The 72,089-nt window shown below is 43.9% G+C and overlaps 2 protein-coding genes across 2 annotated transcripts; one reads left to right on the forward strand and one right to left on the reverse strand.

The window, feature by feature from the left end:
• Positions 1-23,392: 23,392 nt before the first annotated feature.
• On the reverse strand, positions 23,393-57,832 carry LOC126994742 (protein SpAN-like). The gene is made up of 17 exons (XM_050854029.1): positions 57,753-57,832; positions 48,571-48,606; positions 42,730-42,765; positions 38,616-38,672; positions 38,306-38,492; positions 37,685-37,872; positions 36,940-37,143; positions 35,931-36,057; positions 33,282-33,407; positions 32,887-32,970; positions 32,250-32,415; positions 31,578-31,718; positions 30,012-31,348; positions 28,959-29,065; positions 25,962-26,097; positions 25,043-25,120; positions 23,393-24,251 (listed from the first exon to the last, which is right to left on the reverse strand). The coding sequence occupies exons 1-12, from the start codon at positions 57,813-57,815 to the stop codon at positions 31,616-31,618; spliced, it is 1,377 nt and encodes a 458-aa protein (XP_050709986.1). The 5' UTR covers positions 57,816-57,832; the 3' UTR covers positions 23,393-24,251; positions 25,043-25,120; positions 25,962-26,097; positions 28,959-29,065; positions 30,012-31,348; positions 31,578-31,615.
• Positions 57,833-63,837: 6,005 nt separating this feature from the next.
• Positions 63,838-68,052, forward strand: LOC126994738 (uncharacterized). The gene is made up of 5 exons (XM_050854027.1): positions 63,838-64,081; positions 64,654-64,899; positions 65,773-65,936; positions 66,329-66,385; positions 67,159-68,052. Exons 3-5 carry the CDS (start codon positions 65,807-65,809, stop codon positions 67,662-67,664), a joined length of 693 nt encoding a protein of 230 aa, XP_050709984.1. The 5' UTR covers positions 63,838-64,081; positions 64,654-64,899; positions 65,773-65,806; the 3' UTR covers positions 67,665-68,052.
• The last annotated feature ends 4,037 nt before the right edge of the window (positions 68,053-72,089 follow it).

Consider the following 72,089-nt stretch of genomic DNA (forward strand, 5'->3'; position numbering starts at 1 on the left):
CCGTGCATCGCAACAAACCCGTAACCGTGATCCCGCAAGTACCACCACCTCTATTACCAAGCCTCTAGATAACTTAAAAATCCTTAGTTTCAATGCGCGTAGCCTAAGAAACAAATTTGATGAACTGAGATGTCTTGCTTTAACAGAAAATTTTGACATAATTGCTATAACCGAAACATTTATCGACACCACAAATATTGATTTAAGTTCCGAATACAACATAGATGGCTACAGACTCTTCAACAAAGATCGTGTAAACCGTAGAGGCGGTGGCGTCGCCCTTTATGTCAAAAGCTATTTGCAACCCACTGACAAAACACCGGGAAACAGTAACGTTGAGCATTTGTGCGTGCGAGTAAACATTGCAAAAGTCAATTTAAATATATCTGTCACCTACAGACCTCCCGGGCAATCACTCGATGACGACCTTGAAATGTACAGCGTCTTAAGGCAGGCACTTAATAACAACGACTCACTGATATTAGGAGACCTTAACCTCCCCCATATCGACTGGGCGACACTGTCAGGTACAGAAGGCGAGTCACATAGAATGATCGAATTTCTAGAAGAAAATTATCTAAGCCAAATGGTTTCTGAGCCAACTCGACAAAATAATATACTCGACCTTGTTATAACGACCCAAGATAACCTAGTCAGTAGTGTCACGGTAGGAGAACACCTCGGTTCTTGCGATCATAAATTAGTGCGCGTCGACATTAAAGCTCAATCATCAGTGACTGAAAATAAAGTAAAGGTGCCCAATTTCAAAAGAGCTAACTTCGTAGAAATCCGACAAAAACTAACAGAAATACAACTATCAGATGACGGCAACGTAGAGGAAGCCTGGCTAAGCCTTAAAAATCACTTACTCACTCAGCAGAACACATTCGTCCCCATGTGCGAGAAGCGAATTAACACTAATAAAAGCCCACCGTGGTTTAATAGCGAAATTAAACAATCAGTCAATGAGAGAAAATTGTTTTACAGGTTAAAGGAAGAACAAAGCACGCCCGAAAACATTAGACTTTTTAATGATGCCAGGCGACGAGTAAAAAGACTAGTAGGTCAGGGAAAGCGTAGATATGAAGAAAATATTGCAGCCAACTGTAAAAATAATCCGAAATCTTTCTTCAGTTACATAAACAACAGAAAGGCGATCAAAAGTGGTATTGGACCTTTAACAAACAGCGACGGTGCACTAGTGACTGACAGCCAACACATTGCAAACCTCTTAAACAATTACTTTTCCTCGGTGTTTAATACTAACAGTCTTCCTCTCGCTACCACCAACACCAGTACTATTGTAAATCTCGAGCATGCATTGCCTAATTTTGAAATAACAACCGATGAAGTCCTTAAAGCTCTCCATTCACTTAAAACAAATAAAAGTCCCGGACCTGACAAAGTATATCCAACTCTGCTGAAAGAAACAAAGAACGAAATACTCTCCTCCCTCACAACCGTATTCAATATGTCCTTGCGACAAGGCATCGTCCCTTCAGATTGGAAAAAGGCTAACGTGACACCGAATTTCAAGAAAGGAGACAAAAAAGTAATAGGTAATTACAGGCCCATTAGTCTAACTTCGGTTGTAGGTAAGCTACTTGAGGGCATAATTAGAGACAAAATTGTGAGTTACCTTGATAGCCACTCATTGATTGGGGACTCACAACATGGCTTCCGAAACAAAAGATCCTGCCTATCAAACCTATTAACCTTTTATAACGACCTCTTCACTGTTTATGACGTAACCAAATCACTGGACGTAGTCTATCTAGATTTCCAGAAAGCGTTTGATAAAGTCCCGCATCATAAATTACTTTACAAATTAAAGCAAATAGGTATTGACGGTCAAGTAAACCAATGGATCGCGAATTGGTTGAGCAACAGACAACAAAGAATAGTGATTGACGGATTTAACTCAGAGTGGGCGCCTGTCACTAGTGGCGTCCCTCAGGGCTCGGTCCTTGGCCCAGTGCTCTTCATCATTTACATCAACGACGTGGATGTTGGACTCAATAACCGCATTAGTAAATTTGCAGACGACACAAAGATTGGTAACTCGGTTCTCACTGACGAAGACAGGCAAAGCCTCCAAGAGGATTTGCACAAAATTTCAGCTTGGTCGGATAGATGGGAGATGCCCTTTAACGTAGACAAGTGCCAGGTCCTTCAAGTTGGAACGAGGAATAAGAAGTTCGAATACGAAATGCGCGGCGTTAAACTCAAAAGCGTTCAATGCGTCAAAGACTTGGGGGTCAAAATCGCGTCAAACCTCAAATTCTCACAGCAATGCATCGATGCAGCAAATAAAGCGAACAGAATGTTGGGCTTCATTAAAAGAAACTTTGTATTCAAGAATAAAGATGTAATACTCCCGCTCTACAACAGTTTAGTCAGACCCCACTTGGAATATGCGGTACAGTTTTGGTCCCCCCACCATGCAAAGGATATTGCTAAATTAGAAGGTGTTCAGCGTCGGGCAACGAAAATGATCCCTTCCTTGCGCAACAAATCCTACGAAGAAAGGCTTTCTACCCTTAACATGTTCTCTCTTGAGAAACGTCGCCTCCGAGGAAAACTGATCGAATGTTTTAAAATACTTAATGGTTTCACGAATGTAGACAGATCAACATTGTTTATGATCGATGACACTTTGCGCACGAGGAACAATGGCGTAAAACTCAGATGTAGACAAGTAAATTCAGACTGCACCAAATTTTTCTTCACCAACGTTGTAGTGCGAGAATGGAATAAGCTTCCACCATCAGTGGTCCAGTGTAACACGATTGACTCCTTCAAAAATAAGCTCGACCGTCACTTCCTTCAACTTAATATCAACTAGAGTAGAAATGCAACGTTTTAGAGTCTTCTGATTAATGTAATGTTATGCCGGACGTGTTACTTGGGTTCCGTGTCGCCGTCAGGAGACTCCGTGGGAGGGAGATATGTAAACACTTTGCACAGCTTCTGTAGTTTAATGTTCTTCCTTAGTAGTACACTTCACTCTGACTCTTCACTTACCACTAGCTTACTATCACTGGGACTGGCCCTCTCTCGCCCTCTTCTCCTATATATATCCAGAACAGTACAGTCTAGAATATTACAGTATATTTCAGATCATACAAGAACATGTAGCAAAAATATATGCGAGTTGGCAACACTTCCCGCCTGGCGCCTGGCCGCGCCCCGTGGGGCGCGGACGGCTCGCCTTTATCCCCGCCCCTTTGCTCGTTTCTCCGGGAGCCTTCTAGAGGCCTGTGGTCGCCGGGGGAAGCTTCCAGCACAACAGTAAAATCACTTAGGTTTAAGGACAGACCACCAAGTCTGGACCATGGGGTCTGTGTGGTCTGATTTTCTATGTAAATCTATGTAAATCTCTCTCTCTCTCTCTCTCTCTCTCTCTCTCTCTCTCTCTCATGCGTATATTCATTTTCATTTTTTTTCTCGATATTTTTATTGATTTTGTTTTTTCTCTTCTTTTAGTTTCCTCCTTTCCTCTCTTCCTTTTCTCCCCCTTTCCCTCCGTCTCTTCTCTCCTCTCCTCTTCCCTATTTCTTTCCTCCTTCTCCCTCCTTCATATTATTCCTTCCTTTCTCTTCCCTTAATATTTCTCCCTCCTCTCCCTTCCCTTTTTCCTTCATATTTCTACTTCCTCACTAATCTTTTCACTCACACACACACACACACACACACACACACACACACACACACACAGTCACCCTTTCAATCTCTGCGGCATTTTTTCTCTTCTCTGAATATGCCGATTTTAATTTTCTGCCCTGTTGACCTCTAGTATTGACCTGACCTGTTCACGATTGCGCCAAGAGTAATGAGAACTGGAAGGCGACGCGTTTTACTGGGGATCTGATTTTATTTATTTATTTATTTATTTATTTATTTATTTATTTATTTATTTATTTGGCTTCTTCAGTGACTCCAAAGGTTAGATTATGAGATGGATGGCCGACTCTTTTTAGCTTCCTCTTCTTCTTCTGTTTCTTCTCTTTCCTCTTCTTTTTCCTCTTTATATTTTTATCTTTATATCTTCTTTTTCATCTTCTAATCTTCTCCTTCTTCTTCTTCTTCTTCTTCTTCATCCTCTTCTGCTTCTTCTTCTTCCTCTCCTTTTTCCTTTTTATTTTATTTGCGTTTCTTCTTCTTCTTCTTCTTTTTCTTCTGCTTCCTCTTTGTTTTTCTTTTTCCTTTATTTTCATTTCTTCTTCTCTTCTTCTTTTTCTTCTTCTTCCTCTTCTTCTTCTCTTTCCTCTTATTTTTCCTCTTTTTTATTTTTATTTTCCTTTTTTTTTCGTCTTATTTTTTTCCCTTTTGTCATTTTCTTGTCTTTTTCTTTTTCGTTTTCCTCTTTTTTTCTCTTTCCTCTTTCTCTTTTCTTTTTCTTTCTTCTTCTCTTTCCTCTTTTTTCTTTTCCTTCTTTTTCTTCCTCTTTCTTTTCCTTTTCCTTCTTTTCTTTTTTTCCTTTTTTTTCTCTTCCTCTCTTTCTTTTCATTTTTCATCTTTCTTCCTTTTATTCCTCTAATGTACTCTTTCTTTTCTTTTCTTCTGTTTCTTCACCTTCTTCATCTTCATCATCTTCTCCTTCTTGTCGTAGTAAAAGGTGTCACGTGTACTCATGTTATCAGCAGCGGAAACAATATCCTGTCACCAGCAAGCCTTTGTTGTCTCCAGATTCTCTCACACACACACACACACACACACACACACACACACACACACACACACACGCACGCACGCACGCACGCACGCACGCACGCAGGCAGGCAGGCAGGCGCGCGCGCACGCACGCACGCACGCACACACACACACACACACACACACACACACACACACACACACACACACACCCTTCTCATGTGAACTATTTGCAAGAGCTGAAAAGGATATCACTCGGGTTTTCATGAGTTTTTTTTTCACTTTCAGGTTACAGAAGAAGGGTTCACCCATCACCAGGGTCTTGCAACTAGCCCTGAAAATGATCCAAACTCCTACGAAAGCGGTATCAAATATGTGTTCCCTGGGCGCCGCATCGCTTGAGTGTATGGCCTGCAGGGAAAGGTTACCCGACCCCTTCTTGGGAGTTCACGAAGAGACTGAAGCAGATTAACCGACTGAAGATTAAAGGGAATGGGACGTGAAATTAATCATAAGAGAACCGAAAGGGAGTTTATGAATGATACCTGCTGATGCAACCTGGACAAAGACAAACTGACCACTGAGGCACAAAAATATGAGCACACAAACGAGAGAAGAGAAAAAATCAACAAATAAAGAAACACGATCAACAAACTTACTGAACGAAAGTATTAGGGAATATGACGGGTCATTAATTATATGAAGACGAAAAAGGCTGGAGAGAGAGAGAGAGAGAGAGAGAGAGAGAGAGAGAGAGAGAGAGAAAGTAGCGGATGCAGCTTGTGATGGAGAATGTGAAAGAGGAAGGGAGATAGGGAGGACAGGAAAAGAAGGGAGGATAGAAATACGGAAACTGAAAATACTTAAAATAAAAGACATATATAGATAACTACCTTTTTTTCACTGGTGCGTATGCTCATCAATAATCAGTATGAGTGTTTGGATAAGAGGGTGAGGATGAGCTTGGATATCAGACGGGAGTGTAAAACCAGGTCAGAGAGAGAGAGAGAGAGAGAGAGAGAGAGAGAGAGAGAGAGAGAGAGAGAGAGAGAGAATAATAATAATAATAATAATAAACTTTATTTTCCACTAAAAAGTGGTTATTCTAGACATCTAAATATACATGGTAGGTTATACATATAAATATACATGGTGTATTATACATCTAAATATACATGATAGAATATACAGAAGGCAGTAAAGTAGATCATACATTCATGCAGAGGTCAACAGCTTCTTTTTAAGAATTGATTTTAATGTGGTCAGATTATGAGAGTCTTTTATTTCATTCGGTAGTTGGTTCCATAATTTAGGACCTAATACATGAAAGGCTCTTGTACCTGTGTCGGTGTTGGTTCTCGGGACGTAGAGATTGTTTTGTTGTCTTGTTGTTGAGTCAGTCATATAGTTAACAGTTGGGAGAGAGAGTATGTGGTCTGGGTAATCTTTTATTTTCTGCTTAAACACTTTTGTGATGAGGTTAAAGGTGATTAGGTCTTTGATTTTAAGCCATTGTAAATCTTTAAATAATGGAGTGACATGATCGTATTTCCTGGCTTTCCCATCTGCCACTTTTATCGCGAAGTTTTGTAGTTTTTGCACTTTGTTTATTAAAGTTGAGTTTGTTGTCCCCCATATTGTGATGCCGTATTTTATGATGCTTAATACCAAAGTCTGGATAACCATTAAGCGTGTTTCTTTGTTGAAGAGATCTTTGTGTCTGTTAATGAAATTTAAGGTTCCCATTGTTTTCCTAGTCATTTCATTTATGTGTCTGTCGAAGGTCATGTGTGAATCCAGATGAAAGCCAAGGTTCTTAACATGGAGGAGGGGCTGCATAACGCCATCAGCACATCTGATGGTGGTGTTGTTAGGTATGTGTGCCAGGAGTTGGCGTGTGCCTAGGAAGATACATTGTGTCTTACTGATGTTTAGCTGAAGGCCGTTCTGTAGAAAATAGGTTCTTATTTGTTTCAAAGTGATCTCAGTTTTATTAATTAAAGTATTTATTTCGTTGATATTACCGCTGTGGAGGAACTGTGTGTCGTCAGCGTATTGTACTAGAAGGCAGTTATTGATATAGGTAGATATGTCATTTACATGGATATTGAATAATGTTGGGCCTAGTATTGAGCCTTGGGGGACTCCAAAGGCTACTGATTTCTTGGATGAGACGATGTCTTTGATGCGGACTGACTGTGACCTGTCATCGAGGTAATTGTCAAACCAGTAGGTGTCAACATTAATTTGTTGAAGTTTTCGGAGTAAGATGGTGTGGCTGACACTGTCGAAGGCTTTAGAAAGGTCGCAGAGTGTTAAAAGTGATATTTGTTTGTTATCTATATTATCATAAATTTTATTGGTAATGACTTGCAGCGCTGTCTCTGTAGAGAGTTTTGGTCTAAAGCCGTGTTGGGTTGGAGAGAGAAGTTTGTTACGTTCCAGGAATGACATTAATTGATTGGCAACTACCTTTTCTAATATTTTTGAAAAAATTGGAAGTAGAGAGATGGGACGATAATTTCCTATTTCGTCTGGGTTACCGTTTTTATATAGTGGGGTGACAACAGCATTTTTCCAGGAGGCAGGAAAAATGCCTGTGACGATTGAGGTATTTATGATGGTTGTGAGGTAGAAGATGATAGCTATAAGTGAGTCTTTGATAAACCTTAGGGAAATGTTATCACAACCAAACGATTTAGTATTTTGAAGCTGTTTTACAGTTAAGATGATTGTGTTCTGGTCTACTGGCTGAGGTCTGAAAAGCGCGAGATTAGTGGGGGTAGAGGGCGCAACCGGGATGTTAGGAGCTTCGTTAAGGTGATTACGGTTTTCGACTTTTAATGATTCTTGAGTTGATTCGTATGTGGTTAGGCCGACGTTCGCAAAGAAGTTATTAAAATCTTCAGCTTTTTCACTTATGTTCTCAAGGGGCGGGTGGGTCGTGCTCTGTGTTTTACTAGGAATAATAGTTTTTAATGTGTTCCAGGTTGCAGCTGTGTTATTTTTGCAGGTATGTAGTTCTTGGTGGTAGTAATTTTTCTTTGAAGTTGTTAGTAGACGTTTGACGTTTTTCTTTATTTCTTGAGAGAGAGAGAGAGAGAGAGAGAGAGAGAGAGAGAGAGAGAGAGAGAGAGAGAGAGATTGATTAGCTTGACAAGCGTTAGTAAAGTCTCCGGAACTGACATCCAAATTTCACTATTCCATTATATACAATTAAAGGAAACATGGAAACATGGAAAAGCAGGCAACAGAAAGCCTATTGGCTCATTACGAGGTCGCCCGCTTGGGTGATTTAGTCTGCTCGACCGCCACTAGGGGGTTGGTGAGCAGATGAAAGCACCTCGATATTGAGGAACAGATGGAAGCCCCTCGTTATTCAGTTTACTCCCGACGCAGCGAAATGACGGTCGATTCTATATTTGAAGGAGTTGATGGTATTCGAATTTACTACTTCTGAGGGAAGATTGTTCCAGTGGCGGATGACTCGGTTTGAAAAGAAACTCCTTCCAATGTCTGTGTTACATCGACTCAACTGAATGGGTAAACCGTTATTTCTAGTTCTTGAGTTGGTTTGCAGTTCAAAGAATTTGGAGTAATCGACGTTATTGAACTTTTTTAGATACTTGAAGACTTGAATCATATCCCCTCGTAGGCGTCTTTTCTCCAATGTAAAGAGATTGAGTCGCTTGAGTCGTTCCTCGTACGGTTGAGCCCTGAAGGTTGGAATCATCTTTGTGGCGCGTCGCTGAATCCTTTCCAGTAGAGCAATGTCCTTTCTGTAATTGGGAGACCAAAACTGCACTGCATACTCGAGGTGCGGTCTTACCATGGAATTATACACGGATAGCATCACGTCTGGTGTTTTACACTCGAAGTTCCTCGCTATGAACCCGAGCATAATGTTGGCCTTGTTGTATGCTTTTTTACAGTGATTCGCGTGTTTCAGGTCACTGCTGATAGTGACTCCAAGATCCTTTTCCTCCTGCATCGCTTGCAGAGGTCTCCCATTCATGATGTATGTATGGTTACTATTTTGGGACCCAATGTGCATGACTTTGCATTTGTCAACATTAAAATACATTTGCCATTTTTCCGACCACTCGATAATGTGATTGAGGTCTTTCTGAATGATTTCGCAGTCGGTCTTTGTGAGGGCATCTCCACCCATCTTGGTGTCATCTGCAAATTTCGATATTGTGGATTTCAGTCCTGATTCTAGGTCATTGATATATATGATAAAGAGAATGGGTCCCAGCACTGACCCTTGAGGCACTCCACTAGTGACTGGAAGCCAATCGGAAGGCTGTCCGTTGAGTAGTACTCGTTGTTTTCTGTCGGTGAGCCAATCTCTTATCCACGCGATCAGATTGGCTCCGATGCCCGCCGAGTGCAGTTTCTTAAGGAGTCGCTCGTGCGGTACCTTGTCGAAGGCTTTCTGAAAGTCCAGGTATATAACATCACTGGGAATGTGGGCATCCCAGTTCTTATATATACCTTGGAAGAAGTCTAGTAAATTCGTTAGGCAGGAGCGCTTGTTTCTGAGGCCATGCTGGGTGTCGGAGATTATATTATTGTTTTCTAGAAACTTAACAAGTTTATCTCTAATAATCTTTTCGAGTATTTTTCCTGCCACTGATGTCAAACTTATGGGCCTGTAGTTTAATGCAACGCTTTTGTCTCCTTTTTTGAAAATCGGTGTTACGTTCGCCATCTTCCAGTCTTCCGGGACCTTGTTTAGTTGAACTGACCGGTTGAATGAATGAATGAATGAAAGGAGGAGGAGGAGGAGGAGTTGGAGGAGGGAGAGTCATAACTTCGTATCACATACACTCAGACTCAGACTTCCTTTCTCTCTCTCTCTCTCTCTCTCTCTCTCTCTCTCTCTCTCTCTCTCTCTGCTTTCTTTCTTCTCTTTGGTATTTTCTATTTTTTCCCTTCTTTTGTTAACCTTTTATTCTTCTTCTTTAATTTAATCTTTTTATTGTTGTTGTTCTTCGTCCCTTGTTCTTCTTTTTTTTCCCTTTGTATTTCCTTTATTCTTTCTTCCCTTTCGTGTCCATTCTTCCCTGATCATTTCCCTTCCTTTCGTGTCCATCCTTCTCTGATCATTTCCCTTCCTTTCGTGTCCATTCTTCCCTGATCATTTCCCTTCCTTTCGTGTCCATTCTTCCCTGATCATTTCCCTTCCTTTCGTGTCCATCCTTCCCTGATCATTTCCTTTCCTTTCGTGTCCATCCTTCTCTGATCATTTCCCTTCCTTTCGTGTCCATCCTTCTCTGATCATTTCCCTTCCTTTCGTGTCCATCCTTCTCTGATCATTTCCCTTCCTTTCGTGTCCATCCTTCTCTGATCATTTCCCTTCCTTTCGTGTCCATCCTTCTCTGATCATTTCCCTTCCTTTCGTGTCCATCCTTCTCTGATCATTTCCCTTCCTTTCGTGTCCATCCTTCTCTGATCATTTCCCTTCCTTCCGTCGGCTGCAAGGGAGACAAAGAGCCGCATTTTCAAGCGTCTCGGCGCCTTAGTTCGCCTGTTTGAAAAGCCTCTATTGGAAGGTGCTGAGACTTTCCAGCATGGACTGTTGAGTGATCCTCGCGATAGTTTTACTCAGCTTCTGCACCTTGAACAGAGAAAGTCACCCGTGAGCTCCCGGTTGATCTTCTCTGTGGCGCTGAGTAATAGTCGTACTTTGAGCCCGGAGTAAGTTATGTCGAGGCGTGAAGTAGTACACAACAAGTCACGCACGAAACATCCTGTCCCAGATCTGGAAACTGTAGGAAAATTATCTTAAAGGCGCCCAGTATATAATCACAGGCACAGCCATTTCTCCCCAGTGTCTCTTTCGTCCTGCCGGGAGTGGTTGCTGCTCGCTGAATTGCCTCTCCAAGGAAAGGGAGACCACGAGTCGCTGCGAAGATTCGAGAGAGAACGCCTCAGCAGTCTTTAGAAGCTCAGCACTCTTCCCCTGCACACACACACACACACACACACACACACACACACACACACGGTGAGCCACGATGAAGGCCAGGCTGCCCTTATTCTTCGTGTTTATTGAATCATCGTTGCTTGCGGCCGGAAATTCCTTCAGACCCTACTGGAACCCACGCTGCCCTGCCCAATTTACCATCTCGGGGGATGAGGAATGGAAGAACGTTACCACCAGGGAATATAACAAGGGCACCTGGAGCACCACCTTATACGTGCACCCTGATCCAGGGTTCAAAAGCATCAGGCTCGTGGCGGCGGGCGGTGGCTGGCTGAGCGACGCCTGGTTCACGCTGGATGCCACTTGCTTCCCTGGGGACGCACAGTGGTGGAGGTTGTGGGCAGGTGTGTGGAACTATGGCAGCATCAATGGCTACGGTCTTCGGTTTACAGTATGGGCTGGTGATTGTGCTCTTGGGTGCCGCAGAAAAGACTACTTGCCTAGTTACTGGGCTGTTACTGTTGAGGCTCACGGGCCCTCAAGGTGGAGATCACAGTACCCGAATTCACCATGCACTGCAAAAGGATACACAATAAAAAGCCTCTCATGGATAAACTGCACCTACATCCCCATCACCACCACCACCACCACCCCTACGACCACCACCACCACCACCACCACCCCTACGACCACCACCACCAACACCACCACCCCTACGACCACCACCACCAACACCACCACCCCTACGACCACCACCACCAAAACCACCATCACCATCATCGTTGTGTCGGCAATGATAGGTGTTGGTGTTCTTGTTGTTCTTGTGGTGGTGATGTGGCGTTTCCGGCAGCGAAGGATATCCAAAGAAGGTAAAAAAAATCTCTCTCTCTCTCTCTCTCTCTCTCTCTCTCTCTCTCTCGCACTTTGTGTGTGTGTGTGTGTGTGTGAGAGAGAGAGAGAGAGAGAGAGAGAGAGAGAGAGAGAATGGAGGAACAAGAGAGGAGGAGACAAAGGAAAAGGGTTTGATGGAGGGAAAAGGAGGAGGAGGGAAGGGCGGGAGAGGAGACGAGAAGAGAGAATAAAGAGGAGATGGAGAGAAAAGCAGGAGGAAGGGAGACGTGGGATGAAGGGAGAGAAGAGAACGAGCCATTAACACAGGGAGAGGAGAATGGAAGACAGGAGGGAAGGGAAGGAAGGAGAGATGCAGAGAAAGGGAAAGGGAAGGAGGAAAGGAGTGGAGAAGAAGAGAAGAAAATAAGAGAAATGAAGAGAGGATGAAGGAGAGGGAGAGAGACGAACGACTCGGACGGATGAAGAGAAAGGAGAAGGGGAGGAAGGTGGGAGGGAGATGAAGGGGAGAGGAGGAAACAGCGATCAAGGAGAGACAAGTGAGGGAGATGAAAACAAAAGTGACGGGACGAAGAGCGAGAAGACAGAGAGGAAAGGAAGAAGACAGGAAGACGGGGAGGAGGGAGGGAAGAACAATAGAAGGGAAGAAGGAAGGGAAAGGAGAACAGGGAAGAAAAGAGGAAAAATAGGCTGAAAATAGGAAGACAAGAAGACGGAGGAGGAAAACATGAACAGGAGGGAGTGGAAGAAGGAGGAGAGTGGGAGGGAGGGAGGGAGGGAAGGAGAGAGAGAGAGGCGAGAGGGGAAGGAAGGGACGAGAGGAGAAAGGGAGGAAGGGGGAAAAGGAGAAGGGAGAAAGGAAAATAGGTTCATTACGGAGTTTATGGTAAGGAGAAGTAAGGCGGGGAGGGAAGGAGGGAAAGAGGGAAGATAGGAAGGAGGGAGGGAGGGAAGGAGAGATAGGGAGGGAAGGAAGGAGAAAAGATAGGGAGGAGGGAAGGAAGGAGGGAAGGAGGGAGGGAGGGAAGGAGAGATAGGGAGGGAAGGAAGGAGAAAAGATAAGGAGGAGGGAAGGAAGGAGGGAAGGAGGGAGGGAGGGAAAGAGGGAAGATAGGGAGGAGGGAAGGAAAGAGGGAAGGAGGGAGGGAGGGAAGGAGAGATAGGGAGGGAAAGTAGAAAAGATAGGGAGGAGCGAAGAAAGGAGGGAAGGAGGGAGGGAGGGAAGGAGGAGAGATAGGGAGGGAAGGAAGGAGCAAAGATAGGGAGGAGGGAGGGAAGGAGGGAAGAAGGGAGGGAGGGAAGGAGGAGAGATAGGAACACAAAGGAACACAAAGGTACACAAAGAAAGAACAAACAACAGCAGACCTCCTGGTCCTTACGAGGTTGTTTGTGACAAGCTACACTAACTATCTAATCAAAGGTGGAAGATGAAGGACAGCAAAGGCGAAGGCTCCTCCCCACCCCCCCATCCCTCCAGCCAAAGCTGGCAGGAAAGGAAAAAGAACCATGCAGCATGGAAAAACTGCATGGAATTTATGTAGGAAAGAGGAAAGAACTACTATTACTGCTACCACTAACCGGGCGATAAAAGCGGACAAGGACACCAGTATTCGAAAGAACTTAACGTTATTACGACAATGAGTAATATCTAAGTTGCTGGTTGGATTCAAAACACTTGTCTAATCTATTCTTGAAGGCCGTAACTGTTGTACTATCAACGACATCACAAGGTAGAGAGTTCCAAACATTAACAACTCGATTGAAGAAGAAGTGTTTAGCTTCGTGCGACGAGAATCTTTTACCACTTATCTTCAAATTGTGATTTCTTCTTGTTCTATTTGATCGATCAATTGTAAAGTAATCTTCCGCATTAATATCACTGAATCCTTTGAACATTTTAAACACTTCTATTAGATCGCCTCGCATTCTTCGTTTTGATAGGCTGAATAAATTTACTTCTTTAAGCCTTTGTTCATATGACAAATTTCTCAACCTAGGAATCATCTTTGTTACTCTTCGTTGGACCCGTTCCAACTTTTCTATGTCTTTTCTGTAGTAGGGAGACCAAAACTGTACACAGTACTCTAGACGGGTCGAACCAACGAATTATACAGTTTTAATATTACTTTTTCCGATTTATTATTAAAGACTCGTCCGATGAAGCCAACCAATTTGTTTTCAGTTTTAACTACCTCTGAACAATGCTGACCGGGCTTTAAATCGCTTGATATAGTGATTCCAAGATCCTTTTCTTTACTTACTGCAGAAAGTTGTTGGCCATTCATTACGTACCGAACGCGATTGTTATTTTTTCCGATGTGCAACACTTTACATTTGTCAACGTTAAATTTCATTTGCCATTGATTGGCCCAACGTGCAAGTCGATCTATATTTGATTGTAAAGCTTCTTCGTCGAGTATCGCAGTTACTTTACTAGCAATTTTTGTGTCATCAGCAAATTTTGATACTTTGCAAGTGAGCCCATCATCGATATCATTAACATAAATTAAGAAGAGCATGGGGCCAAGCACTGATCCTTGAGGTACGCCGCTTTTTGACATGGAGGAGGGGGAGGGGGAGGGGGAGGAGGAGGAGGAGGAGGAGGAAGGAGGAGTAGGTGAAAGGGAGAGTAAGGTGGGGGAGGGAGGGACGGACGAGGAGAGGGAGGAGGAAGAGGGGAAGGGAAGGTGAAGGACAGGTGTGGGAGGGAGGGACGAGCGAAGAGGCGGAGGACAAGGAGGAGAAAGAGGAGAGGAGGAGGAGGAGGGTGGGCAGGGAGAGGGAGAGGGGGACGGAAGAGGAAGGGGGAGGGGGAGGGGGAGGAGGAGGAGGAGGAAGAGGAGGAAGAAGAGGAGAAGGAGGGGTGGGAAGCGGGGAGATCGGAGATGGTCGAGGAGGAGGAGGATGGGAGGGGCTGTTGTGTGGGTGAAGACAATACTAGAGGGGAGGAGGACGAGGAAGAAGAGGAAGAGGAAGGGGAGGAGGAGGAGGCGGGGCTTGTTGCTGCTGCACTAACCAGTAAGTGTACCTGGGCGGCGAGAGTCGTAACCCTGTTCTCTAACTCTATGATCCTCTGATCATCCTTCTGAGTCTTAACGCAGAACCTACAAACGTCCTTGGAAATAAAGTACTGCTTGGCCATGCGAAGGCCACACCCAGAACAACGCTTGAGGGACGTCATGGTGAAGATATGGGCGAGGCAAGACGGAAACAATTAGGCGCGTTAAGACGATAACAAAGTATGCAGCTGCGGTGAGGTCGTCAGGTCAAAAATGTGTATCTAGGAAAACAAACCAACAGCTGCTGTGAGGTCGCAGTCAGGTCAATTCCCCGGGGAAAAGGGTGTGTCTCGGGTAAAAAGGCGCGGTTATTTCTACCCACCAAGACAAAACATAGGCCAATATTAATATACTGAGAAATCACTTATGTAAAGAAGATAATAACTGTGTTCACTAGGTTTGCGCGGAAAGTGGATTATCTAGTGTTTTGTGTGGACTTAGAAATTAACGTAGCTTGGCGCGCCTGATTCACGTAGTCCTATTATCACAGCACAGTAAAGTATCCTAATAATAGAAGGAGAAGAAAACACAAAAGCAATATAAAAAACACAAAAGCAATATAAAACCGTGTAGCACTGGGTTGGCGTGAAAGAATGTTGAATTTAGTGTAGATGTGGGAAGCTTAATACACTTGTCCTAGGAGTAACTGTGGATCACTATCTAACTAAGTAAATACTAAATCAGAACACTTAGCGGTCTGTAGTAGAAGGCAGGGTAATCCTCCTGGTCTTATATATATATATATATATATATATATATATATATATATATATATATATATATATATATATATATATATATATATATATATATATATATATATATATATAGCCTATGCAAATTTTTCACGCCAACAGGAAAATCAATCTGGGCTTATCTTGAGGGGGTACAAGGGTTTAGACTCCCCTGATGGCATCATTGACAGCAGCAGGCCAGCACCCTCAGTCCATCTCCAGGGTATGATGTGAGAGCTTCTTACCCCCACGAGCACTCCCTGTGGGTAAATACACACTTCTCAGCCACAGGACACTGGGTGAGGCGAGGAGGAGGGTAAAGGTGGACCTGGGACTAGACGTTACCAGGCTACCAGTGAAACCCAAATCCGTGCCAATCGCAGCGGACGGGTTAAAAACTAACTCTCAGGGCAAAGTTGGAATATGAGAAACTGATTAAAAACATACAATTCATCTAAATATCCTTGTTCAGGGCTTTAGTGTTGGAGTTCATTCTCAACGAGTTATGGACCTGGAGTAGTGAGCACATCCCACATGATCTTGAACCCCTGAAGGGTGGGTGTTTTGACCACAAGGGTTCACTCAGAGGGGGGAAAATTGGGCCACAAATAGCTGTTCTTCAAGCACTCATAATCCTTGAAATAAACATCTTATGGATATACATGTAATACCATGATGTGCAGCATACAATGAACTCAATGGTGAAAGCAGCCTGATATGTGTGATGCCTGAGCGGGCCAAGCCAGACCTATTGCTGGGCTGAGCCTGGTGGACGGGACAATGTACTGGATGGGGGACTCACGCAAGCTAATTTATTATATAACACATGAAAGTTTACTTTTTAGGTGTGCATATGTTGTACATATCTTGTGCTCTGTCTGGCTGGCTATCTTGGTTAGACTCTCTCTCTCTCTCTCTCTCTCTCTCTCTCTCTCTCTCTCTCTCTCTCTCTCTCTCTCTCTCTCTCTCTCTCATATACAGGATTTTAAAAATCTATACATTTCAAGACAACCTATTTCTCTCATGAAAACATGTATGTGTAGAAAAACATAATTTTCAATGGGAGTGTAACATATGAAATTATTTTTTTTCTTCTAATGTTTAACAATATTCTGATAAAATAATAATGGCAGGTGTTGCTTGGTGCCACTGGGAGTCAGGAGTGCAAGCAAGCATTTTGTGTAATGTTTGTTTTCTGACTTGTGCTGCCCACCTGTGCCTGGGAGTTCCCTGCCTGGCTGGCTGTTTTTTTTTTACTGAACATGTAATCACCAGCACTAGTGTGAATATGTTTAACCCGGTAGCAGCGACGGGCCAAATTTGTGGCTTTACCGCGTACCAGCAACGGGCCAAATTTTTGCCATGACTTAACCCCCCAAAATAGATGAAGCATAAACTGATCACAAATGCGTTGACATATATTATGAAATGGTTTGCGCGAGTGATGATTTTTCTCATCAATTCGCTTAGAGGGGCCATTAAGATACATGATCCCCGCTGCTACCGGGTTAAGAATAGATATGACCAGTTTGAGGCTGAACAGAAACAGAGAAGAGGCACCAGGCCCTTATGACTCTCTTGCCTCTTATACTTTCACTGGGTAAGCATCTTCACTCAGGGTCGGACTGGCCTATGTGCCCGTGTGCCAATGTACTGAGGGGAGGCGGTGGCTGAGTCGTCAAAGTAACGGCCTCGTGTTCAGGAGGACGCGAGTTCAATCCCCGCCCGGTGCCACCAAGCTGGGATTTTTCAGCCGCCGCCGAGTGGCTTAAAACTACCCACATGCTGTCCAGAAGACCACCTATCAACCCGGACTCTAGATTCTAGGATCAAAGATGAGCTCCGGGAGGGCAGCATGAGCCAATGCAAGATGGCGCCACTATAAACACTCGCCTGCGCCAGAACGGGCTGGACCGACCATCAGGACCCACCGGAAAGAAGCCTTGGACCGACCATCAGGATCCACCTGGAAGAAGCCTACCGGCGCAATAGGCCGCAATGTATAAAAAAAAAAAATATATATATATATATATATATATATATATATATATATATATATATATATATATATATATATATATCTATCTTTGTGTGTGTGTGTGTGTATTTATGTATGTATATATATATATATATATATATATATATATATATATATATATATATATATATATATATATATATATATATATATATATATATATATATATAAGGGGAGGCTGTAGCTGAATGGAAAGCGTGACGGCGCCGCGTTCAGGACGACGGGAGTTCAATCCCTGCCCGGTGCCACCAAGCTGGGATTTTTCAGCCGCCGCCGAGTGACTTAAAACTACCTACATGCTGTCCAGAAGACCACCTATCAACCCGGACTCTAAATTCTAGGATTAAAGATGAGCTCCGGGAGGGCAGCATGAGCCAATGCAAGATGGCGCCACTATAAACACTCGCCTGCGCCAGAACGGGCTGGGCCGACCATCAGGACCTACCGGAAAGAAGCCTCGGACCGACCATCAGGATCCACCGGGAAGAAGCCTACCGGCGCAATAAGCTGCAATGTAAAAAAAAAAAAAAAAAAAATTTTTATCTGGTCCCACTTCTGCCGAAGCGCTCTGCAGGACCCACGTATTTTAATTAATTAAATTTTCAATATTGATCACAACTTATATGCTAAGTTAATTGTCAATGGCACATGGGCCCCCCCAAGGTACATGTGTAGTGCGGCAACTATGCCTGATGAACGAGCCTCCCATAACCCACTTAGCCAGGGGGGGTACCTCTTTGGCCGACTCGGTAAGGAGTGGCTCTCCTGTCATGTTGGTCGCGGGTTCAATCCCAGGCAGCCGGCGAATACCCACACCTTGTCTTCATTAATTTCTCGCGTTTTTCGATACACGCAGAGGACGTGTTGGGAAATAAGAGGAAATATAAAAAGAAAATCGACCGGGGCATGACACATGTGCCCCTGGACTTAACCCATGCCAATGTGTATTATTTGAATATTTTGATATTTTAGCTTACATGGGCCCGGGCCCCTCCAGCCACTAGATGGCACGGCCCCCTTCAGCACCCCAGTCCGACCTGTCTTCGCTAGGTAAGCACGTCAGCGTTGCCACGAACCCGCGCCATGAACCCTTGAAGCTCGATTGCAAGTTTACCGTTGATGAGGTTTCAGGCCCAGCGCTCCACAGGGCCACTAACATTATAACAGTAATATTAGCACCTAAAGTTGTCCTCAATCCTCATATTTGTTAAGTCGTAGGATTTAGTGGATAAGTGAGTTTTCAGCGCTTTCTTGTCTTACGTAACAGTGCCACACCTCGCCTAATCGCCCTTACCGGAGCACCCGGCAGCCCACACAACCCTGATGACAATGAGTGTGGTAACTGCCCCAACAATAGCCACTTTTAAAGCGCGTTATGACCAGCGTTCCCAGATTATCGTACTCAGAGCATCGTATTTTTCGGTTTCCCCACAACTATTGCAAAAGGAAGACACCAGTAATTAACCATTTCAACGAAAACTATAAATAACTCTAACTATTGAGGTGGAGGAGACTGTTTTGAGGTCGGAAATCGGTAAATATAAGCGGCTGAGCACGACAATCTGGCAACGCTGGTTATGACAGACACCTTGATTTGATTAACTAAGATACTGGCTAACTAGTCCTAAGAGGTGGGGGACATCATACGAAGTCCTCTTAATTCCCCACTATTTATTCCTAGCTAAGCATTCCTAGATAAGACAGACACGGGGGAAGGAAGGACGGAGGGAAGAATAAAGGGTATTATTGTAGGAGTACACCAGTCTAGAGATGGCTTTTCTTACCCTGACCATTAGAAAGAGCTCCGCATTCTGAGTAAATTCATCCCCATAAACACCCCTCGGAAATCATTTATAACGGAGGGAGGGAGGCCGTTAGGTTAGGTTAGTTTTAGGTTAGGTTAGTGTTAGGTTAGGTTAGTTTTAGGTTAGGTTAGTGTTAGGTTAGGTTAGTTTTATGTTATGTTATGTTATGTTATGTTATGTTATGTTATGTTATGTTATGTTATGTTATGTTATGTTAGGTTAGGTTAGGTTAGTTTTAGATTAGGTTAGGTTAGGTTAGGTTAGGTTAGTGTTAGGTTAGTGTTAGGTTAGGTTAGTTTTAGGTTAGGTTAGGTTAGGTTAGGTTAGGGTTATGTTTAGTTTAAATGCACCTGTGTGGACGAAACTAGTTTTTTCTGGTAGATTTCGGTCTGTTTTGAATGAATGTGCTCTAAATTTTTTATCGCAAATCATTAGTCTCTTGGTTGGAAGGGGGGGGGTAAAAAAAAAAACACGTGATTTGCGATAGAAATGACACGCATATTCATTCAAAACAGGCCGAAAACTACCGAAAAAAACTAGTTTCGTTCGGAAATGCGAGACTGGTGAAGTGCTACAAATTTACCGAATAAAGGAGGAACCAGTGAGCGCCATGACCTCACCTGTCACTCCGCCATCACCAGCTTGGCCATCTCCACCTTTCTCTTGAGCCGCTTCTCCACCTCGGGTTTCTTGGCCGTCATGAAGTAGAAGAAGAAGGCGTTGCGTCTCTTCTGCTTGCCCATCGCTGCCCGCCAGGAATACTCAGGAGGTGGAGGAGGAGGGAGAGCACGGCCGTACGTCTTAACTCCATGGTGGTGGACGGAGCACTGACTCGCAACGTCGCAAGTTCACAACCAGCGTTACCATATTGTCGTACTGGGTATAACTTTTTCTTCTGCTTGAGGCCCAAAACTGTCGAGCTTACACTGATAACGATATACATTCACAATTAGAGTTCAGATGGTTAATTATCGATGTTTATCTGCAATTGTTATGGGTCAGAAACAGGAAAATGCGATGTTCTGAGTACGACAATATGGCAACGTGCTCGCAACGTTGCCAAAGTGTCGTACTCAGCTGCTCATTTTTCCCAATTTCAGGCAAAAAAATGTCCCACCCATAAAACTAACGATACTTTGATTTCCCAACAAAAACTCCTAATGTGTTCAGCAGATGCAAACCTTTCCCTGAGTTGTGCTATAGCAGTGTCCGAAAATGGGAGAAAAATAGCTCTTCGATAGTACTCCTATGATTGATGATTGATTGATATAGTTTATTATTGCAAGTAAAACAACAAAGGAGAAGGGAGGACCATGCCATTTTTTGTTGGAGGGTTTGCCTTAATTATGTTTCTGATGACCACTGACTGTTCAAGGCTTCTGGCTTCCGTACCTTTCCTCAGCTTGGGCAAAAAGTTGGTTGAATTTATTTCCATCACGATAGGACTGAAATGCATCTATGCAGCTCTGTACACTTCCAAGAGCACCATCAGTTCTTGTTGTGACCCCTGCAGCTTTTCTGGCAAGGGTTTAGTGACACTTAGAACTGAGGTGAGCACTTCCAAACTCATGAGAAAACCTGGGTCACTTATTGCTTTAGATTAGGCTTGGCTGATGATTCTTCACCTAACGTGTTCTGCAGTAATTATTCTTAATCATTATTTCATTATTTACCTACCTGATTAACTGAATTATCCGGGGCATCAGCCGAGTCAGCGGTGACTTTCTTACATCCCATAAAGTACGTACGTGAAGCGTTTTGTGGCCAGGGAGGAAATATGTAAGGAATGGAAAGACACAAATCCCAAGCCTGCGTGAATTCCAGGAATGACACACGCTATAGAAAAAAGTATTACATAAACAGAAAATGAAGTCTATCAATCATAATTTTCAGAAATTTGAAATTTGTGGTCAGAAAATATTATACGGATAACATGAATAGGCTACGGCCACGTGAGCCTACGTCGTCAATGAATGTTTCTCAAAATAGATCACCTGCTCTTATTCAACTCAGCAGCTCCATTGTTCAAGTGCTGAGCATACAATAGTCACTCAGCCACTCTACACTGTCCACTGTCAAGCACAAAACGGTCATTAAAGGTGGTTATATAGCGGCAAAGGTCGACCTTACAGGTCCCATACGCGTCTCGCGTCGCCTGCCACTCTCCCCGTCATAATACAGAATCAATTACTACATACTCACCACTGTCACCAGACAAGTTCACTTGGTGCCTCTACAGTATAATTATATAGTCCTCCAATCACTTTGACAGCACCTTACACCTAGAATCAAGTAAATTTGAGAGGCAAGAAGAAGAGAAGGCACACCTACGACTTTCGTGCTCTCTCTCTCTCTCTCTCTCTCTCTGCCAGAGCCATCCCATCTCGTATTCCTGTCACCCGCCACTTGACAGCTTGACATCGCAGCACTCTACACACAATTTTATGAGCCCATCATTTAACGCCTTACTTTTTTTTTCACTCAGAGCAAACCTTATGTCCTACCATTAACTCAAAACAAAACCAAAGGGGAAATAGCTCGGTCACTCGGTGCCACTGAGCTCTCAACTCCACACACACACACACACACACACACACACACACACACACACACACACACACACACACACACACACACACACACACATTCGTAGTCGTAATACTAATATACATATTCCTATTATTTTCCCGTAACATTTATTTATTCATTATTATCCCCCCCCCCCCCGTCGGCGATCACGGACCTCCATCTCTCCCTATCATCAGCCATTCTCACAACTTCTGCCACACTGTGTCTTCCATCCATGTCTTGTGGCAGGCTGTCCATAAATTTAATTATTTGACGTCCTCTCGCTCCTCTGCCTTCCACTCTTCCAGGCAAGCAGTCACTTTCTAGTCCTCTCCTTCTTAGCACATGACCCAGAAACTTTAGTTGTCGGCTTCTTATACTTTTCGTTAATTGCCTATCTACTGCTGCTCTTCGCAGAACTTCCTGGTTTGTCACACTGTCCGTCCAGGGAATTCTCAACATTCTCCTTAAAAACACATTTCTGCCGCGTCTATCTTTTTCTTTGTATTTGCTATAATTGTCCATGTTAAGCAACCATATAGTAAAGATGACCACACAAAACATTTTAATAATCTCAATCGCATCTCCATATTCATACTCAAATTATTCAACAGTTTCCTCATATTTCTGAATGCCGTCTTTGCTATACATATTCTCCTGCCTATTTCCTTCTCACTTCCTCCGTCTTCACTAATCATGCTCCCAAGGTAATTAAATTTTTATACTTGCTCAATAAGCCTTTCACCAATCCGTATCGCCACTCGAAATTTGCTTTTTCTTTGTAACCACCATAACCTCTGTTTTACTGCCATTGATTTTTAGCCGTTTTCGCTCACAGCTCTCCTGTATCCTGTTCACCAGTGCTTGTAGTTTCTCCTCTGAGTCAGCCAAAAGTACAGTGTCGTCTACATACTTTATATTGTTAACATTTCTACCTCCAATTAAAATTCCATCCATATTTTCCAATTCTTCTGTCACTCGTTGATCGTATAGAGAAAAGAAGTCTGGGGACAGGACACACCCCTGTCTGACTCTTGTAATCTGTACCCAGTCTGTCTCCTCCTATCTCCTCGTCCCTATGCTGTCAAATTCCCATCTTTGTTTTTTCATCTCTTCCGCTGGTAATCTCTGGAACAGCCTTCCCTCGCCTGTATTTCCTCCTGCCTACAACTTTAGCTCTTTGAAGAGGAGGGTATCGAGACATCTCTCCTTTCGAAGTTGACCTCTCTCCTGACCTCTCGTTATTTTCCCTCTGAATCTCAAGTTGTTGTTGTCCTTATCTTTCTCCGTTCTTGTTTTTTGTTCTTCTTTATCCGTTGTTCTTCGTATCCTTCATTTACCTTTCTTGTTGTTCCTCATCTTCTCCACCATATAGATGGTTCTTGTTTTTTTGTTTTGTTTTTTTTGCTTTTGTTTCTACTTTTTTGTTCTTTGTCCTCCATTTCCTCTTTTTTTTCTTTTTCTTCTTGTTTATTTTTCTTTTTTTTTCATGTTCGTCTTCTGGTTGTAGCGTTATTGTTATTGTTGTTATTGTTGTTGTTGTTGTTGTTTTTGTTGTTGTTGTTGTTGTCATTTGAGCAGGTTCTAGAGGGCTTTTTTTTTCTTGAGCTTCCTCCCTTGCTATAAAAACAAACTTTGCAGACAATACGGAAAAAACGACGTAGCCGGCACTCACGTGATCAGTAAATTTCTGTGCTTAACTAGAGAGAGAGAGAGAGAGAGGGGGGGGGGGGGGTTAGGAATGATACATGAAACTGCTGCATATATTTATTTTCTTGGGGCGGCTATTGTAGAACACTATAAGGATGCTTAGGCTCGGATTATAAGACATTTCGCCGCCCAAGAACACATATTTGACAAGGCTCTCCTAGAAGTTGTGGGCATTTCCGGTTCTAGTTTTATGACCCTGGTGGTAGTTTGACCCTTCTTCTGTACCCTGATCCTAAAAAACACTCATTAGAGCCTGATTGATATCCCCTTTTGACCTTTAGAAATATCTTGATGTGAGAAGGGAAAGTGTCTTGTAATACCAGCCTTGATATCTGTTCCTCGTTTAAGTTTTATCAGCTGACTTGGCTTACCAGTGATATGATTTTAAACAAAGAAACATCGTGGGCAAGAGGCAAACTGAAAGGGTTGCAGGTGTACTAATGAATTCTCCTCCCGAAATTGACCTCTCTTTCGGTCACCTCTTTTGATTAATTTTTTTAGGAGCAGCGAGAAGCGGGCTCTTTTTTTTTCATTATTGTTTCCTTTTTTGTGTGCCCTTGAGCTGTCTCCTTTGTTGTAAAGAAAATGAAATTCGTGCCCGTATAGATACATTGGAGTCGTGATTGGCGAGAAAATCCAGGAACGTTTGACTTAGATGACGGTATACTTGATAGTGAAACCGCGGCTGCTGCTGCTGGTGCCTTGATAAGCTGCGTACACCTCATTGGTCTGGGATATCAGAGGTGAAGGCACTACCCTATTGCCGCAGATAATTAAGCTGGTGTCTGACGGGTACATCTTCTCACTCCTCCCGTTCAGCAGTAGCCAGTCAGTTTCACAGTTCGTTGTCCCTAGAATCCTTGATGTAACTTCGTTGACCTTCACGCGACTTCCAGAAGGAGCCTTTGGACAAAAAAAAAGAGAGTTGCGTTACCTTAGAGGTAGATATGGAACGGGCCTCTGATGTTTCATTGGCGACCTGCTCGAAGAAAAATGGGTGTTTGAAGGGGGGATGAGCAAGTGATAATGTTATAAATCACTGGAGTGTTGGAGGAAGCAAGCGCATGGTAGCTACGTGTGGAGGACTCAAGTATAATGTATCCTTTTGTGGAGTTGGTGGTGATTGTTTTAACCCCTTGAATGCGGATTTCCTACCAGAAGACATCACCAAGCTACAGGAATGGAACAAAAACTGGCTGCTACAATTCAATGAAGAAAAATATAAGGTCCTGCATCTTGGGAGGGGATATCCAGCACACCAATACCACATGGGAAACACTCCACTATCCACCACAGAGGCAGAGAAAGACCTGGGAGTGTATGTTACCAGGCTACCAGTGAAGGGACATCCAGCACACTAATACCACATAGGAAACACTCCACTATCCACCACAGAGGCAGAGAAAGACCTGGGAGTGTATGTTACCAGGCTACCAGTGAAGGGACATCCAGCACACTAATACCACATGGGAAACACTCCACTATCCACCACAGAGGCAGAGAAAGACCTGGGAGTATGTGTTACCAGGCTATCAGTGAAGGCCAAATTCGTGCCAATCGCAGCGGACGGGTTAAGGTTTGATGAAAATAGATGACATGACCAAACAAATCTCTTGTCGACACCCCCGCTGGAGTGGCAGTGTTGTGGAGAGAGACACACACTAATACCTTTCTTGTGTTACATCCGTTTTTACCTGGATTCGGTATTCGCAGTATTTTTCTGCTGGAGGGGAAGTTATTGTGCCAGTCTGACCAACAGCTGCCGTGATTATCTGTGGATGGATACCATAGTGATTATGATACCAGGCTTGACGGTGTATCGAGCAGGGATTATAAGCAGCTCTCGTATGTGCTTGTACGATGGGTCGAATTCAAATACAAACTATGTTCCATAATTTATCTTACTATTATTAAACACAAAAAAAATATATACAATGGATAATATTATACATCTACTGTCAATATGTCCATCTGGCGAGAATCTCAACTTAGCAAGCAGCACAGTTGTATATTGCCGAAGTAGCGAAGCTCAGATAAGTCCACAATGTTCCTTAAGGGGCTACTATTACACTGGGCAAATTTTCCGTGGATCTTCAGTCAAACCACGATTTCCGCTGGCGTGGTTCTCATTTGTTTCGTGTTATTGTTGATGATGATGATGGTGAGTAATACCGTTTTCCTTCGGTGAAATCTACCGTAGCTTTGGAAGATCGTGGACACGTCAGAAAACCACGGAAATATGAGAACCACGCCAGCGGAAATCGTGGTTTGACTGAAGATCCACGGAAAATTTGCCCAGTGTAATAGGGTGGTATTATAAGACAGTTTCACTTCTCACATCGACTCTTTCTAAAGGTCAAAGAAGGTGGCAGTCGGGTTCTAATGAGTGGTTCTTTAGGCTCATGCTACTGGGGAAGGGTCAATCTACCACCAGGGTCATAAAACTACTCCTGGAAATGCCCTAACTCATACGAAAGCCATGTCAAATATGTGAACTTGGGCGACGAAATGTCTTAAAATACGGCCCATAGTCCCTTTACCTGGTGACAACTTAGCAAGCAGCACAGTTGTGTATTGCCGGAGAAGCTCAGATAAATCCACAACGTTCCTTACCTGGTGACAACTCGTGGTTGCAGGCGTGAAGGAGATGTTGTAGCCCTGATAGGTCTTCGTGGGGTCGGTGAAGAATCTCGCGTTGAAATTGAAAGATGGCGATGTAAAGACTTTCCCTGATTGAGACCCACACAACCTGGTGATTAAATTAAGAACAAGGTTATATAATATATAACCTTGTTCTTATAAAGAAAAAAAAAAAAAAAAAAAAAAAAAAATATATATATATATATATATATATATATATATATATATATATATATATATATATATATATATATATATATATATATATATATATATATATATATATAGATATATATATATATATATATATATTTTTTTTTTTACGTCTACGCCAATAGCGCCAGTAGGCTCGCTTGAGGGGTCTGGGTGGTGTTCGGCCCCACCCCATAATGGCGCAGGCAAGTGTTTATAGTGGCGCCATCTTCTCTTGGCTCATGCTGCCCCCTGGAACTCTTTCTTGATTCACTTGGACGGTTTCCTCTAGAGTCCGGGTTGATGGGTGGTCTTCAGGACAGCATGTGGGTAGTTTTAAGCCACTCGGCGGTGACTGAAAAATCCCAGGTAGTAGCGTGGGGATTCGAACTCGCGTCGTCCATCACGTGGTGAATGTGGGCCCAGCACGCTACCACTCAGCCACCGCCTACCCAGCGTCGTCTGTAGTGGCATCGTCAACGTTACCAGATTGTCGTACTTGGCGTATTGTTTTTGCCGATTTCTGACCAAAAACTATCGTACCCACAAAGATAACGATATGCATTTATAATTATCGTTAAAAGCGGTAATTATTGTTGCTCTTTTTTTTTGCAATATTTATGGGGGTGGATTTCATTAAAGTTCCCAAGTCCTTGGAAGTGTGCTCAAGGAGTCCCAGGTGTGCGAGAAACATTGGGCATGTATCACGAAAGCTACCAAGCCAGGCAACAGGACTGAGAGGAGCCATGCGGTCACAGCGGAGCTGAAAGTGGCGTTGACTCTGCGATACCTCGCCACCGGGAAAATGCAGCAGTGCAGCGCAGATGACTTTGGAGTTTCCCGGGCCACAGTCAGCAGAATCATCACCCAGACCGTGGATGCTCTCGTGACACAAGAGAATATGAGGCGGTTCAATGGCTTCTCTTTAAACCGGGGGGCGCAGCAGAGAATGAAGGCGGAGTTTGCCGAAATTGCTGGTTTTCTCGGTGTGGTGGGTGCTGTTGATGGCACCCACGTAAGAATAGTGGCCCCACATGACCACGAAGAAGTGTACGTCAACCGCAAGAACTACCACAGCATCAATGTGCAAGTGGTATTTGATGCACAGTACAAGCTGCGGGACATGGTGGCGAGGTGGCCAGGGTCTACTCACGACTCACTAAATGTTTGTTTACACCGTGGTGCCGTTGAAGATGCAGACGGAACAAAAATACGTGCACATATTCTTTACAATGAAGATACTATCGCTGTATTTCAACTAAATATCATTTTTTTATATTTATAATTCCATAATTATACATAAGAAGTGTAATTTAGGTTAATTGAAGACATATTAGACGTCAAAGCGACGCGGAAGATTGGCAACGATGGTTTCTCCCAAGACCGCCCCCAATCCAACTTGGAAGTGCTTGTGGCGCGGTGATGAAACACGCCCAAGAAATTCTCCCAACTGCGCGTGGCGTCACCACGTCTGGGAGACCACTATGATGAAACCCACCCCAGAAACAGGAAAATACAATGTTATGCGTACGGTAATCTGGTAACGTTGGGCATCGTTCCCATCTCTCGTTGTCAACCAAACATGTGAATTAAGTATAGAAACCCACTCCGCTCTTCCTCCTTAATATAAGAACATAAGAACGTAGGAGTCTGCAAGAGCCGGTAGGCCTGTACGAGGCAGCTCCTTTGACCCTAAGCTCCCGTGTATCTAACCCCACCTAATATCGCTGTCCATGAAAGTATCTAATCTATTTTTGAATGTGACAATTGTATTGGCACTCACCACATGACTGCTAGGCCTATTCCACTCATACACCACCCTGTTAGTAAACCAATTTCTGCCTATGTCCCTGTTGAATCTGAATTTATCCAGTTTAAACCCATTACTTCGTGTCCTACCCGGTTCTCTTACCAACAAAACCTTATGAATATCCCCCTTATTAAAGCCCTTCATCCATTTATAAACCTCGCCATAACACCATAACTCTCCGTGACGAGGGACAAAACGCCCAACCATTTCACCCACCCCAGTCATTAACACTAATACAACAACTACCCATTAAACAAGCGGACCATCCCTTGACACCTACCCTTACCTGCCGCTGTATAAAGGGGGAGCTTCGTGGTGCAGTGGTTAGCACACTCGGCTCACAATCAAGAGAGCCCGGGTTCGATTCCCGGGCGGAGTGGAAAAATTGGGGCGGTTTTTCCGATATCCTACACTCCTGTCCACCCAGCAGTGAATGGATACCAGGTATTAATCGGGGGTTGTGTCCCGTCTCCTGGGGTCTGTTCCCTTCTCCTATAATCCTTCCCCCTCCTGTCTCTCTCCGGCATATGACCACAGATGTTGCCTTCTCCTATAATTCCTTCCCCCTCCTGTCTCTCTCCGGCATATGACCATAGATGTTGCCTTCTCCTATAATTCCTTCCCCCTCCTGTCTCTCTCCGGCATATGACCACAGATGTTACCTTCTCCTATAATTCCTTCCCCCTCCTGTCTCTCTCCGGCATATGACCACAGATGTTGCCTTCTCCTATAATTCCTTCCCTCCCCTCTCTCTCTCTCTCTCTCCGGCATATGACCACAGATGTTGCCTTCTCCTATAATTCCTTCCCCCTCCTGTCCCTCTCCGGCATATGACCACAGATGTTGCGCCGACTAAACGAAACTTTCTAACTTTTCCGCTGTATAAGGCATCACCTGTTACTCTATGTCTTAAGCATGCACACTCACACCTTTAGTCACCCAAGCAACAAACCACACACGCTACTCACGTTGTCGTTCGATTGTACAAGAATGTTAACTCGACGCCATCCACACATCTTCTCAGCGCTCCCTGCAGCGTGAACCTCTCCAGTTTCAGCGTCAACATGGATGTCGTCTGAACAAGCAAAGGAACACTTCTATAAGCCCTGACCTGTTTGCCTGTATGCGGGTTTGCTACAAAAATAACGGAGCAGTTTATTCATTTCATAAACCCTGAACTCTTGGGCGCACCTTTTATCACTCCACTACTACGTCGAGTGGAATTATTATCGTGGACACTGTGATACTGCCTGAGTCAGATTGTTAGTGGCGTGTTTCGAGGATATATAACTATAGCTGTGTGTGTGTGTGTGTGTGTGTGTGTGTGTGTGTGTGTGTGTGTGTGTGTGTGTGTGTTTGTTTACAGCAAAGGAGACAGCACAAGGGCACACAAAAAAGGAAACAATAAAAAGAAATATAGCCCGCTACTCGCTGCTCCTGTAAAGAGTCCGAAGAGGTGGCCAAAAGAGCAGTCAATTACATGAGAAGAGGTGTCCTGATACCTTCCTCTTGAGTGTGTGTGTGTGTGTGTGTGTGTGTGTGTGTGTGTGTGTGTGTGTGTGTGTGTGTGTGTGTGTGTGTGTGTGTGCGTAAAATGCACTTTCTTACTTGAAAGTCTTTTTTTTTTTTTTTTTACGTGTACACCTATAGCGCCGGTAGGCTCTCTTGAGGGGCCTGGATTGTAGTCGACCCCAGCCCGTCATGGCGCAGGCAAGTGTTTATAGTGGCGCCATCTTCTCAGCTTCCAGGAAATGCGAGAGATATATAGTGTATGCCCTGACTACTTAGATATACTCAGCGTCAAGGCGTTTTATAACAGTAATTCTTGATTTGAACAATAAAATGGAAACGCAAGCGAATAGGAATTGCAGACAGAACAATGACCTTAGGCAGTGCACTAACTCGGCTTTCTTCTCCTCTGGAATATAATATCATGTCTCGTAATATCATGGACGCTTTGTGACGCTGGAATGAGCTATTACTTGCCTCACCCACCACGGCCAAAAAAGTAAGGCACATACCGAAACTCCTCGCACTGCGCAGTTAAAGTTATTCGGGTAGTTGGTAATCCCGAAGCCTGGGGAGGACCAGTAGAACACTCCGTTGAATGCCTGAGTTAAACATCTTGGTGGTGGTGGGCTGGTGGTGGTGGTGGTGGTGGTCGGTTTAGTAGTGGTGGTTGTTGCTCTCGGGGTGGTGGTGGTGGGTTTTTTAGTGGTGGTTCTGGTGGTGGGTTTTGTAGTGGTGGTTCTGGTGGTGGGTTTTGTAGTGGTGGTTCTGGTGGTGGGTTTTGTAGTGGTGGTTCTGGTGGTGGGTTTTGTTGTGGTGGTTCTGGTGGTGGGTTTTGTAGTGGTGGTTCTGGTGGTGGGTTTTGTAGTGGTGGTTCTGGTGGTGGGTTTTGTAGTGGTGGTTCTGGTGGTGGGTTTTGTAGTGGTGGTGGTGGGTTCTGTAGTGGTGGTGGTGGTGGTGGTGGGTTTTGTAGTGGTGGTGGGTTCTGTAGTGGTGGTTGTTGTTGCTGTGGTGGTGGTGGTGGTGGTGGGTTCTGTAGTGGTGGTGGTGGGTTCTGTAGTGGTGGTGGTGGGTTCTGTAGTGGTGGTGGTGGGTTCTGTAGTGGTGGTGGTGGGTTCTGTAGTGGTGGTGGTGGGTTCTGTAGTGGTGGTGGTGGGTTCTGTAGTGGTGGTGGTGGGTTCTGTAGTGGTAGTGGTGGGTGGTGGTGGGTTCTGTAGTGGTGGTGGTGGGTTCTGTAGTGGTGGTGGTGGGTTCTGTATTGGTGGTGGTGGGTTCTGTAGTGGTGGTAGTGGGTTCTGTAGTGGTGGTGGTGGGTTCTGTATTGGTGGTGGTGGGTTCTGTAGTGGTGGTGGTGGGTTCTGTAGTGGTGGTAGTGGGTTCTGTAGTGGTGGTGGTGGGTTCTGTAGTGGTGGTAGTGGGTTCTGTAGTGGTGGTGGTGGGTTCTGTAGTGGTGGTTGTTGCTGTGGTGGTGGTGGGTTCTGTAATGGTGGTAGTGGGTTCTGTAGTGGTGGTGGTGGGTTCTGTAGTGGTGGTGGTGGGTTCTGTAGTGGTAGTTGTTGCTGTGGTGGTGGTGGTGGGTTCTGTGGTGGTGGTGGTGGGTTCTGTGGTGGTGGTGGTGGGTTCTGCAGTGGTGGTGGTGGGTTCTGTAGTGGTGGTTGTTGCTGTGGTGGTGGTGGTGGTGGGTTCTGTAGTGGTGGTGGTGGGTTCTGTAGTGGTGGTTGTTGCTGTGGTGGTGGTGGTGGTGGTGGGTTCTGTGGTGGTGGTGGTGGGTTCTGTAGTGGTGGTGGTGGGTTCTGTAGTGGTGGTTGTTGTTGCTGTGGTGGTGGTGGAGGTTTCTGTAGTGGTGGTTCTGAAGAAAAAAAATAAAGGAATCATTAGGATATAAAATATTTGCGATCTACGAATAAATTGGGAGCAGCGAGTAACGGGCTTTTTTTATTATTGTTTCCTTATTTTGTGCTCTTGAGCTGTCTCCTTTGTTGTAAAAAAAACACAGGCTGATGAAGGTACAATGCAAAAATGTGGTTCTACTCTCCACTGGTCCTGAGACTCTCCCATCACTCTTTTTTGTCACTTACGTGCATCCCGGTTGCGGCACAAAGGTGAGTTGGGCAGACTATCCCCTGCGAAGATTATTACTTATCGCCCTGAAGTATAAAATCATCTCTTGACCGGTTCCGGTGAAGGTCTGGCCTGCAGTGATGTCCGTGCCACAATACCTGCCGAGGATTGGAAGAACTTGAGTGGTCACGGTCACCATCGTGCAAGTTTAATGGCACAAAGGAATATCACAAACTAAACTTGTTACGTAATAATTAGAAGTGAATACGCCTTGTAAGAGTAACAGTGGCAGCCTTGCTTGCCGTCACGGGGCAGGTAGGCGGTGGCTGAGTGGTAGCGTGCTGGACCCACATTCACCGCGTGAAGGACGACGCGGGTTCGAATCCCCACGCTACCACCTGGGACTTTTCAGTCACCGCCGAGTGGCTTAAAACTACCCACAAGCTGTCCTGAAGACCACCCATCAACCCGGACTCTAGAGGAAACCGTCCAAGTGAATCAAGAACGAGTTCCGGGGGGCAGCATGAGCCAAGAGAAGATGGCGCCACTATAAAAACTTGCCCTGCGCCATGACGAGCTGGGGCTGACTTCCATCCAGGCCCCTCAAGAGAGCCTACCGGCGCTACAGGCGTACACGTAAAAAAAAAAAAAAAAAAAAGCCAGAGCGAGCAGGGTCTTTGTATACTCACACTGCACCGTTGTACAAGTTGTCGGTTCTGATCTCCAGACCATCAAAGTAGCAGCACGTCGCTGTAGTCGAGCCGCAGTAGGGATCCTTTCCGTACAGGTAAAAGTCTGAGAAGGTCACTCGGGGCACGTGGCACACGGGAGCTACAATCCACTTGACGCACTGGACTGCCGGGGCAGGGAGAACGGAACAGAGGGTGAACAGACAACACCACACAAAGGAAGCCCGCCCACCCACACTGTGTCTGGCTTCTGTACAAGACACACACACACACAAACAAATCTCTCTCTCTCTCTCTCTCTCTCTCTCTCTCTCTCTCTCTCTCTCTCTCTCTCTCTCTCTCTCTCTCTCTCTCTCTCTCTCTCTCTCTCTCTCTCCCTTTTCTTCACCAACGTTGTAGTGCGAGAATGGAATAAGCTCCCACCTTCAGTGGTTCAGTGTAACACGATTGACTCCTTTAAAAACAAGCTCGACCGTCACTTCCTTCAACTTAATATCAACTAGAAATGAAATGCAACGTTTAGGAGCCATCTGACTAATGTAGAAGCACTTAGGTTTAGGGACAGGCCACCTAGTCTGGACCATGGGGTCTGTGTGGTCTGATTTTCTATGTAAATCTATGTAAATCTTTCACTCACTGTTTGGGTAGTTGCTTGGATAGCCCGGCGAGGTGAGGGTGCCTTCCTGAGTTACTTTCTCAGTGCAGGGATTCGTCAACTTGTCTGTGGAAGACGAGGTTTGGTGTCATCAGGTATGCCGAAACTGCCGGATTTTGCATAATCCACTAGAAAAAGAACGATTATATAGTCACTGGATCATTCTAAGTTTTCAAAAAGGTTCGCTGAGCTATAGATATGATTTAATGAGGAATTCTTGGACTACACTCTAATTGAAGGTTGAACTGTTATCCTCTTTTATCCCAAGAGCCAAGCTATCGTAAGATGCTTCCTCACTACAGAGGAACAAAGAGAACAAGTATTCTGAGAGCTCCAGAGACAAGGTGTGCAAAGGGGCGGCCAATCACCTTAGTAGTTTCCTGTCACTGTCTGACAGTTGGCCCCTGAGGTGCCCGAGGGACACACACAAGCGCAGTCATTTCCATAAAACCCGCCGTTCTGGCAGGGGTCGGCGTTCACTCCGCAAGCAGCAAGCCACTTATCTATAAAAAATGAAAATTGTTGATCATTTTAGTTGGTGTCGACGGTCAAATTATTTAATACTAGTACCTTACCATATGCATTCATGTTTGTTTCCTATCGCTATGGGATTTTTTCATCATCCAATTCAAAGTGCATGGTAAGTGCATGGATACTTCGCCGATGGAAACGGTTCGAAAAAGTAATGGTGGTTGAAGCCTGGCGAGTGTTAAAATAGGAGCGATATAAACATTATTTGTAAAAAAGATCAATTCCTACAATAAGTCCGAGTAAGCAAACGTGCTCATTTTTCAGTATAGGAAGGAGTTCAAGTCACAGACAGGAGGAAATACAGACCAAGGAAGGCTGTTCCAGACATTATGAAAGAGAGGGACGAAGGAATGAAAATGCTGGTTAACACTTGCATAAGGGATTTGGCTCGGATAGGAGTGAGCAAGAGTTCAAAGTCGTGTGAGGCCGCGGAGGGGAGGAGGCATGCAGTTATAGTCTGTTCAGAGCATGAAGTCGGTTCAGGGTGGAGCTGGTATCGTCGTTTACCTCTTGCCATCCTGCCAAATCAACCTTCGTACATGCGTCTTTCTCTTATTTCCCATCCCTGTGCTATTTGTGATATCTTATATATTCTGTATATAGTAAAGGAAGCTACATAGTACAATGAGTGTCGATGTTTAGGATTATAACAACGATTTGTATAAATTCTATGACATGTGGCAACGATTTTTTCCCATGTTGCCACGTTTTGGTGGTGGTGGTGGTGGTCGGCGTGTCCCCTTAAGTCCCTCCCCCGGGTCGAGAGGGAGAGAGAGAGATAAACAGGTGGGTTGTGGGTGGGTAAGTAGGGAGACGGTGCTAATCGGATAATTGGCGGTCGAACTGGCAGAGCCGCACTCATGGGAATTCAGGAATCTGCCGCACCTTGGACCGACTTCGTGCTCTGAACAGACTTTTTTTTATAGCATGCCTCCTCCCCTCGCAGTCAGGATGAAAATATCGGTAGGAAACAGAGAGGCAACACTTCTGCGGAATATAAATGATTGGAGACCAGGGGCGTATTTAGGACCTTGAAACATTGGGGCTATTGGGCGTATTTTAAAACATTTCGTCGCCCAAGTTCACATATTTGACATGGCTTTCGTAGGAGCTGTAGGCCTTTCCAGGGGTAGTTTTATGACCCTGGTGGTAGTTTGACCCTTCTGTGCTATGAACCTTAAAAAAAACACTTATGAAAACCAGATGGATCCCCTCTTTGACCTTTAGAAATAGTTGATGTGAGAAGCGATGGTGTCTTAGCCCAGCTCAAAATGCTGGGTGGTTGGAGCGCGAGAAGCGCGGAGTTTTTAGGGTAATTCTGAGGCCTCTCTGACAAACATTAGGGACAATTTGTGTTATTGTATTTAGCAGTAACACAGAAAATATGGCAAGTGTGTCATAACAAGACTTTCAAGGCAATGATCAAATTATGATAAAGCATAACCACATTTAAGTGGTTAAGACTGATGTATCATACATATAAACCTCAAATTAAAATTTATTCTTTCAGATACGTTTACTGCAGAGAACAGGGCACTAAAAACTGATGAAAAGCAATTTGCCGTGTTTACAATATACCATAGAAAAATAACGAACATTAAATGAGCATCAAGTATTTAGTAATCAGAAACTACCATTTTTCACAAATTCATATAGTATTTTATTAAATTTATTCTGTTACCAAGGAGATTGAAAACTACAACTCAGCACTCTTACACTTAACTCTCTTGTTTCTTTGCCTAAAAAAAAAAAAATTGTACGTGGAAATTAGAACTCCAATACGTTCAATATAACACCCCTTTTTTTTATCAATAGGAAGATTAAGCAACTCATTTTGTAAATTATAGTAATATTAATGGCAGCCACAACTTCAGGGAAGAACAGTGACCGTATACCACAGCATAGCTAGATCTGGGTAAGGGAAACTGGATAAAAAAATACTGTGCATGTGCCGTGACTTACTTACATTAGAGTTTCATTGTTTGTCCCTTCCACTGACACGCCTTTCTTTAAACCCGGTAGCAGCGACTGGCCAAATTTGTGGCTCTACCGTGTACCAGCGACGGGCCACATTTTTGCCATGATATAAACCCCCAAAAATAGATGATGCATAAACAAATGCATTGATATATATTATGAAATGGTTTGCGTGAGTGTTGATTTTTTCTCATTTTTCTCGCTTAGATGGAAGGGCCTTTAAGAAACATGATCCCCGCAGCTGCCGAGTTAAGGGGCTATTACACTGGGCAAATTTTCCGTGGATCTTCAGTCAAACCACGATTTCCGCTGGCGTGGTTCTCATATTTCCGTGGTTTTCTGACGTGTCCGCGATCTTCCAAAGCTACGGTAGATTTCACCGAAGGACGACGGTATTACTCACCATCATCATCACCAGCAATAACAAGAAACAAATGAGAACCACACCAGCGGAAATCGTGGTTTGACTAAAGATCGACGGAAAATTTGCCCCTTAATTACTCATATATCATACTCACTGATGCAGCCGTACATGGTGTTGGCCAATAGTATGTCCCTGTGAGAGAGTCCCGTGCGCTGGCCGATGAGCTCCTGCGCCAAGGGATATAGGGTGGCGATGGTCGACTTGCCGTTGTTGGTGAAGCCCTGAAAAATGTGTCAAGGGGAGAGTCTGCTGCGGGGAGTTAAGGGCCAGTTCGACAGTCCAACACTCTGAGCCGATTTCACAGTCCAACACAGTGTCTTCGTAACAGCCCGAACCAAACTATAGAATCCCATACAATCCAAAATGGTGAGGTCTTCGATGCCACACTAAATACACAAGACTTTTCCTGTATAGTTTCATAAAACTTGTGAACTTAAATATAAACACCAGACACTATACAAGGAAATTTCGAAGGCTCTGGTATTGGTTTGGGAACTTATGAACCCATCATGGGGAACTGTGAAACTGGCCCTCTGTCATTGTAAGCGCCCAAACCAAACCATATCCACTACAATGATCCGCTATTTCTACTCATTACATGATATACTAATAAAGAGATTTCCTGTGTAGTTTCCTAAAATTCCCTCCACCTTTTTATATCAACAAGAGCTACAAGGAATTTTCGTCGTATTTTGTGTTTGGTTGGGGAAAAGGAAAGTTTGGTTTAGTCGGCGCAACATCTGTGGTCATATGCCGGATAGAGACAGAAGGGGAAGGAATTATAGAAGGGAACAGACCCCAAGAGACGGGACACAACCCCGATTAATACCTGGTACCCATTCACTGCTAGGTGGACAGGGGCGTAGGGTATCAGAAAAGCCGCCCAAATTTTTCCACTCCGCCCGGGAATCGAACCCGGGCTCTCTCGATTGTGAGCCGAGTGTGCTAACCACTGCACCACGAAGCCCCCGTTTGGTAGGGGAGCTCACAAACTTGCTGTATTGGACTGTAAAACTGGCCCAAAGACGACGAGACGTTTTACAATAAGGGAACGTATAGTCATCATGATAAGAAGGAAACCATACTCATGCAAAGTCCCTCACTGTAGAACCGTAGTGCATGTCGGATGAGTAGTCGTATGGTATGCCGTAGGTGTTGACCACTGACGTGCTGTACTTATTGAAGTTGTTTTCCTTGCCAGTTTGGATGTTGCCATAATTGATGACCACATAGTCGTCACGGTCGGGGCGACTCTGCTCGTGCACGAACCCAATGGCGTGGCCGATCTCATGGGCGACAATGCCGAGCTGACCCGCGTCGAGGAGAACGATGTTATTTAGACTTTGTCAAGCCTCTGGCAACTAAATAACTACACACACACACACACACACACACACACACACACACACACACACACACACACACACACACACACACACACACACACACACACACACATAATAACTACCATTATTTTTGTTATTGTTATTCATCATTATCTCATCTCTTATTATTGCTATTTATTATTTAGTTATCAATGGTAATGTTTTTGTGGTGCTGTCATCTTCTGTGCAGACAGCTGCGACTCCTGAATTTCATTTACTTTCGTATGGTTTCTTAGAAGAGGAAGGTTTCTTGGAGAAGACTTCATGGGAAGGTTTAATGCAAGGAATCAGTAGAGGCATGGAAAGACAGTTAAACCAAGTGGCATAAGTTTTAAATGTTGAGGGAACAGAGTATGTCATGGGAGCAGAACCAGTGTAGAGTGAGCGGTATTGGGAAGGGCAGTAGCTATAGTAACTATATAATTTATTGTGTTACGACATAATATTACCATAGTATACTTACTTCTTTGCAGCCACTTCCAATAGAAATGTCTTGTCCATTCTGGGCCAGCATGCCGACATACGACCAGCATCCAGACCCTTCAAAAAACCTGACGTGCCGTTGAGCGAGGTTGGACGTGAGCTGGAATCTGATGCAGGTGTTTTGCTCCCAGTGAGCAATCGCTGCATTTATGGCAGCCACGGTGACGGCTGAGTCCGAGGTGAAAACCGAAAACAAACATTTTTTTATGGTATGAAGAAAGAGACTGGCTGTGTTACTGAACTATCGTATACAATCGAGATTTATAATTCAGGTTCTTTTGAGTATGTTAACACATCTCGATAGTAGGCCAAATACTCTTACTAAGGGTCGTATTACAAGACATTTCGCCTACCAAAAACACATATTTGACAAGGCTTTCGTAAGAGTTGTGGGCATTTCCAGGAGTAGTTTTATGATCCTGGTGGTAGTTTGACCCTTCTTCTGTACCGTGAACCTCAAGAAACACTCATTAGAACCCGACTGACCCCCTCTTTGGCCTTTAGAAATAGATGATGTGAGAAGCGAAAGTGTCTTGTAATACCGACCATCCTGTACGCTCGTCTTTGTCTGCTTGTGAATGGAAACATAGTTTTTACATACAGTCGGTAGTGTCGAGGTAGTAGGGCACGGTGGGAAAGCCGCCCTGTTGAGGCCAGCGCGCTGAGAGGTCTGCAATGGCCTTCCTCTCCCTGACCGCTCGCCACTGGCTCTCCGTCAAGACCATGTCTCCTTCAAAGACTTGGTGGCCGTTAACAACACTAGGATTGGTTTCCATGAAGTCTCGTGTCTTAGTGAAAAAAACAGAGGAAAGAATAAAAGAATATTCGGAATAGCTGACAGGAAGACAAGAGTGATGAAACTATGTATTGCGGAGTGCTTACGTATTCATTGTAATTTTATTCAGACTCACCAGATCTCTCATTTCTGCTTTGTCGTCCGGTCCCTCGTGGCCTTTGTCATCACTCCCCTATAGAGAGAAAAAATATATTTACATTAGTGCAATATAAAGGTGAAGTTAAAGCTGGGTGCATCCACTATAGCTGAGCGTGGCTGCGGTGCTCAACTCCATCGCTTCCTTTGAGCCTGTGGTGGGAAGCTAAGTCTATATACACCAAGTCAAGTCATACGCAGGTTTGTGGGAGGAGACACGGCCGAGGCGTGGTTTATGCGTGACACTGCTTGGAGCCAAACTATAAGAGAATTATAGAGAATGTAGAAACAGGGATTTAGAGAAAACGAGGAAAGGCGGACTAATTTAAATCAATCACTTCAACATGCCCTCCTTCACACCCCACACCGCCGTTTGTAGGCATTGAAATTACAGTCACGCAATAGCACAATAAAAACATATTTTTTCGTCAGTGGCTTGCCTGAACGCGCTGTGAAAGAAGGCGAGAATGCACATCCAGAGTGCACACACGGCCCCAACTTAGTCACCACTGAACTGGCGGGTATTTTTTTTTTTTGGCTCCAAGTGACGTCATCCCGCTGCTCCGCCCCAAAACCGCCTCCTGCGCGTACCGGTCGCAGTTTTGAAGCAGAGTGACTTGACTTGGTATATATAGACTTAGGTAGGAAGAACTCATAACCGGGGACACGGGCCAGTATGAAGCCCGGTATTGCCACAGTTTATGTTCACCAGGTGTGCCCAGGTAATCATTTCTCGATCATCCCGAAAAGAAGGATGAACAGCTGGGTGGAAAAAGTTGGAAAGTTTCGTTTAGTCGGCGCAACATCTGTGGTCATATGCCGGAGAGAGACAGGAGGGGGAAGGAATTATAGGAGAAGGGAACAGATCCCAGGAGACGGGACACAACCCCCAATTAATACCTGGTACCCATTCACTGCTGGGTGGACAGGGGCGTAGGGTATCGGAAAAGCCGCCCAAATTTTTCCACTCCGCCCGGGAATCGAACCCGGGCTCTCTCGGTTATGAGCCGAGTGTGCTAACCACTCCACCACGAAGCCCCCAACAGCTGGGTGGGTTGAACGCGTTCTGTCCGGGCTGGGGTATTTACCCGGGTCCGCAGATTCATAGCTTAGCACGCTAACCACTGCACCTGTAAGTGGAGTTCAGAGGAATAAGTAGGTGAGGTTATCCAGTGCCACACAAAGGTTATATGTGCACATTAGGTTTCTCCTTTGCCTTATCTGCTGCTTAGAGTGATCCCTGGTGGATAACCCACTGCAGGGCCTGAGGCTTCTCCGCGACAGTAGGAATTTGATTTGTCTGATTATTATTATTATTTTTTTTTTTACATCTTGGTCTATAGCGCCGGTAGGCTTTCTTGAAGGGTCTGGTGGTCGGCCCCAGCCCATGGACGCAGGCAAGTGTTCATAGTAGCGTCAACTGATCTTGGTTCATGCTGACCCCCGGAGCTCATTTTTTATTTCCCTTGAAAGTTGTAAGGTTTGGTTTAGTCGGCGCAACATCTGTTGTCATATGCCGGAGAGAGACAGAAGGGGAAGGAATTATAGGAGAAGGGAACAGATCCTAGGAGACGGGACACAACCCCCGATTAATACCTGGTACCCATTCACTACTGGGTGGACAGGGGCATAGGGTATCAGAAAAGCCGCCCAATTTTTTCCACTCCGCCCGGGAATTGAACCCGGGCTCTCTCCGTTGTGAGCTGAGTGTGCTAACCACTGCACCACAAAGCCCCTATTATTTCCCTTGAACAGTTCCTCTAGAGTCAGGGTTGATGGGTGGTCTTCAGGACAGCATGTGGGTAGTCTTAGGCCACTCGGCGGTGACTGGAAGATCCCAGGTGGTAGCGGCGGATTCGAAGCAACATCATCGAGGACGCGGCGGATTCGAAGCGACATCATCGAGGACGCGGCGAATGCGGGACCGACACTCTAACCACTCAGCCACCGCCTCCCCCCCCTTTGTGCTGTTTGTGATTCGTATATGAATGATATATAACTAAGAGTAAGCTGATAGGACGGTTATTTCTTATGTTAGATCTTTCCTTACTTTCAAAGCGCTTCGACGGTCTAGGCTCTAGGGGTTAGCACGCTTCTTTTTTTTTTCTTTTTTTTTCTACGTCGCGGCCTATTGCGCCGGTAGGCCTCTTCCCGGTGGGCCCTGATGGTCGACCCAGCCCGTTCTGGCGCAGGCGAGTGTTTATAGTGGCGCCATCTTAAATTGGCTCATGCTGCCCTCCCGGAGCTCATCTTTAATCCTAGAATCTAGAGTCCGGGTTGATAGGTGGTCTTCTGGACAGCATGTGGGTAGTTTTAAGCCACTCGGCGGCGGCTGAAAAATCCCAGCTTGGTGGCACCGAGCGGGGATTGAACTCGCGTTCTCCTGAACGCGGCGCCGTCACTCTGTCGACTCAGCCACCGCCTCCCCATGAATCCGCGTACCTGGTTTCAAATTGACTGGGCAGTCGGCGCACAACCCGCCAAGCTGTTTATTCTCCTTTTCGAGCCCAATAATTGGGTACCTGGGAAGGTAAATTGTGGTTAACCGTGTAGCAGCGACGGGCCAAATTTGTGGCTTTACCGTGTACCAGCGATGGGCCAAATTTTTGCCATAATATAAACCCCCAAAAATAGATGATGCATAAACCGATCACAAATGCGTTCATATATATTATGAAATGTTTTGCGTGAGTGATGATTTTTTCTCATTTTTCTCGTTTAGAGGGACCTTTAAGAAACGTGATCCCCGCAGCTACCACCGGGTTTACCTGGGTGTCATACTGGCCCGAGATAATGGGACCCCCCCACTACTGGCACAAGGGCCAAGGTGACGGCCTCCGCAGGTAGGGCGATTTCTCCTAACGTTGCCTTGTCTGTGTATATTGGTGCCTGCATGTCCCAGTCTTATGGATTCTTTTATGATGATTTTATGAGAAAAAAAATTGATGTTTTTGTACCATTCTCCAGCTTTTATTTGCAAAAACTCGACACTCATTCCATCTTTCTCGGAAGTTTTCCACACCCGGGGTGCGACGCGCACCTCGGGTGTGCCCCAATGACTGATTGATACACAGCAAGGTCCGAGGGGGGGTGTTTCCTGAAGAAGTCATTTGTGTCCTCACACTCTGTGTCCTCTTTCTGTCTCAAATATCACCAAGGAGTAGCTGAGCATACTCTTAACATGTTTTCTTTCATTTACTGTTGTCATGTCCTTTAAAAGGTTACAAGATGCATTACATTATACACGTTCTTAACACTGCCTAGAGCTTCCGACCTTAGGCAGGGATGAGAAGTGTCTTAATTGGATCCCACTTCAGGTGACGACCAAAAGAGGTGTCTTGATGGATCCTGTCGTTATTGTATCCATTTTTTTTAACGTTCGCAGTCCACACGGATTTACATTTTGTTGAGCATCATTTATTTTGTAAACTTCATCTTCTTTTCCAAATCGAGGCATACGTTGTTAGGATACTGCCGATTATCTAAGTACCGGTACTGGCGGCACTAAGTGTACTGGTACTGAAGTGATACTCGAAACTGGCGCCACCAACAGGTACCGGTACTGGTACTGCCGGTACCTGAGTTTTCCGAACTGGTATCACCGGTATTCAAATTAACGGACTATGCGGACAATATATGTCATATAGATCTCACGGAGTAGTCGCTGGTTTGACACAGTGGGGTCATTCCAGCGACACACTTATTACCAAAGGCCGCCTGTTCAAGTTACTGTTCAGTGTTCATGCCTTAGAGAAAGACAGGAAGCACAAGGGACTCAAAGATCCGGATCTTAGTCCTTCTACACACGTGTCGACAACGCCAGACACTCGCGCTGAGCGAGTCCATAACACCGTGGGCCAGGCCAAGCAGCCATAAAACTTTCTGGCGAGGCTCACCGTTGTTCTGAACTACTCCACCAAGATATGTGAACTTTTCCGCGATCTCAGTGTCCTCGCCACACGCATGAACAGACTGTACTGCTTCATGTAGCAAGCCTCCAAACACCTGTACCTTGGTCTTGGCCCAGGAGTCCTGAAGTCCCAAGTAATAAAAGCAGCACTTAACAAAAGTGAAAATATTGATTCTGTACTTACGTCAAGAATGATTGGAGTCGCCGCGCGCTCCTCGTCCTGTTGGAAAGAAAGAGGCAGTGTATTTCTCTCTCTCTCTCTCTCTCTCTCTCTCTCTCTCTCTCTCTCTCTCTCTCTCTCTCTCTCTCTCTCTCTCTCTCTCTCTCTCTCTCTAAAATTATGCGGTTAATTACACACACACACACACACACACACACACACACACACACACACACACACATGAGATACATACTCCATAAGAGGAAGGAATAAGTCTTAGTAAATGGACAGCATCTGGGATGGGAAAACAACTGGTGGAGACGATACAGAACGCCTAACCTCGTTGAAGTTGATTTAGTAAGAGACGAGCAATTTTCAGTTAAGACAGCGAGTTGAGGATTGACCGAAAGGGTTCAATGTAAAACAAAATGTCAGCTGAGATATATCGGATAATAGGGGATAGGTGTTTGGAACATTGTCGAATTTAGAGGTGGAGAAATTGAGTTTTCGAGATATTAAAGGACACCAAGTTATCTCTACCCTGCTCAAATATGATACCAAGGTCTCAGTTAAGCGTTCTGCAGCCTAAAGGTCCGCAATACCTGTTTAAATTGTCTTCTGTTAAAAATATTGGGTAATTGGGGTTGAGTAGTCAGGGAGGGGTGGCAGAGTGCTTAACCGTCAGTGTGAAGGCGCGGCGTCCACGAGGAAGCTGGTTCAAGTCCTGTTCGCCGCCACAGCTGCATGGGAGTTTTCAGCCATCGCCGAGTAGCCTAAGATTACCCACATGCTGTCCTGAGGACTACCTATGAACCCGGACTCTAGATTATCTCTCTAAAGGGAGGCTCAAAGATGACCTCCGAGGGGCAGCGTGAGACAAGCAGGATGGTACCACTGTAAACACTTGATTACTCCACATCGAGCTGGGGTCGACCATCAGGCCACACCACCGGCGCCATAGGCCAAAACATATAAACAAAGATGCAGAGAAGTCTTTGCCGGAAGGTTGAATATCGAACAATTTGTTTTAAAGAGATCATTAATGAACAAATGAATAAGTGGGAGATAGAACAAAGCCCTGTGAAACAGCACTGTTGATAGGTTTAGGGGAAGAACAATGACCGTCTTAAAGGAAACTAGAGAAAAAAGTACAGAGAGACGGATAGAATCTGTAGGAGGGTAGTTTAGAAAGCAAAGATTTATGCCAGGGTCTGACAAAGGCTTTCGGTAGCTCCCCCTCCCCGCCACAATGTCCGACACCACAACAAGCTGCTCCCCATACGTGCGCGTACTGACAGGTAGAAGAACAGTGCAATACCCACAATAGTGAAAATCCTGAACACATAGACTCTTTACTCCTAAGTTACTTTTAAGTTTGTAGTTTTAATGATCTCCATATATAATATGTATATTTTCAGCTCTCGAGCTGCTTCTCCCTAAATAAACCGTATATTATTATTATTATTATTATTATTATTATTATTATTATTATTATTATTATTATTATTATTATTATTATTATTATTATTATATCTTCTCTTACTAGATCAGCTTCCTCTACGCCAGATCTTTTTGCCCCCTTACATGCTATCCATGTACAGGGGCCTTGTCCGCCCTCATATAAAGTATGCATCTCCTGTGTGGGGAGCTCCACTCACACAGCTCTCTTGGACAGAGTGGAGTCTAAGGCTGTTCGTCTCATCAACTCCCCATTTTTCTCCTACTGACAGTTTTCTATCTCTTAAATTCCGCCTCAGTGTTGCATCTCTTTCTGTCTTCTATCGATAAATTCATGCTGGCTGTTCTTATGAACTTGAAAACTGCATGCCTTCCCCCTCCAGCGGCCCCGCTCCACTCGACTTTCTACTCAAGCTCATCCCTATACTGCCCAAATCCCTTATGCAAGAGTTAACCAGGATCTTTAGTCTTTTATCCCTTACACTGGTTAACTCTGGAATAGCCTTCCTTCTTCTATATTTCCTCCTGCTTACGACTTGACCGCTTTTAAAAGGCGAGTATTTCGACACCTCTTCTTCCGAAATTGACCTTTCTTTTGACCACTCTCCTGAACTCTTCTTTTTATAGGGGCAGTGATTAGTGGAATTTTTTTCTCAATTATTATTTCCTTTAAGCTGCTTAATATGCTGTAAAATAAAAAGGACTGGAGGATCCACCAAAGGGCATTTGGAGGAATGTGGTCAATCTTTCCCTTCCGGCATTCCTATATCAAGTCCAGCTCTGCAGTTCTGGTCTCTGGTCCTAAGAACCTGCAATGTTCAACATTCTAGACCTTACAAAATGCAGGAGGCGAGAACTGTTGCTGTTCCTGGCACCAGAGCGATTTGGACCAACACTTACTCCATTACAAAGCCATCCAGCTCTGCCAGGCCTCCTCGTCCACAGAGTTCCACTATGTCCAACTGCAGGTTGATCCAGGGGCCGGTTCTGCGGTCGGGCGCCGCTTCTGCGCCTACCCAGACACTCCGAAAACAAGGAGAGGAGTTAAGGGATCCTTCCTCCTTCAAGATGCAAGGGTCCTATAGGCTTTGCCCTCCACCTGCCATTGACGGCAGGCTCGCCAAATGTGCCGCACGGTCGGGCCCCAGCAATACGGGATTGGGGTCGAGGCTGACGCCGTTTTTTTTAGGACCAAAGGGACATTTTAGGAGGAGGGGGTGCAGGCTCCTCCCAAATCAAGGACTGGACTGAGTGCTAGCCGTAGAGCACGGACGCTGGACCGCTGAGAGGATGTTTTACCTGGCTACCCAAAGCAAGGAATTTGGGAAAGAAAAAAAAAAAGAGAGAAAAACAGCTCAGGAAGGTTGAGGATGCTGCTTTGCTCATCCAGACTCAAATACAGACCAGCCTCTACCTAAGTAGTAGTAGTAGTAGTAGTAGTAGTAGTAGTGGTAGTAGCAGTAGTTGTAGTAATAGCAGCAGTAAAAGCAGTAGTAGTAGTAGTAGTAGTAGTAGTAGTAGTAGTAGTAGTAGTAGCAGTTGCAGTAGTAGACTCGCCGAAACACTGGCGGATAAGAATCAGCAGCCAAGAAGCAGTGTGGTCGCCTGGATGAGATGCAGGCTGTCCTTCTCCCTCCTGAGGTCAGCCTTGGTCTGCCTGAGAGGAACCAGGTCACCTGCACCCAAAACCACCCGCATTGCCGACCTGGACTTTGAGGCGACGGTGGTTGATAGTCGTATCAACCACAAGCTCTGTTAGCTTAAAAGTAATATGTTTAGTAAGGTTTGTAATATTAAATAAAGATGGTTGTCGGCCACAGTCATTGGCGGGGTGGGGCCAATGAATTGCTTTGTGAAAGGATATGAGATAATATACCGCTCACAACGCAACTCTAATAGATGGAGATAGTAGTAGTAGTAGTAGTAGTAGTAGTTGTAGTAGTAGTAGTAGTAGTAGTAACAGTAGTAGTAGTAGTAGTAGTAGTAGTAGTAGTAGTAGTAGTAGTAGCAGTAGTAGTAGTAGTAGTAGTAGTACACACCACCTGTCCACAGAAATGGGTAGAAAAATACACACAGCACAGGAGGCAGGCGCCTCTAACTGGCTAACGTCATTACCAATCAGAGCAAAGGGCTTCAGCCTCAACAAACAAGAATTTGTCGACGCCATTGCTCTGAGATATGGCTGGCCGATTGAGGGACTGCCTGATCTCTGTGCATGTGGATCACCAAATGATGTCACCCACACCATGACATGTAAAAAAGGAGGCTTCGTCTGTATTCGACACGATGAAGTGAGGGATCTGACAGCCAGCATGCTCGGGGAGGTATGCCAAGACGTCACTACCGAGCCGGCACTGCTTCCCCTGGACGGCCAACACCTTCGGTACAGGACAGCCAATACCTCACAGGAGGCACGGGTTGATGTAAGTGCCCGCGGATTCTGGGTGCGCGGACAGCGGGCGTTCATGGACATCCGCATATTCGACCTGATGGCTGCCTGTCACCGTGAGCTGCCCCTGCAAGCCGCCCACCACAGGAACGAGCAGGAGAAGACAAGGGCATACGGTGAAAGAATCCAACATGTGGATCAAGGCAGCTTCACCCCCCTCGTCTTCACCACATCCGGCGGGATGGGTCCCAGGGCCCAATGCTTCTACGCACGCCTCGCGGAACTAATCTCAGAAAAGAAGCATCAGCCAAGGAGCCACGTTGTCGCCTGGATGAGGTGTCGCCTTTCGTTCTCCCTGCTCAGGTCGGCCATCCTGTGTCTCAGGGGCACCAGACACTCTGGCCCAAAAGCCACCAACATCTCCAATATGGACTATGAAGCCACAGTGGTGGAGAGTGACATTAGGGTGGGTCGGGAGTGACTTGAGTAGGGAAGGAAAGGGGGATCTAGACGTAATAGATGATAGGTGATTTAGTGTCAGGTAGTATTAGTGATATGGTTGGATGCCACAGTCATTAGCGAACAGAGTTGGGGCTAATGACCTCCAAGCTATGGAGCCCTCCATGATTATGTGTCGGGAAAATAAACATGGGTGGAGGTATCATTTATGTAGTAGAAAAAAAAGTAGTAGTAGTAGCAGTAGTAGTAGCAGTAGTAGTAGTAGTAGTAGTAGTAGTAGTAGTAGTAGTAGTAGTAGTAGTAGTAGCAGTAGTAATAGTAGTAGCAGCAGCAGCAGCAATAGTAGTATCAGTAGTAGTACATAAGAACATAAGAACGTAGGAGTCTGTAAGAGGCCGGTAGGCCTGTACAAGGCAGCTCCATTGAACCTAAGCTCCCGTGCATGATGGCGCCACTATAAACACTCGCCTGCGCCATAATGGGCTGGAGCCGACCATCAGGCCACACCAAGAAACAGGAGCAATAAAGAACAGAACCATAGAGAAAAAAAGGAAAAACGTTGTCGATGTAGCAGTCAAAGGAACAAGAGTTCGTAGTAGTAAAGTAGCAGAGGCAGCCCTTGCCGCAGTAACAGATCGTTCAATCAACAAATGGTGGCATACGCCTGGGGGCGCGTTCCCTACGACGCCAAGTCCCGGGGTCCCTCCGTTCAAGTCTCCTGCAGGCCGCCTTTCCATCCGAAGCACCTCCTGGAAAGATCTGTCGATTTGCTCAAGCCATGAACTCTGGACGTCCCCTTGACCTCCTCCACTCAGGGTTGTCTCTTATAAAAACAACCCGATGAGCAGGTCGATTTCTGCGCAGCGTGCCACATGCCTGTATAGCTGGAGTTGGCGTTGACGGACTATGCGGCTAATATATGTCGAATCAGTGTCACGGAGCAGTCGCCGGTTGGACACAAAGTTATTCCAGCGATTCACTTATTACTGAAGGTATCTATCCGCCTCTTCAAGTTACTGTTCAGTGTCCATGTCTCACAGCCTTAGAGAAAGACAGGAAGCACAAGGGACTGGAAGATCGGGAGCTTTATCCTTCAACACAAGTATCAGCAACGCCAGACACTCCTGCTGAGCGAGTCCATAACACCGTGGGCCAGGCCGATCAGCCGCAAGACTTCCTGGCGAGACTCACCGTTGTTCTGAACTACTCTACCAAGATATGTGAGCTGGTATTACAAGACACTTTCCCTTCTCACATCAGCTATTTCTAAAGGTCAAAGGGGGATATCAATCAGGTTCTAATGAGTGTTTTTAGGCTCAGGGTACAGAAGAAGGGTCAAACTACCACCAGGGTCATAAAGCCTTGTCAAATAGTTGTTCTTGGCGACGACACGTGAACTTTTCCGCGATCTCAGTGTCCTCCCCCACGCATGAACAGACTGTACTGCTTCATGTAGCAAGCCTCAAACACCTGTACCTTGGTCTTGGCCCAGGAGACCTGAAGTCCCAAGTAATAAAAGCAGTACTTAACAAAAGTAAAAATATTGATTCTGTACTTACGTCAAGAATGATTGGAGTCGCCGCACGCTCCTCGTCCTGTTGGAAAGAAAGAGGCAGTGTAGCTCTCTCTCTCTCTCTCTCTCTCTCTCTCTCTCTCTCTCTCTCTCTCTCTCTCTCTCTCTCTCTCTCTCTCTCTCTCTCTCTCTCTCTCTCTCTCTCTCTCTCTCTCTCTCTCACACTCACACACACACACACACACACACACACACACACACACAGAATGCATATTTTCGAGGATAAATGCCTAAGTCACATGTTTACTGAACCAACTCGACTAAATAACACATAACACCTTGTTAGAGCAACTCAAGGTAATCTAGTCAGTAAAGTCCGGGATGGCGGCGGCTGAGTGGTTAGCGTGACGGCGCCGCGTCCAGGACGACGAGGTTCGTGCCAACGTCCGGTGCCACAAGCTGGGATTTTCAGCCACCGTCGAGTGGCCTAAAGGTACCCACATGCTGTCCAGAAGACCACCTATCAACACGGACTCTAGATTCTATGTATGTAAAGGTATGTAAATAGGCAATAAAAGCAGGCAAGAGCGCATGCATGCCCCCCTTCCCCCGCACACACAAGGGAACATAACCACGGAGACACAGGTAGAACCACTTACTGAAAAATACTGATGACACGTTCAGCGCGCTGCATGTTTTTAATGTTGCCACATATTACAGATGTAAGGACAAGATGCAATCATCATTATTATTATTATGAATATTATTAGGATTATGATTACTATTATTATTATCATTATTATTATCATGATTATTATTATTATCTTTACTATGATTATTGCTATTATTGTTATTTCTATTTTCCTTTTTATTTTCAATCATGCTACTTTGTTCATTTGTCTCATTCATTTCATTTCATCTTCCACTGATGTATATTTTCAGCTCTAGGGCTGCCGGGTACTTCATGCAATAAACCGTTTATTATTATTATTATTATTACGTCCAGGACATCTGCACCAGAACTGACAGCAGCGCCACGTCCACTATTGCATTTCCCTATTGTCAGCAGCGTTTTGTTCCCTCTAACACACTTTCATTAATAATTTCATATCGTCTATCTGTTCTATCTGTATCTCCGACGCCCTGTTCCCTCCAGGGGGTGGCCGCGGCAAAAGTGTCTCCCTGTTCTGGCACTCCCTCTCGGCACACTCCATCCTGCTACTTCCTAATCTTGCTCCAGTGCTCGCTCACCCTATTGATCCACTTCACAGGTGGTCTCTCCCTGACACCTCTTCCCTCAATCCTTCCCTCATAAACTCTCTTCACAAATTCATTCTCCTCCATGCTCATCACGTGTCCAAACCGTCTCAGCGCACCACGCTTCACCCACTCGACCACTCTACAATTCATGTCTCACAGCCTTAGGAAATGACAGGGAACACAAAGGACTGGAAGATTGGGAGCTTTGTCCTTCTGTGTATACAGGTGTCGTAAACGCCAGACACTCGCGCTGAGCGAGTCCATAACACCGTGGGCCAGACCAATCCGCCATAAAACTTTCTGGCGAGACTCACCGTTGTTCTGAGCTACTCTACCAAGATATGTGAGCTTTTCCGCGATCTCAGTGTCCTCGCCACACGCATGAACAGACTGTACTGTTTCATGTAGCAAGCCTCCAAACACCTGTACCTTGGTCTTGGCCCAGGAGACCTGAAGTCCCAAGTAATAAAAGCAGTACTTAACAAAAGTGAAAATATTGATTCTGTACTTACGTCAAGAATGATTGGAGTCGCCGCACGCTCCCGGTCCTGTTGGAAAGAAAGAGGCAGTGTATCTCTCTCTCTCTCTCTCTCTCTCTCTCTCTCTCTCTCTCTCTCTCTCTCTCTCTCTCTCTCTCTCTCTCTCTCTCTCTCTCTCCTCCTCGGTCCTTGGCCCAGTGCTCTTCATTATTTACATCAACGACGTGGATGTTGGACTCAATAACCGCATTAGTAAATTTGCAGACGACACAAAGATTGGTAACTCGGTTCTCACTGACGAAGACAGGCAAAGCCTCCAAGAGGATTTGCACAAAATTTCAGCTTGGTCGGATAGATGGGAGATGCCCTTTAACGTAGACAAGTGCCAGGTCCTTCAAGTTGGAACGAGGAATAAGAAGTTCGAATACGAAATGCGCGGCGTTAAACTCAAAAGCGTTCAATGCGTCAAAAACTTGGGGGTCAAAATCGCGTCAAACCTCAAATTCTCACAGCAATGCATCGATGCAGCAAATAAAGCGAACAGAATGTTGGGCTTCATTAAAAGAAACTTTGTATTCAAGAATAAAGATGCAATACTCCCGCTCTACAACAGTTTAGTCAGACCCCACTTGGAATATGCGGTACAGTTTTGGTCTCCCCACCATGCAAAGGATATTGCTAAATTAGAAGGTGTTCAGCGTCGGGCAACGAAAATTATCCCTTCCTTGCGCAACAAATCCTACGAAGAAAGGCTTTCTACCCTTAACATGTTCTCTCTTGAGAAACGTCGCCTCCGAGGAAAACTGATCGAATGTTTTAAAATACTTAATGGTTTCACGAATGTAGACAGATCAACATTGTTTATGATCGATGACACTTTGCGCACGAGGAACAATGGCGTAAAACTCAGATGTAGACAAGTAAATTCAGACTGCACCAAATTTTTCTTCACCAACGTTGTAGTGCGAGAATGGAATAAGCTTCCACAGTCAGTGGTCCAGTGTAACACGATTGACTCCTTCAAAAATAAGCTCGACCGTCACTTCCTTCAACTTAATATCAACAAGAGTAGAAATGCAACGTTTTGGAGTCTTCTGATTAATGTAAAATCACTTAGGGGACAGACCACCAAGTCTGGACCATGGGGTCTGTGTGGTCTGATTTTCTATGTAAATCTATGTAAATCTCTATCTCTCTCTCACACACACACACACACACACACACACACACACACACACACACACACACACACACACACACACACACACACAGAATGCTTGATTTTTTTTAGGATAAATACCTATATTATAAGTCACATGGTTACTGAACCAACTCGACTAAATAACACATAATACCTTGTTAGAGCAACTCAAGGTAATCTAGTCAGTAATGTTCGGGAAGGCGACGGCTGAGTGGTTAGCGTGATGGCACCGCGTCCAGGACGATGAGGGTTCGTGCCTCGTCCGGTGCCACAAGCTGGGATTTTTCAGCCACCGTCGAGTGGCCTAAAGGTACCCACATGCTGTCCAGAAGACCACCTATCAACACGGACTCTAGATTCTCTCTCTAAAGGTTAGGGTCATTGATGAGCTCCGGGGGGCAGCATGAGCCAAGCAAGATGGCGCCACATAAACACTTGCCTGCGCCACAACGGGCTGGGGCCGAATACCATCCAGGCCCCTCAAACAAGCCTACCGGCGCTATAGGCGGAGACATAAAAAATAAAAAAATAAAAAAACGCAAGATGTCCAGGACATCTGCACCAGAACTGACAGCAGCGCCACGTCCACTATTGCATTTCCCTATTGTCAGCAGCGTTTTGTTCCCTCTAACACAATTTCATTAATAATTTCATATCGTCTATCTGTTCTATCTGTATCTCCGACGCCCTGTTCCCTCCAGGGGGTGGCCGCGGCAGAAGTGTCTCCCTGTTCTGGCACTCCCTCTCGGCACACTCCATCCTGCTACTTCCTAATCTTGCTCCAGTGCTCGCTCACCCTATTGATCCACTTCACAGGTGGTCTCTCCCTGACACCTCTTCCCTCAATCCTTCCCTCATAAACTCTCTTCACAAATTCATTCTCCTCCATGCTCATCACGTGTCCAAACCGTCTCAGCGCACCACGCTTCACCCACTCGACCACTCTACAATTCATGTCTCACAGCCTTAGGAAATGACAGGGAGCACAAAGGACTGGAAGATTGGGAGCTTTGTCCTTCTATGTATACAGGTGTCGTCAGCGCCATACACTCCTGCTGAGCGAGTCCATAACACCGTGGGCCAGGCCGATCAGCCGCAAGACTTCCTGGCGAGACTCACCGTTGTTCTGAACTACTCCACCAAGATATGTGAGCTTTTCCGCGATCTCAGTGTCCTCGCCACACGCATGAACAAAGTGTACTGCTTCATGTAGCAAGCCTCCAAACACCTGTACCTTGGTCTTGGCCCAGGAGACCTGAAGTCCCAAGTAATAAAAGCAGTACTTAACAAAAGTAAAAATATTGATTCTGTACTTACGTCAAGAATGATTGGAGTCGCACGCTCCTCGTCCTGTTGGAAAGAAAGAGGCAGTGAATCTCTCTCTCTCTCTCTCTCTCTCTCTCTCTCTCTCTCTCTCTCTCTCTCTCTCTCTCTCTCTCTCTCTCTCTCTCTCTCTCTCTCTCTCTCTCTCTCTCTCTCTCTCTCTCTCTCTCACCCAAACTTTTTCGCCTATTGTACCCTTTAATACCTCTCCTGCTGTTACGCACCCCCATGGCTGATTAAATTAAATTATATTATATTATATTTATATTTATTATATATTATATTTACATACACGTACATTACGCGTCTTTCCTAGGTACCCGTCCCTCCCTCTCTCTTTTCCTTCATACACTTTCATTACTTTCTCCATCCCATCTTGACCCACTACATGCACCTCTTGTATAACTCATGTCCACTGCACGTATTCTTGATTGTTGTGCTGCATTCCATGTCTCTGATCCATATGACAGAGTTGGCAGGATAATACTGTTACCTATTCACTTGTGTACCCCCATGCTCATACTGTTTCCTCTCATAACTCTCCCCAACACACTACTACCTATCTGCCCTTCCCAGCTCTTTCCCTCACCTCACCTTCCATACCTACATGCGTATATAAAAGTGTCCTTAAATATTTAAACTCAATACTCTTTTCCCCCCAGAATTATCCTACACTTATTTGTTTGTTTGTTTGTTTTTGTTTTATACATCAAAGGACACGGCTCAAGGGCAACAAAAAGAGTACAAAATAAAAAGCCCGCTACTCGCCGCTCCCACAAATTATAAAAGTAAAGAGTAGCCAAAAGAGAGGTCAATTTCGGGTGGAGAGGTGTCTTGATACACTCTTCTTGAAAAAGGTCAGTTCATAGGTAGGAGGATATACAGACAAAGGAAGGACGGAGATTTCAACGAAGGGAGACAGAGTAAAATGTGTTCCACTTTAGAGTTCAAGTGGTCAAAGAATTTCACATATTTGATACAGTTATTTTTTTTTTTTTTTACAGCTAAGGAGACAGCTCAAGGGCGCAAAGAAAAAAAAAGAAAAAAAGGCCCGCTACTCACTGCTCCCGAACAGAGGTTAAAGGAGTGTCCAAATCAGAGGTTAATTTCGGGAGGAGAGGTGTCCTGATACCCTCCTCTTGAAAGAGTTCAAGTCGTAGGCAGGAGGAAATACAGATGAAGGAAGATTGTTCCAGAGTTTACCAGCGTGAGGGATGAAAGAGTGAAGATGCTGGTTAACTCTTGCATAAGGGGTTTGGACAGTATAGGGATGAGCATGAGTAGAAAGTCGAGTGCAGCGGGGCCGCGAGAGGGGGGGAAGCATGCAGTTAGCAAGTTCAGAAGAGCAGTCAGCGTGGAAATATCGATAGAAGATAGAAAGAGAGGCAACATTGCGGCGGAATTTAAGAGGTAGAAGACTATCAGTATGAGGAGGAGAGCTGATGAGACGAAGAGCCTTAGCCTCCACTCTGTCCAGAAGAGCTGTGTGAGTGGAGCCCCCCACATGAGATGCATACTCCATACGAGGGCGGACAAGGCCCTGTATATGGACAGCAACTGTGCAGGGAGAAGAACTGGCGGAGACGGTACAGAACGCCCAGCCTCGAGGAAGCTGATTTAGTAAGAGATGAGATATGAAGTTTCCAGTTGAGATTTTGAGTTAAGGATAGACCGAGGATGTTTAGTGTTGAGGAGGGTGATAGCTGGGTGTTGTCAAAGAATAGGGGATAGTTGTTTGGAAGATTGTGTCGAGTGGATAGGTGGAGAAACTGTGTTTTTGAGGCGTTGAAGGACACCAGGTTCTTCTTGCCCCAATCGGAAATAATAGTAAGGTCTGAGGCTAAGCGTTCTGCAGCCTCCAGCCTTGAGTCGTTAAGTTCCTGAAGGGTGGGTCTTCTATTAAAAGAAGTTGAATAATGCAGAGTGGAATCATCGGCGTAGGAATGGATAGGACAGTTCGTTTTGGAAAGAAGATCATCAATGAACAACAGAAAAAGAGTGGGAGATAGGACAGAACCCTGTGGGACACCACTGTTAATAGATTTAGGGGAAGAACAGTGACCGTCTACCACGGCAGAAATAGAACGGTCAGAAAGGAAACTGGAGATAAAGGTACAGAGAGAAGGATAGAAACCGTAGGAGGGTAGTTTAGAAAGCAAAGATTTGTGCCAGACCCTATCAAAAGCTTTTGATATGTCCAGCGCAATAGCAAAAGTTTCACCGAAACGGCTAAGAGAGGATGACCAAGAGTCAGTTAAGAAGGCTAGGAGATCACCAGTAGAACGCCCCTTGCGGAACCCATACTGTTGATCAGAGAGAAGGTCAGAAGTGGAAAGGTGCTTTTGAATCTTACGGTTAAGGATTGATTCAAAAGCTTTAGATAGACAAGAAAGTAAAGCAATAGGACGGTAGTTTGAGGGATTGGAGCGGTCACCCTTCTTAGGTGCAGGCTGTATGAAGGCATACTTCCAGCAAGAAGGAAAGGTAGATGTTGACAGGCAGAGGCGAAAGAGTTTGACCAGGCAGGGTGACAGCACAGAGGCACAGTTTTTAAGGACAATAGGAGGCACTCCATCAGGTCCATAAGCCTTCTGAGGATTGAGGCCAGAGAGGGCATAGAAAACATCATTTTGAAGAATCTTTATAACAGGCATAAAGGAGTCAGAGGGGGGATGAGTAGGAGGAATATGCCCAGAATCGTCCAGAGTGGAGTTTTTAGAAAAAGTTTGAGAAGAGTTCAGCCTTAGAGATAGATGAGACGGCAGTGTTGCCGTCAGGACTGAGGAGTGGAGGGAAAGATGAAGAAGTGAAGTTGGAGGAGATATTTTGGCTAGATGCCAGAAGTCACGGAAAGAGTTAGAGAAAGCAAGGTTTTGACATTTTCTATTAATGAAAGAATTTTTGGTTAGTCGGAGAATAGATTTGGCACGATTTCGGGCAGAAATGTAAAGTTCATAATTAGCATTAGTTTGAAGGCTCTGGTACCTTTTGTGAGCTACCTCTCTATCATTGAGAAATAAACCGCACAAATTTATTTAGTAATAGTGACAATGAAGTCTTAGCCAGGGCCTAGATTCACTAAGGCTTAGTGCGTAGTTTTGGGCCCTAAGTGCGTAGTTTTGAAAACATTGCGATACACAAAGCTCGCGCTGTAATAACTACCAACTAATCGATGACGTCACGGGTTAGCGCGCGGATTCACAATCCCTTACCGCGCTCTGTGTGACGCTAAATAACTGCTGCCTCGGGGGTGTAGTAAACGATAACAGTATCATTATATTTATGTATAAATGCTTATAAATCGCTTTTTCACCTTGAAATATGACTTTGCGAGTAGAGGAAGCCCATTTCTTTATAAAATGATGAGATATACACACTTTGAGAGGTACATCATAAGTGTGGGCGGTATGGCAACACCCGGCCGGGGGGGGATTGCCAGACCTCCCTCCTCCTTCATCTTCCTACCTCCTCATCCATTCGATCATCCATCCATCTCTACATTTGTCCCTCCGTGGGACCATGGACCTTTGTCGGGTGACAGCCCATGAGTTGGGCTGCAGATATGGCAAGACAGTCTTAACTTTTCCTCGTTCCTTCCTTCCGTCATTGTCTGCCTCGGTATATATATGTGCTACATTATTTTTAATTTGCTCTCTTCCTGCCTCAATCTCCTCCTTATCTTTTTTTTCTTCCCCTTAAGCATGTTCTTAGATAACAAGACATCGAACAGCAGAGTTACCTTGACGTAAATGTGCAGCAAACAACGAAATAATAGTTCCTAGATTATGATTTAGTACAGTTTGCCTTAAAAGAAAGAAAATGGAAAAAGAGAACGGGTTCTTTTGAACCAGCAGCTGGAGGGGCCTCCCTACGATTGGCTGACGGTTTTGTGAACATGCTTGTGATTCGCTGCAAGGCCAATGACGTCATCAACCAATCAGCGGCCTCGCTGACTTAGCGCGCCTCTAACTACCATCTAAAGTTTGCTTTGTGAATCTGACGCTAACGTCGGGCGCTAAATCAATAGTGCGTAGTTATGTATGTTAGTTCGTAGTTAGTGAGTATGTTTGTGAATTCCAGCCCAGATGATGGAAAATTATGAAGTCTAGGTCATCACGAGAGCATGTGATGTCGTTGCGTACGTAGACACAACATCCAGCCTCGGATTGAAATTTGGGATAGAGATAGTATTAACAGAGTAGAAATTACTGTCAGTAGCCGCCGAGACCTGTGTTTCGGTGAGGAAGAGAAGGTGAGGTTTACAAGAGGAGAGATGATGCTCCACAGAATGAAAATTGGAACGAAGACTGCGAATGTTGCAGAAGTTGATATATATATATATATATATATATATATATATATATATATATATATATATATATATATATATATATCTATATATATATATATATATATATATATATATATATATATATATATATATATATATAATAGAAGTGCTATCAAGACGCCTCTCAGATCGAAAGCCAAAAGGGGAGTCCTCTCGGTGGCATTTGTGCCTCCCCCCCCTCTAAACGGGAGCTCTGAGGCATTTTCTAGTGAAGCAATCATAAATTTTGAATAAAAATGAAGAAATGGTATGCGTTGCTTCATGTATGTAGTGTTAAGTGGATAGTAAGAGGATTTGTCTTTAGAGAGCATGCTAAACTAATCTCTGGTGTTGATGAGACAACTGGGTAACCGAAAGAGAGGAGACAGGAAGAGTCTTTGGTGGGTTGCAGCACCCTCCTCGATTCCCGTATATAACTCATCGAGAGTGGCATACGCCTGTTTCGGTGGGGGTTTTCCTACGTACTCACTGTGTATACGTTACATATATATATATATATATATATATATATATATATATATATATATATATATATATATATATATATATATATATATATAGATATATATATATATATATATATATATATATATATATATATATAAAACACTTACCTTCGAGGACGCAAGAGCGAGGGTGCAGAAGGCAAATGCCAGCCAGTACATGGGACGGCCCATCTTCTCCTAACGACCCCCGGAAGAGGAATGGTGTCATCCAGCTCTCAGCCTGTCATTATATAGGCATAGAGTTGTCCCTCCCCGCCACCCTCGCCCCCCGGCACGCACACTCCCGCCATCACTTCCACGGATTCAATTTCAGAAACGTGTCTGCATTTTTAATTCGTTCATGACTTTGAACCGGAAGGCTAGGTTTAGTCTCTCTCTCTCTCTCTCTCTCTCTCTCTCTCTCTCTCTCTCTCTCTCTCTCTCTCTCTCTCTCTCTCTCTCTCTCTCTCTCTCTCTCTCTCTCTCTCTCTCTCTCTCTCTCTCTCTCGATGTTGAAATGTACAATGTTTTAAGGCAGTCACTTAATAACAGCGACTCACTGATATTAGGAGACTTTAACCTCCCCCATATCGACTGGGCGACACTGTCAGGTACAGAAGGCGAGTCACATAGAATTATTGATTTTTTAGAAGAAAGTTACATAAGCCAAATGTTTACTCAAGCAACTCAACAAAATAACATATTCGACCTTGTTATAGCGACCCAAGATAACCTAGTCAGTAATGTCACGGTAGGAGAATACCTCGGTTCTTGCGATCATAGATTAATGCGCGTCGACATTGGAGCTCAAACATCAGTGACTGAAAATAAAGTAAAGGTACCCAATTTCAAAAGAGCAAATTTCGTAGAAATCCGACAAAAACTAACGGAAATAAAACTATCAGATGATGGCAACGTAGTGGAAGCCTGGCTAAGCTTTAAAAATCATTTACTCACTCAGCAGAACACATTTGTCCCATTGTGTGAGACGCGAAGTAACACTAATAAAAGCCCTCCTTGGTTTAATAGCGAAAGTAAACGTTCAGTTAAGGAGAGAAAATTGTCTTACAGGTTAAATAAAGAACAAAACACGCACGAAAACATAAGACTTTACCATGAAGCCAGGCGGCGAGTTAAAAGATTAGTATGTCAGGCAAAGCGTAGATATGAAGAAAACATTGCAGCAAACTTTGAAAATAATCTAAAATCTTTCTTCATATATATAAGCAACAGGAAGGCGATCAGAAGTGGAATTGGACCCCTAATTGTGACGGCGAATTAGTGATTTTGTTTTGCAAACTTGTTAAACAAATATTTTTCTCAGTATTTATTACTATAAAATATAATTATATAGTAGTCGTACCGCCACCACCACCAACACCAGTTAAGACAATACTATTACTGTAAATCACATGCATGCATTGCCAAACCTTGAAATAACTACCAATGAAGTACTTCTTTTAATAGAAGACCCACCCTACAGGAACTAAACGATTCAAGGCTGGAGGCAACAGAACGCTTAGCCGCAGACCTTACTCTTATTTCCGATTGGGGCAAGAGGAACCTGGTGTCCTTCACCGCCTCAAAAACACAGTTTCTCCACCTATCCACTCGACACAATCTTCCAAACAACTATCCCCTATTCTTTGACAACACTCAGCTATCAACTTCTTCAACACTAAACATCCTCGGTCTATCCTTAACTAAAAATCTCAACTGGAAACTTCATATCTCATCTACTAAATCAGCTTTCTCGAGGCTGGGCGTTCTGTACCGTCTCCGCCAGTTCTTCTCCCCCGCACAGTTGCTATCCATTTACAGGGGCCATGTCCGACCTCGTATGGAGTATGCATCTCATGTGTGTGTGTGGGGGGGGGTCCACTCACACAGCTCTCTTTGACAGAGTGGAGTCAAAGGCTCTTCGTCTCATCAGCTCTCCTCCTCATACTGATAGTCTTCTACCTCTCAAATTTCGCCGCCATGTTGCCTCTCTTTCTATCTTCTATCGATATTTTCATGCTGACTGCTCTTCTGAACTTGCTAACTACATGCCTCCCCCCCTGTCGCGGCCCCGCTGCACACGACTTTCTACTCATGCTCATCCCTATACTGTCCAAACCCCTTATGCAAGAGTCGACCAGCATCTTCACTCTTTCATCCCTCACGCTGGTAAACTCTGGAACAATCTTCCTTCATCTGTATTTCCTCCTGCCTACGACTTGAACTCTTTCAAGAGGAGGGTATCAGGACACCTCTCCTCCCGAAATTGATCTCTCTTTTTGGACACTCCTTTGACCTCTATTCAGGAGCAGTAAGTAGCGGGCTTTTTTTTTCTTCTTCTTTACGCCCTTGAGTTGTCTCCTTAACTGTAAAGAAAAAAAAACTGATTGCTCTTCAGTCCCTTAAAACAAGTAAAAGCACAGGACCAGACGATATAATTATATCCTTTATTATTTAAAGAAAAAAAGAACGAAATACTATCCTCTCTCACAACCGTATTTAATATGTCCTTACGACAAGGCGTCGTCCCTTTGGATTGGAAATAGGCTAACGTAACACCGATTTTTAAGGAAGGAGATAAAAAATTAACGGATAATTACAGGCCCACTAGTCCAACTTTAGTAGTAGGTAAGCTACTCGAGAACATAATTAGAGACAAAATTGTGAGTTATATTGAAAGCCACTCATTAATAAAGGATTCACAACATGGCTTCCGTAACAAGAGATCTTGCCTATCAAACTTACTGACAGTACCTTTACAACAACATCTTCACAGTTTATGACGTAACCAAATTCTTGGATGCAGTATATTTGGATATTCAGAAAGCGTTTGATAAAGATAAACACCATTATTATCTCTCTAAATTAAAGCAACTAGGTATTGACGGTCAAGTACACCAGTGGATCGCAGATTGGTTGAGCAACAGACAATAAAGAATGGTGATCGACGGATTTAACTCAGAGGGGGCGCCGGTCATTGGTGGTGTCCCTCAGGGCTTGATTCTTGGCCCAGTGCTCTTTATTATTTACATCAACGATGTGGACGTCGGATTCAATAATCTCATTGCTAAAATTTGAAGACGACACAAAGATTGGTAACTCCGTCCTCATTGACGAAGACAGACAAAATCTCCTAGAAGACTTGCATAAAATTTCAACTTGGTCAGATAGATGGGAGATGCCCTTTAATGTAGATAAGTGCCAGGTTCTTCAAGTTAGAACAAGAAATAAGAGGTTCGATTACGAAATGCGCGGCGTTAAACTCAAAAGCGTTCAGTGCGTCTGGGACCTGGGTATCAAAATCGTATCAAACCTTAAATTCTCACAACAATGCATCGACGCAGCAAATAAAATGAAGAGAACGCTGGGCTTCATTTAAAGAAAATTTTTATTATAAAATAAATTTGTAATACTCCCGCTTTACTATAGCTTAGTCAGACCCCACTGGGAATGTGCGGTACAGTTTTGGTCACCCCACCATGCAAAGAACACTGCTAAATTAGAAGGTGTTTAGCGTCAAGCGACAGAAACAATCCCTTCCTTGCGCAACAAACCTTGTGATGAAAGGCTCTCAACCCCTAGCATGTTCCCTCTTGAGAAACGTCGCCACCGAGGAAAACCGATCAAATGTTTTAAAATACTTATGGCTGTACGAATGTGGACAAATCAATATTGTTTATAATCGTTGACACTTTGCGAAATTCCAAGTTTAGATGCCAGTTGAGTAATATAATTTCACACAGATTTGAGGACAGACCACCATGTCACGCCCATAGGGTATGTGTTGTCTGGATATCTATGTAAGGTTATGTAAATCTCTCTCTCTCTCTCTCTCTCTCTCTCTCTCTCTCTCTCTCTCTCTCTCTCTCTCTCTCTCTCTCTCTCTCTCCTGTGTTTCGATGAGGAAGAGAAGGTGAGGTTTAGAGGAGGAGAGATGGTGTTCCACAGAATGAAAATTAGAACGAAGACCGCGAATGTTGCAGAAACTGATAAGAAAGAGGTTCGAGGAGTTATCAAGACACCTTTCGAGTCGGCAGCCAGAAGGGGAGTCCTCCCTGGGGGAATTTGTGGTCCCCCCCCCCCCCCTAGGCGGGGACTCCGAGGCATGGTTACGGTTCGCCATTTTGAGTGAGCATCTCACGTGTGGGGGGGCTCCACTCACACAGCTCTATTGGACAGAGTGGAGTCTAACGGCCGTAGTATTAATCTTCCCCATTCCCTTTCCGTCCCCATCCCCATACGCGGGTCTGGGGTATGTGTAAACCGCCCCATCCCCTCCCCGTCCCCGGCGGGCCAGACAAGACCAACCCTCAGGTCATAATAATGTTGGCAGCACTTTCAAACCAATAATTACAGAAAACGAGATAAATAATGCGTTTTTCACACACCATTGTATTCATATACATTATATATCATAAAACATAACAATAGCGTTGTTGATCTACATGTAAATAACAGGTAACGCGGGTAAATTAATTTATGAGACAGGTTGGTATCCATGACTCGTCACACACCTGGCCAGCCATGGGGCAGCCACATAGGGGTTGCCAGGTCGTGTCATTGGTGGCATTTTTGTCTTAAATCAAGTTGGTCACCAAGAAATGCCCTTTTTTATGGCATATGTTAAGTATTACTATAATAATGCCATATTTAGTCATCAATCTGCCGTCTTTTGCCATTTTTGGGGCAATTATAAAGAAATCTTCAGGAATAACTGTACGTTTATAATCAAATGGAAACACAAGAGTCTTTACAAACTAAAAGAAATATACTAACTTCAGCAAAGTTTGCGATACAATATCAGTCATAGAAATATTCTGATACTTTTCAATATATTTTCTTCTATAATAACAAATAGAACACTATTTATTCATGAAATATACGAAGCGGAACCTAAAGATGTCCTGCCTCGCACCCCGCGGAGTCAACACTTTTTCGACCCCATCCGCTCTCTCTCCAGGTAGTGTTAATCAACCCCAACCCCCGGGGACGCTTAAAACTGCGGGTCGCGGCCAAGGAAAAGGGATGGGATGGGAACGGGAATGGGGGAGATTAATACTACGGCCGTAAGGCCGTAGTATTAATAGTCGTAGTCACGAAGCCGTAGTCACGAAGGTTTAACGACGAAGATCGAGGGGAAGGACGTTGCGTACCTATAGGCCTAGCATTTTTGGAACGAAGGTCTGCGGGAGAGACGAAGGGAAGGCAAGGTCTACCCCGTGTCTTCCCTCAGACCTTCGAGGAAAAATATGTTTATTTTCCAAATTTGGCGTGGCAAATAGTTGCCTGGGAAAATATTTTCTCAGGTTGTTTTACAACCTGAGAAAATATTTTCCCTAATTGAAAAGTCATATATTATAGTTGCAGCGAATATGTTTGTCTTGTTTACAACAACAGCACGCGCCTTCAAAGCACAGAGGAACCAGCCAGGCGGGAACCTTCGTGGCTCACATTCTCCAACGATCCATGGTTTTTCAAATTCTTTCTCATTTCAGTTAAGACATCTGGCTCTGCAAGTGCAAACAAAGGGTATCTTAATGATTTACTGTATGCAAATAACGATTAGTAATGGAAAAACAACATGAAATAATAAATAATAACTGTTGAATGCGATGCTATACTATTTCGAATATTAGGCTACCCATGTTATTTATACATGCAACATCAAAATTCCTTATGTATAGACACTTGCAGAGTCGTATGTCACTTTATATCCCTTAATGAGATGAAATATGAATATCTGAAAGGCTAAAGATCGTTCGAGGATGATCTGTTTGATATACAAGTTGTTTCTTCGTGTCCTTGTATGGTATATTATCGATGCAAATCTTCTGTTTGCGGTTCATATACGATGGTTTGAGGATTTTTTGTATACACAAACATTCAAATGATCTTCACGCAATCACAAACTCACAAAGCGCAGGAGCCACATCTACGTTCACGAGTGGACAGACGAAATGAAACGGACAATATTATGGCTGTAATAGCACCATGGAGGTATTTTACCTCCATGAATAGCACTAATGTGCTTGTATGTGTGTGCGTGCATTAGATCTGGTAGGTGAAAAGAAGGTTGCAGTGTGTGTATGTGCATTTACCTTCCCCAGCGACTTGTGGTAAGGATTGAAGGCACGGTCAGAGGCCGTGCCTATATCGTCGAGGGAAAGGTACGAGGCTCGACCTTCACGACTCTTGGAACGGGCCTAATGCCCGGATTGTCAAATCTAACCTTCCCCCTTCCGCGACGGCTCCCCACGAAGGGAGAACTCAGCGCTTTGATGGCCCTCGGCACCGTTAAATCGTCCCTCCTCTTCCCCCTACAAGTGCGTGGAACACGGAGGGGTTGGTACGTCGGAAGGTTTATTTACATGCGCATCGCTATCTTCATCCTGTTGTTTGTCTGCTGGCGGCAAGGAGCTATCACCACCTCTCCAAGTTTCCCTGCATTTATTTACAAGGTAGGACATTTTGGCCTATTGTATGATGTTTTTTGTGTGTTTATTGACGGGGTTAACCATTGTGGGTAGGCAAATAGCTTGTTTTGGGTCTAGTTAGCCTAATTGAGGGAGAGCTGACTACAGCCTGTTGGGCTCTCGTCAGCCCCACATGTATGACTGAATTTACATATCATATGACATATTGTATGATGTTTTTTTGCACGTTTTCTGACGGGTTTAGCCCTTGTGGGTAACCAAATGTATCCCTTTGGGTCTGGCTAGCCCTAGGGAGGGAGCACTGACGAGACCACGTTGCCCTAGCCATGGCCACGATTATCACTGGCTTGACTGACCACTTTAGGGGCATGTGCCGGACTTTAGGGTGTTTTTTGTTTGTTTATTGACGTAGCTAGCCTGTGTGGATACCTAAGTAGCTTATGTGGCGTCTTGTTCTCCGTAATTATGGTGTGCACAAAACAGGCTGGACCTTGACCATAACCACATTTATTACCACATATACTGACTGTAGTATTGTAATTTGTAGACTCCCCTAATTTAACTTATGTAATTTCAGCACCCCTCTTTCTTTACAGCAAGTAATATGGAGGTGACAATTGATGAAAGTTTTACGAGAACCAGCCCCATTTCCTCTGCGGAGAAGCAGATGTTGATTGGGTTGATAACCCAAGAACCCATTTTGAAAAACAGAAAAACGGATGGGAAACTACTTGAGCAAAAGAGACGAGCGTGGGCACGCATTACCCAACATTTCAATGCCCATAACATGGGTCCCAAGAGGACGGAGGGACAGCTCAGAAAAATTTGGGAAAAAATAAGAGGTAAGTAAGTTTAAAGAATATTTTATAAAGTCTCCAGCAAAAATGACGCGACAAATGTGAGAGTAGCTTTTACCAATATATGTGGCACTGCCGCACCACAGGTTCAACCCTCCCTCTCTCGTTTCCATTACATTAACTAATCTGCTCTCCCTTTTAAATATTATGGGGTGCGGCTATGCCACATATACAAGTACTAGTAAATGACCCTACCCTTTACAATTCTAAATTTGCATATTTCATTCCTCAGTAGCTTTGACACACACACACACACACACACACACACACACACACACACACACACACACACACACACACACAAACTAGGTATTTTCTATACGTGAAGGAACCCCTGTAGTAATGTAATTTGGCTGAAGCTTTACATTAAAGATCCATTCCTGGGTAGGATGTTGGTAATAACATACTAATGCACTTCACCCAGGACTTTGATTCTTTTCTTTGAGACTAAACTGTTGTATGTGGAAGGGAGAAAAGTATCCTACACTGAGTTCAGGACTCAAAACTTGCCCATCCCCTTCATATCTATACCTTGTCATAGTGTACTACACCACAGTGTGATGAATAATGCCATACTAGCTTACACACAAAAAAGTATAGCCTGTACTGATGTACTCTGGAACAATCTTCCTTCATCTGTATTTCCTCCTGCCTACGACTTGAACTCTTTCAAGAGGAGGGTATCAGGACACCTCTCCTTCCGTATTTGATCTTCCTTTCGGCCACCTCTTTTGTTTCTTTTTTAGGAGCAGCGAGTAGCGGGCTTTTTTTTTTATTATTGTTTCCTTTTTTTGTGTGCCCTTGAGCTGCCTCCTTTGTTGTAAAAAAAAAAAAAAAATTGTTGTACCTTTATTTTAGGGCAAATCAAGAGGACGCACGCCAAAAGCGTGAGATGTTCAGGACAGGTGGTGGCACCCCTCCCAAGGTACTCACACCTGAGACGGAGCAGGTCCTCTCCATTCTTGGGACCGATATCCAGGATATTGGCAACCCCTATGATCATGATGCCATGTCATCTCAGGGTAAGTGACCATTGTCAGTTTTGATTACCATGTTTGTTAATTATATTTGTCAGTAAAAATGCAGGAACTTGTGAAATCTTAAATTCTTCAGTCATGCAATAACGGAAAGTACCCAAGAATAATCAACAAGTTTACAGTAGTATTAAACATAATTCTATTACATTGTACGTCTGCTTTTCTCAATTCTTGATGGGGTTCAATATGCCATGGCTCTTCTACAATCTCCCACTCATTAACCTTTCTCAGTTATTCATTTCCAATCACCATAAACTCTTGTCTTTACAAAATTTCTATTAAAACCTCAGGCATCAACTGATTAAACATATTCTTGAAGTACATTAAGCTGCACAAGACAGTACTATGCTTGTGTACTAAAATATCTTTATTCTCAGCAACGTCGCACCGACATGGTCGACTCATCCGATTTACCAAGTCTCTCTTTGTGAGAGGTAAGATGTTTTAAGTGGTAATCATAAGCAGTATAGCTTGTAACACTTGAGACAGAAGCCTTTTTGGCTGGTGACTGGGGCCCAGAAGCCATATCATCATAATAATAAGCATTATATGTGTTAGTTTATAGACACTAGCCTCTGACCTGTGACTGGGGCCCTGAAGCCATATAATCATAAGCAGTATAGCTTGTAGTACTTAAGATAGAAGCCTTTATGGTTTGTGACAGGGGCCCAGAAGCCATATAAGCATAATCATAAGCAGTATAGTTTGTAAGAGTTGAGCCACAAGCCTCTTTGACCTGTGACTGGGGCCCTGAAGCCATATAAGCATAATCATAAGCAGTACATCTTGTAGCAGTTATGGCAGAAGCTTTTACAGACAGTGATTGGGGCCCAGAAGCCACCTCACATATATTAACGCATCACAGACATGCACTGTCTAATATACGAAACAGTGGCTTACTATATGCAATTTTAATGTGTATCATACATATTGTGAGCTTTTTAAGGGTTTCATGTGCAGTAATGAATTTGTATTTTGTAACCATAATGTAGTAAATTTAAAACAGTATCAGTGTCAAGTTAGTAATCTGACGAAAACAAACCTGATTAGGCATAATATTTCAGTAAATGCACTTTAAAAATGGAAAAAAGTTACATTCTGACACTTCCGTGAGCCACAGAAATAAAGACCTGTATTCTAGAGGTTAATATACACATATACTTTTATAATCTTTTCTCACAAACTAACTTCTTTTATCTAATGCCAGAAAATTCTTACTCAACCGCCCTCTACGAAGTGGTTCATCTGAAAGAGCCCGCTGCGCCACCTCTACCTACACCAGCAGAAGAGCCGACACTCGAGGAAAGAAACAGTGTGGCCGAACCCGAAGTGTCCTCCTGTCCGTCCTCAAGTGGAAAGAGGAGGCAGCGTAGTGCCAGGAGGGCACTTCAGGACCATGAACTATATGGCACACCAGGAGGAGAAAGTGCTAGCAATAAGAAAGAAGAAATGCAGCGGAGATTTCTGGAGAAGAGGGACGCACTGATGGACCTAAAGATGCAGCAAATGCAGGTTCGTCTTGAAGAAGCCAAGCAGAGGCGGGAAGAAGCCAAGGAGAGGCGGGAAGAAGCCAAGGAGAGGCGGGAAGAAGCCAAGGAGAGGCGGGAAGAAGCCAAGGAGAGGCGGGAAGAAGCCAAGGAGAGGCGGGAAGAGGCCAGACTTTACAAGGAAATTGCACGGCAAAAATTACTAGAATTAAGGAATAAACAATAAAAACAAATTAAAAATGAGTATAATTTTAATGTAAATTTAAGTTTAGCTTAGATGTAGATATAAATATAAATTTTACAATGTAAGAATAAGTTTAAGTTTATGTAAATATAATTCTAGATTAAATATACATATTAATCTTAGATTGTAGGAATAGGTTTTTGTAAATATAATCTTAGAATGTAGGAATAGGTTTAAATTTATGTAAAAATGTTTAAGTAAAAATATTGTATGCCAACTGACATCAGCGTTTGCCTTGCTAACATCATCCAATTTCTTGCATGTTTAAGATAATTTAAGAATTTTCATGTTCTGACTTTTGTGTGATATAAAAAAAAAACAAAGGTAAAACTATATGGTAGCACCTGAGCTTTATTTAACAATTGGTCAAAAAGAAATATATACTACACCATTCACATATAACTACTACTTGCTCTCAAGAACTATCTGAAGGGTGTGCCCACGGTAAGGCTCAAGTGGATGCCATCTGACCACCTTTACAAAGAAATAGTTCGGAGACAGAGAAGACATTTGTTTATACCTACAATAATGTTCCCATCTTGTTTAAAAGAAGTCAGTAATGATTTGCTGCCGTTTCAGTCTACCTAGTACGTTCGCCTGTCTGTATTGGCACTTCATTATGAAGAGCATTGACATCGATGTTTATCATGTCCCTTCCATCTTGTGGCAAAACCAGTCTAGTTTGGACTACAATATTGTGCAGTACCATTGCAGCAACTATGATGGCTTTAGTGGTGTCTAAATTTGTCCTAACTTTCTTCCCTAAATACCCAAATCTCCTTTTTAGAACACCAAATGCCCTGTCAACTGTATTCCTCGTATGGGTATGACTGTTGTTATAAGCCCTCTCGTGCTCATTAGTTGGAGCTGACACTGGCGTCAACAGATATACCTCTTCAGGGCATGGCCAGCATCTCCAAGCAAGTGATACCTAGGGTTTAAATTTTCCTCTATATCAGCACAGAGTCTACTGTTATAGAAAATCCTACTGTCGTGCTCTCTTCCTCTTACTGATAGTCTTCTACCTCTTAAATTCCGCCGCCATGTTGCCTCTCTTTCCATCTTCTATCGATATTTTCATACTGACTGCTCTTCTGAACTAGCTAACTGCATGCCTCCCCCCCCCCTCCCGCGGCCTCGCCTCACACGACTTTCTAATCATGCTCATCCCTATACCGTCCAAACCCCTTATGCAAGAGTTAACCATCATTTTCACTCTTTCATCCCTCACGCTGGTAAACTCTGGAACAATCTTCCTTCAGCTGTATTTCCTCCTGCCTACGACTTGGACTCTTTCAAGAGGAGGGTATCAGGACACCTCTCCTCCCGAAATTGATCTCTCTTTCGGCCACTCCGCTATACTCTATTCAAGAGCAGTAACTAGCGGGATTGTTTTTTTCATTATTGTTTTGTTTTTTCATGCCCTTGAACTGTTTATTTTTCTGTAAAATATATATATATATATATATATATATATATATATATATATATATATATATATATATATATATATATATATATATATATATATATATATATATATATATATATATATATATATATATATATATATATATATATATATATATATATATATATATATATATATATATATATATATATATATATATATATATATATATATATATATATATATATATATAGAAAAGGAGACAGTTCAAGGGCAATAATATATCTAGATATATATATATATATATATATATATATATATATATATATATATATATATATATATATATATATATATATATATATATATATATATATATATATATATATATATATACATATATATATATATATATATATATATATATATATATATATATATATATATATATATATATATATATATATATATATATATATATATATATATATATATATATATAATTTTTATTTATTTATTTATCTATTTATTTATCTATTTTTACTATTTTTACGTTGCGGCCTGTTGCGCCGGTAGGTTTCATTCTGGTGGATCCTGATGGTCGGCCCAAGGCTTCTCCACGGTGGGGCCTGATGGTCGGCCCAGCCCGTTCTGGCACAGGCGAGTGTTTATAGTGGCGCCATCTTGCATTGGCTCATGGTGCCCTCCCGGAGCTCATCTTTAATCCTAGAATCTAGAGTCCGGGTGGATAGGTGGTCTTTTGGACAGCATGTGGGTAGTTTTAAGCTACTCGGCGGCGGCTGAAAATCCCAGCTTGGTGGCACCAGGCAGGATTGAACTCCGTCGTCCTGAACGCAGCGCCGTCACGCTTTCCATTCAGCTACCGCCTCTTATATATATATATATATATATATATATATATATATATATATATATATATATATATATATATATATATATATATATATATATATATATATATATATATATATATATATATATATATATTTATATATATATATATATACACACACACACACACACACACACACACACACACACACACACACACACACACACACAGAGAGAGAGATTACATAGATTTACATAGAAAATCAGACCACACAGACCCCATGGTCCAGACTTGGTGGTCTGTCCTTAAACCTAAGTGATTTTACATTAATCAGAAGACTCTAAAACGTTGCATTTCTACTCTAGTTGATATTAAGTTGAAGGAAGTGACGGTCGAGCTTATTTTTGAAGGAGTCAATCGTGTTACACTGGACCACTGATGGTGGAAGCTTATTCCATTCTCGCACTACAACGTTGGTGAAGAAAAATTTGGTGCAGTCTGAATTTACTTGTCTACATCTGAGTTTTACGCCATTGTTCCTCGTGCGCAAAGTGTCATCGATCATAAATAATGTTGATCTGTCTACATTCGTGAAACCATTAAGTATTTTAAAACATTCGATCAGTTTTCCTCGGAGGCGACGTTCCTCAAGAGAGAACATGTTAAGGGTAGAAAGCCTTTCTTCGTAGGATTTGTTGCGCAAGGAAGGGATCATTTTCGTTGTCCGACGCTGAACACCTTCTAATTTAGCAATATCCTTTGCATGGTGGGGAGACCAAAACTGTACCGCATATTCCAAGTGGGGTCTGACTAAACTGTTGTAGAGCGGGAGTATTACATCTTTATTCTTGAATACAAAGTTTCTTTTAATGAAGCCCAACATTCTGTTCGCTTTATTTGCTGCATCGATGCATTGCTGTGAGAATTTGAGGTTTGACGCGATTTTGACCCCCAAGTCCTTGACGCATTGAACGCTTTTGAGTTTAACGCCGAGCATTTCGTATTCGAACTTCTTATTCCTCGTTCCAACTTGAAGGACCTGGCACTTGTCTACGTTAAGGCGCATCTTCCATCTATCCGACAAAGCTGAAATTATGTGCAAATCCTCTTGGAGGCTTTGCCTGTCTTCGTCAGTCAGAACCGAGTTACCAATCTTTGTGTCGTCTGCAAATTTACTAATGCGGTTATTGAGTCCAACATCCACGTCGTTGTTGTAAATAATGAAGAGCACTGGGCCAAGAACCGAGCCCTGAGGAACGCCACTAGTGACAGGCGCCCACTCTGAGTTAAATCCGTCAATCACTACTCTTTGTTGTCTGTTGCTCAACCAATTCGCGATCCATTGGTTTACTTGACCGTCAATACCTATTTGCTTTAAATTGTAAAGTAATTTATGATGCGGGACTTTATCAAACGCTTTCTGGAAATCAAGATAGACTACGTCCAGTGATTTGGTTACGTCATAAACAGTGAAGAGGTCGTTATAAAAGGTTAATAGGTTTGATAGGCAGGATCTTTTGTTTCGGAAGCCATGTTGTGAGTCCCCAATTAATGAGTTGCTTTCAAGGTAACTCACAATTTTGTCTCTAATTATGCCCTCAAGTAGCTTACCTACAACCGAAGTTAGACTAATGGGCCTGTAATTACCTGGTACTTTTTTGTCTCCTTTCTTAAAAATCGGTGTCACGTTAGCCTTTTTCCAATCTGAAGGGACGATGCCTTGTCGCAAGGACATATTGAATACGGTTGTGAGGGGGGAGAGTATTTCGCTCTTTGTTTCTTTCAGCAGAGTTGGATATACTTTGTCAGGTCCAGGACTTTTATTTGTTTTGAGTGATTTGAGGGCTTTAAGGACTTCATCGGGTTTTATTTCAAAGTTAGACAATGCATGCTCGAGATTTACATTAGTACTGGTGTTGGTGGTGGTGGCGGGAGGACTGTTATTATTAAACACCGAGGAAAAGTAATTGTTTAATAGGTTTGCAGCGTGTTGGCTGTCAGTCACTAGTGCACCGTCGCTGTTTGTTAAAGGTCCAATTCCACTTCTGATCGCCTTTCTGTTGTTTATGTATATGAAGAAGGATTTCGGATAATTTTTACAGTTGGCTGCAATATTTTCTTCATATCAACGCTTTGCCTGACG

Source organism: Eriocheir sinensis, unplaced genomic scaffold (genome assembly GCF_024679095.1).
Source record: "Eriocheir sinensis breed Jianghai 21 unplaced genomic scaffold, ASM2467909v1 Scaffold861, whole genome shotgun sequence".
Lineage (NCBI taxonomy): Eukaryota > Metazoa > Arthropoda > Malacostraca > Decapoda > Varunidae > Eriocheir > Eriocheir sinensis.

What these genes read in the sequence shown, in the direction of transcription:
- LOC126994738 (XM_050854027.1), top strand. Translation starts at nt 65,807, where the DNA reads ATGTTCAGGACAGGTGGTGGCACCCCTCCCAAGGTACTCACACCTGAG. An exon ending in TGATGCCATGTCATCTCAGG is followed by an intron (nt 65,937 to 66,328) that starts GTAAGTGACCAT and finishes CTTTATTCTCAG; the next exon opens with CAACGTCGCACCGACATGGT. An exon ending in CAAGTCTCTCTTTGTGAGAG is followed by an intron (nt 66,386 to 67,158) that starts GTAAGATGTTTT and finishes ATCTAATGCCAG; the next exon opens with AAAATTCTTACTCAACCGCC.
- LOC126994742 (XM_050854029.1), bottom strand. Translation starts at nt 57,815, where the DNA reads ATGGGCCGTCCCATGTACTGGCTGGCATTTGCCTTCTGCACCCTCGCT. An exon ending in TTGGAAGTGGCTGCAAAGAA is followed by an intron (nt 37,144 to 37,684) that starts GTAAGTATACTA and finishes GACGCGGGTCAG; the next exon opens with CTCGGCATTGTCGCCCATGA. An exon ending in CTGTCAGACAGTGACAGGAA is followed by an intron (nt 32,971 to 33,281) that starts ACTACTAAGGTG and finishes CGTCTTCCACAG; the next exon opens with ACAAGTTGACGAATCCCTGC.